Below are 72,089 nucleotides of genomic sequence, written 5' to 3' on the forward strand. Positions count from 1 at the left end.
CTCACAATATACAAAACTGTACTGTACGTAACCAAAGCAAACAGCCTGATAGGTCTTATCAGGAGAAATTTTGTGTATATGGACTATAAACACTTTCTGATGCTGTACAAAACACTCATTTGGCCTCATATTGTCTATGGATATATAACCCTTGTCTTAAGAAACATAAACAGATTATTGAAAACAATTATTGAAAACTGTCAAAGACAAGCAACAAAATTAGTTCTGGAAATTTCTCATCTACATGTAGTTCACTGGTTTTCAATATGTAAAATGTGGTGAGAATGAATTATCTAGATCCTGAAAGCATTCAGTGATAATACAACACACATTAATCACTCAATTAACCTTCAATTGCTATTCCTGAATCTATATTTAAGAACTAATTGTTTTGTTGACACTTGCTTTGGAAACTTGGTTGTGATGGCATATTTTTTTATAATTGGCATGTTAAAAAAACAACTTAATTTGCTATCAAAGATTTTCATGGCTTTTGCACAAGTCAGTGGGCAGCCCTTTTAGCAGGTAAAAATGTTGTTGGTTTTTTGTTTTGGGCACAAGTACTGGTATTTTTTCGAACATGTTGGGGACAAATGGAGTACAACATTTATAAATTAGTATATATATAGCTCATATATGAATACTGAGATCCTAATTATATAGAATAAGTGAAATAATTCTAACATTATAATACACTGGAGGGTAATTTATTTTCCAGGGCCGGGCCCCTATAATATCCAGTAAAAATTAACCTTGAATGTAAACAACTGATAAATGTATATCATGTACTGTCTGTTACCTAAAACAGCATTAATACAAATATGAACTAGCAATTTTGTAACCAAAAAAGGCATAACCAAAAGTCACTAAGCGCCCATTTTTTAATTGTTTCACAATATGACTAGTCTATTCAAGCTGAAAGCTGACTAAGTCAATTATAAGAAAAGCCATGCTTTGTTCAAGAGCAAATTCAGTACAATGGTTAATGTTATTTATTCCTTTGTTTTTAGGAATAACAAAACATCACTCCTCATAGGAAGAAAAGATGTATGCTTAAAAGCATGGTCTGTCCGTCTGGGCCGGTGCCCAAGAAGCACAAACTACCAAATAGAGAATACATTCCTGGGTAAATTGCTTCAATTTTTATGGTTTATAATAAATCAGACCAATGATAGATTTTTTTCTTATTTGAATTTGTATTGAAATAGAGTTACAAATGTGTGTTTGTTATTTTCAAAACAATCATGGCTGACCCATTCCCTTGATATGATTAACAATTGTTATAAAATGTATTCAGGAAGATAAATAAAAGATTGCATCCTTTAATATTGAACAAGAACTTAGTGCAGTCAGTTGGTTAATCAGCTTCCCAAAAAGACAAGGTGACAAGATGCCGAACAAGTAAGCATAATATAAATAAAAACTTATATGTAATATAAACTGACACCAGTCATTATATTCAGAATGTCTGAATTAATAGCATCATTATTTAGAAAGATGTTTACTTTAAATTGTATTTATTTTCTGCAATTGTGAAGAAAGTTATACTAACTTTTGAAATTATATTTGCAATTATACACATCATTGTCAATCAATTTAAACTTAGATCAATAAATACAACTCTAAAAGACTACATTTAAATAGTGATATAATTCAAAAATTTACGAACTACTTCAACAGATATACCCGCATACATCCGAGGTTGTTTTCGATAAAAATGGCAGAGGAAATGTACCAGCAATATTAAAAAATGTTCAAATGATGCAATTTCTTATACATCTTCATGTTAAACCTTTGTATTCCACCAATTTATGGTGGAAAACATGAATGGTGCTCTACATTATAGTATACTCTTAATATCCAGTTAATTTTCCATACTTGAATATTATTGAACTTACATCAAAATGTAGCATAATATGATTTGAACATGACACATTATCTCTTTATTTTTGTACATTTCAAAATATCCATCTTGTTATATTTTTTTAGTATGGAGCACTCAAACTACAACAAACAGATTAGGAAAGCCAAGTCTGAGCCTGAGGCCGAGTATCTGCATAATCCTGGTAAAATTGATCAAAATGCATTTTTTTACTAATAATGTAATCATCGGAATACCAAATCAATGATTATGAAAAAAAAAAAACTTTTCCTTTATAAATGAGTGTCAATGTCAAAAGTTAACCCAATTAAGTTATTATTTGAACTTGGATACAGTATATACATATATGCTGACAACGTATCAGCCTATAAAATTATCAAAGACAATGTTCTTTTTCTCATTAAATCTGGGATTCCAAATATTCTGTTTGTAAATTAGGCAAATATTGAAGGCCATGCATGTCAGTAGTTTCCAGTCCATCAGATTGTGATACACTGGTGTATTATTGGGACATATACCGTTTTTAAATCTTCATATTACTAGAAGTTTTAAAATGATTAAAGATTAAAAATAATGACTTTCTGTTAACAGGAAGGTATGGACATGGAGAAAAAATTAGACTCCCGCATCCAACAACACCAAAGTCCTGGTCAAGCACTTGGAAAGTGCAATTCAATATTGTGGGCGCCATTGTCCATGGGTTGGGCATGTATTGGTTCTTGGATCCTTTCCACTGGCCGCATGGTGGCAACTATACAATATCAACATTGTGTAGTATTTTCGTCATGCTCGACACTTTACCTATAAGGCTGTGCCTTCAGTAAGACAACTGCCCAGGTGCAAACAAGAATAGGTATGATTAATTTTGGAGAAAATACATGTAATGATCTGATAAATGACTGTTTGCATGTTTAAACTTTCAAAATAACACAATTTCTCTTTGGCAGAAATGAAAAACAATCATGTGTTGATTATTCTAAATGATTTAATACAAAAGCTTTATTTTCATTTTTTGATTTCTTTACATTGAAAATTTAATTATATTATCATGATTATGAAACTTTTTAGCAGATTTGGCATCAGATTCCTTGCCCTTCTGGTGCAGACAGGAATTTTCAAAAAAATTAAACTTTCATTGACCTGATGGTTGGACAATTATTCTCAAGATACATGTCTCATCGCCGATTATGTTAGAAAAACAATATTCAGTTGCCATCTATATGAAAAACAAAAATACTTATTTTCTTATCTGTGAAATATTGGGGTTGAAATATACATTAATATACATATTTTCTTATCCTTGAAATATTGGTCAACCCCAAAAGGGCATTTAAACTATGTGCGCACAAAAAACCTTTGATTTTCATTCCACTTGTTCTCTCTACTTAAAATAGTTCCAAATTAAAAGAAGAAGAAGATTTTACAGCTTCATTCTTTTATTCATAAATTGGGGGCAATGAAATGTTGCCTAAGTGAGAAGAATAATCATCCACAATTCAAAAATAATTACATTCTTAATTTACAGCCATAAGGACAACAATCATATGGAGCTGGTTGGAGGTGCTAGACATAAATGCCATCAGAAATCATTCACAACCTGATCTGTTTAAAGTCATCAGAGGACAGTGGCACCACCATATATTACAAGAAATGGAGCACTGATCAGGTTATTGTTTCATTAACAAAAGCATTCAAATTAAAATCTACCCTAAACAACATAATATAAGCTAATTCCGTGTATCTTATTAAAGGACACATTTGGTGCAGCCATGATTTGATTTCGATATTAACATAAATTAAATTATTTGCATTCAATATGATAGTTGGGTACCATTACGGTAATAATATGAGTAAGGGAAATACACTGAGATCATTCAGTGGCAATCAGATGTTTCATGGACAAGAATGTTACTGGAATGGACCAAATGTAAGGGATACCTCCTTAAGACACCAGAAGTTTTGGCACATCCCATAAATACTGCCTTCTTGTGATAAGGTGGAAGAAAAAGTGATAAATGATACCTCCTCCATTTGCAAGTAAATTGCTTTTCATCTCCTCTTTAAAAATAAAGCACTGTATCCGCCCCTGAGTATACAATTTAAATTTTAGGTTGTAAATTATATATAATAACTATAATTATACAGGACCTAGTACATAAAAAATAAACAATACGAAGGCCTGACAGTAATTTTGATATTCATGATTAAATAGAATTTGTTAACCATAGAATGCAATAAATATTAAACATACAATAAACTTCCATATCACGAAACATTATTACAGAAGATAAAGAGTATGGAGCAGATGATGTTATCACAATGCCAAAGGCTAAAGTACAGTTCAAACAACACTATCAACAAATGGAAGTTGAGCAAGAGGAAGCAGAGGAATTAATTCCACCGGTTAATACTAGCATGTAGTCATATGTTCAATGGCTACATCTTTTTTAAATTTCTTTGCTCCAAAGATCACATTTTAGCTTTTTGGTAAAAATGCAAAAAATTATACAATTCAATTTCACTTCAAATATCATTGACAAGGAGTAGAAGTGTTTAAATTGAAAAATGGAAATAGCATCACAGAATATTGATACATTGAAATCAGTACATAAGTGATTTTTTACTGCAAACTTTCAATCACAAAATACATCTCTCAATACATGAACTTAACTCAACTCAACTCAACTTTATTCAGTACATAAAGGCCTCCGGCCCAAAATACATACTATAATATATACATCATTAATTGTAATACAGTGATGTCATTGCTTAATACAAATTGTTTACAAATTTCAATCCGCCATTTTTAACAAGTAAAAAATAAATATTGCCACTTGTCGAATAACAAAACTATTATCTGACTTTAGGAGTCTGTAAAAGGCATGTAGGTCAGATCGACCCGTGAACCAGCTAAATAAAAACTGATTTCTTACAGTAGAGAACCTTGGGCAACATGAAATTCATCTTCTAATAAAAGCCTGTTCTCGTTGATTAAGCAGGACGCACATATTCTGTCATTTCTGTCTATGTTAAGATGACGGCCAACTTCGATATTTAACCGGTGATTTGAACACCTAAATCGCGTGAGCGCACGGACAAATTTATGTGACAAGTTTATGGAAAGATAGTTTTCCGGATTTAGTAAGAACTTAACATGTTTATAGAGATCGCATCTTGAAGATGAATTAACGGTATCGTGCCATCCCTGAGTCATACAGTCGATTAAGCTTAAATTGCGTGTTGAAAGTATTAAGTATTGAAAGTATTAATGTCGCCCAAATCCATACTGAAATAATGTTTCTCTAACTTTTGTTACCCAATTTATTCTTCCAATATCGTCTTGACGTTTTAAAATAACGTAACAATGTTTAGGGTAGCGATGGTTTTGCATATGCAGAATTTTACACCAGTATTTTATACATTTTGAATAATATATCACGCAAAGTGGAGCACTACCACATTCACCTAGTGCCATACAATTATTAGTACTTATATTTAGACCGAGAAATTTTTTACAGAACGAACTTTGAGCTCGTTCGATTTCAGGGGCGTAACTACAACCCCAGATCTCCGCTCCATATGTCAGAATGGGGACTACCATAGAGTCAAACAGTTTAAAAAGTTCCTTGTTATTAAAACGACCAAATGGTCTATCATAAGATTTGATAGCGAAAACTGCTTTCCTGGCCTGCAATGTTAACTGGTGTTAACAATACAACAACACTATTCAATTGAATATGTTCATTGTAAAATCAAGGCTATAATTAATATGTTAAATAATCAGTCAATTCAATATTTGTGCATGAGTTATTGAAACTTAGCCTTGGATAGCCCTGCAATCAGGTGACATAGTTCTTGTAGACACTGTTCGCTATGCAGATGAGTGGCCACATGTCGAGAGTAGTCAGGGTGGGGGAGAATGCTGCCATTTTGAAATGGTTTACCGGGGCAAAAATTTCATCATGGACCCCAGCAACAAAATGAGTTCAAGCCAGCGGGGAAAGACGGAACCTTACATTGAAGCAATTTCCAGAAGTGTTATTTGGTATGTTGGCTTTTCCCTCACTCCAACGGGACTCCTTCCAAAGCATCCTGGAGATGCCCTTGATAAATACTTTGAGGATTAACAATGTTACATGTCAAACACAATCATCGGCAAAAATCATCCTTTCATTATTTTGTTATAACGACATTTTAAATGATGTATGGTATATAAATATTATTATTTATTTTTATGTACATGATACACTGCTTACATTATAGCTTATTAGGGGTGATGGTTTACTGAAAGGAGTGATCTGTCTATATCAATGGTCGCATGACAGGTATCCTGACCTTATTGTACTGACGTCTTTGAAATATGAAAGATTACTGTTAACCTTCGGACATAATTATTACAAATGAAATAATCAATGAAAATGCCAAGAATAATTATTTTTTCTATGAAAATCAATTTCTTTCAGATTTCATTCTTTTAAAGGATTGTCATAAGTGCATCATTTTCTCAACAATTTATGATCATTGGTTTACTAACGTTTCCATAGCAACCATGGACTTCATCCCGACATATTTTGACTGCATTAATAGTCTGTGTTTAAAACAGACACATGTTATAAAAATACAAAACTGATTCATTATTTTTATCTGAAGTAATGTTCCTTAAAGATTCTGTCATAAGGAAATAATTAAATTATAAGCTAAATATGATATTGATACGTTAATAGTGCACGTCATTTGGATAATGGGCTTTCGTAACGACGTCATGTAAATGACGTCAAATTTAGTAATCAAATTGCGTAATACATGCTCTCACTTGTACACACGTAGCTTACGCAATTTAAGTGATTTCATCATGACATTTTCAGAATGTCTTTCTGAAATATCATCTCATTTAAATACCTTAAAACATTGTAATACCAAATATATGTCCGAAGGCCCCAAATCACGCGAAGCTGCTCATATAGTGTAAGACAGTTAAACTTCGTAATTAGATTTTCTTTTGATTTTCAATCAATATGAATCAAATCAAATTTCTAGTGAGTTGTTCAGTTGCAGTGTCTTCGATGTCAGAAAACCAGCTATGTTTCTTAACAGATTAACATGTTTCGGTATTGTTGACAGTACTCCTGTATTTAATGCCTAACACTTTAGTGTGGAGGTGTCATCTGATACGCTCAAAATTGCCTGTTTACTGAGACAAATATCCAGAATAGTTTTCATGAGCGCACTGTCTTTCTCTGTCATTTGCAGGTACTCTGTGTCATATGTGGGCAGAAATGCAGAGTGGTACCACCAGTCACCTAAGCCACCTTTCCCCTCACAGACGAGAGACTCGTGCCGACAGTGATTGCAGTTTCCAGAATAGCACTCAATTGTAGCCTCAGAACTTCAGGTTAGCGGTAAATCTGGCCTATAATGTTGCCACTACCAATCTCTTGCAGTCTTTCAATAATTCTAGAACAGCAAGCCATTATGTCCTTTATGTCACAGTTTGGTGAGCAATTTTAGAAACAATTTGGGCTCCAATTAGTACTTCTGGCTTTTTAATTTGCCGAGATCCAAGAAGCTATGGATCAGCTTTCCTACAGACATTCCAGGTACAGTTCCTCATTTAAATCCTGTACTTGAAGGTGAGTTTTGCATCGCTGTCAGTCGTCAGTATGCAAACCAGTATATGAGCATGAGCCATCGTTTAGTCTTAAGGTGGCTCCATGTATTGCAGATTTGCTATACAGCAAGCATAGCCACCTTGACATTCAACTTCATAGTTTGTCTTGCACAAGTATGCACCTGCCCAGCACAGCTTGTTTTGGACTGCAAGTGCCAGAACATACTTGTGACTAGTGTGATTTTCAATATCCACACTATAGAAATGAGAAGCAGCTTGTCCAGGTTTGATGTGGTTGGAATTAAAGCGGCCATCCACAAACAGACTGAAGTGATTTGGATTTTCGGTTATGCTCAATGACAAGTTGGCACTCAGCTGCCAAATCATCCTCATTGAGTTTAATAGTGTTTCTACTGGCTACCGGTATATGAACAAGTCTCTGCATATGACCTCTTGCAGGAGCTGGACTATCTATAGATGTGAGAAGCATATTTGCCTTGGTAATTCCATCAGGTCTCATCCTGAAGCCCTGAGAAGCAAGCAACCTGTTTATTGCAGCTTCTTTGCACTTGCATGATTTCTTATTGAACATTCAAAGTATTTCTATTAAAATAAAAGCTCTATAAAACAAATTTCATATGGTGTGATGGGACTAAATCAGGGATAACGAACAAGTATAACACAAAGATTGTATCATGTTTTTTTTATGTTATGTAAATCTACTTATTATCTCTGGAAAAACATCCTATTTGGTCTGATCTCCATTTCTAAAAAAAGAAGCTGTCCGAGGGCCGTTTCCATCAATGAGTATCACTGTCTTTAAATTGCTGTTTTATCCCTTAAAGTAGTTCTAAAAAACAATGTTTTTCCCCATTTATGTAGCATTTCATGATGTGTATATATTGCTTTCTTGTATGTGTTTTCAAGTTTACATACTTATTACATAATATTTGAAGACATTAATGTGGTTTTGAATGATATTTTTCAGGACCTCTTTCTTGGGTGGATGGATTCAGAGATGCGGCCATGACTGTGTCATATGGATGTTATAGACAATGACTGAAAAAAAATGATGATAGCAAAAAAACAGAATGGTCTGGATATGGTTTTCTGGTGTTAATTCAACAGTGTTCATAATTTGTGGGAAAATAGTGTTAAAGCTGGTACATTTTTGCCAATTTTCTGCAAGTCACAAGGGGAGGAGTCGGAACACAGATGCTGGGACCCAGTCACAAGAGGAGGAGGTCAGGACACAGATGCTGGGACCCAGTCACAAGAGGAGGAGGTGGGGACACAGATGCAGGGATCCAGTCTCTAGAGGAGGAGGTCAGGACACAGTTACTGTGACCCAGTCACAAGAGGAGGAGGTCAGGACACAGATACTTGGACCTAATCACAAGAGGAGGTCAGCACACTGTCATAGGCACATGGAGTATTTTGTTTATAAAAAAAATGGAAACTACAAGGACAAGCCCAGAAGCCTCAAATTTGACCAAGGTTCTTTTTTAAAAGATAAGAATTAAGGCCAAGCAAAAATTTCTTGAGGAAAGTCAATATCCTACATGACTTATGAATTTCAAGATGTTATTAGTTGCACTCCATTTATGCATGTATACGTAAAGATTGATTTCAAACTTCAGTCACAAGAAGCAGACAGGCAATCCCAGGAATACCAGCACATTCTGTTGCTCTCTAGCAGTACGGAGAAATGATGAAAGCTACATGGAAAAAGGAAAGAGGCTTTAGGGTAACATTTAACTATTAACTTGACAATGAACAAGAAATATGTTTAAAAAAGATAAACAACAATCAATTAGTAAACAGTGTCATGAAGAGTGTATGAGAAAGCAGTATGAACTTAACATGTGTATATTGTTTCATTTGAATATCAAACAATACATATGAAAAATATGTATTTATTAAGTGTTCTTTTCAAATTTAATACATCAGGATGTAATTTTTATGGGACGAGTTTCTGACATTTAAAATGTTTAATCTATTCTGATAAGGATTTCTTGACCATTTAAAACATAGAGGTAAGTCCATGTAACGTTTTATCTACAGAAACCAGACTTGAGGATGATAACCCTGCGGTGGATGAAAACAGCTCTGATGTAGATGAAGCTACACATGCTGATGAAGACGTTAACAGTGACACAGGTTAGCAACTAGAAGGCTCCTATTCTGGCTATGAGAAAGGTAAATAAAACTAAATATTTATAATAAAAACATAGCATTTTGGTACAAGTGGTACAAAGTTTGCATAGAATATAGGTCGTAATATGGATATATGTTGTTTTTAAAGCTTACTGTTGATTATTTATTGATTCATTATACTTGTTATGTCTCCCCCCAAATTGTTTTTTCGCGAGTTATCTGTCTCTGTTCGTCACAAATTGTGTCCACTCCATATCCCTTGAACTGCTTGAAGGATTTTGAAATAACTTGCCACAAATGTTTACCATATTGAGACGATGTGCATAGCCCATGTTTAATATAGCTGGGTTCTAGATCAAGGCCATGCTTAGAGGTCAAAGGTCATAATGACTATAATATGACTATATTTCATGTGAGATGTTCACCATATTAAGACGATGTGCAGAGAGCATTATACAGTCAGCTCGGGTCAAGGTCTCACTTTGAGATCAAAGGTCACATATGACTACAGTTTTTGTCTGCTCAATATCTTTTGAACCCCCTGAATGATTTTGAAATGACAGGCCACAGTTACTGCAAAAATGGTTCAGGCTGAAAAATCCAAGTACCGAAGAGGTATAATAATGATCCATTATGTTGTATTGCACATGGTTGGCAGCTATCACAGAAATTTTGTTACCATTTCATATATTGTGATGCATTATGACATAGCAATGACTGTTCTTTATTCTGTTTGGGATATGGCAGTCTGTAAATGGTCTTGTTAGCTTTAAAGTCATCCATCTTTTTATAGCCTAATTTTTCAACAAAAAATGATGGTTTATAGAATGGCGAAAACCGGGCAAGTGGGCGGTTGGGTGGTCATTAACAGCTCTGCATTAAAGTTTTCATTTTATGTAAAAAAATCAAGAGTTTTTATCCAATGGTTATCAAACTTGGTCAGACTATTTTTTGGAATATTATCTTGAATATTTATGAATACTGGTCATCTCGGGTAAAAAATTAGGTCAAATCTTTAGAAGATATATTCCATGGTAATAAATTCAATGATTTTTATCAAATCTTGATGAAACATTGTCGGAATGCTTGTCTGCATTATATCTTGCATATTTTTATCCCCCGCCTATGAAATAGGGAGGGGGATATTGAAATGGCGTTGTCCGTCCGTCCGTCTTTCCGTCCGTCCGTCCTTCCTTCCATCCGTCCGTCCGTCACCTGCGTTTTCTCAGTAACTAGCTGGTATAATTTCATGAAACTTAAAATAAATATGAACCACTATACTGGAATGATGCCCGTCCAAAATTGATTGGTCAATTGTCCTTGGAGTTATTGCCCTTGATTTTTTGAAAAATGCACATTCACAGCCATTTCTCAGTCACTAGCAGGTAGAATTTCATTTCATGAAACTTAAAATAAATATAAATTTCTATACTGGGATGATGCCTGTTCATTTTTTTTTTTGATTGGTCAAATGTACTTGGAGTTATTGCCCTTGATTTTTTGAAAAACTCATTTACAGCCATTTCTCAGTAACTAGTTGGTAGAAATTCTTGAAACTTGAAATAAATATGAACCAACATACTGCGATGATGCCTGTTTATTTATATTTTGGATTGTGTAATTTCTATATGAGTTATTTGCCCTTGATTTATTAAAAGATCCATGTTTGCAGCCTTTTCTATGCAACTAGCTGGTAGAATTTCATGACACTTGGAATAAATAAGAACCAACATACTGTGATGATGCCTGTCTATTTTTCTTTTGGATTGGTCAATTTTACTTAGAGTTATTGCCCTTGATTTATTAAAAAATCATTGTTTGCGATATTTTATAATTTGGCTCGGAAAGGGATAAACCAATGTGCTTATCTTATTCTTTCTGAGATTTTTTTTAACCTTCAAGAACAAACAAGCCATCAAGCACAAACAAGCCATCGTTGGCAGGGGATATCTTTTCACTGAAAATGCTTGTTTAATATGGGTCAACACAGGTCAAAATCTAGGTCACTAGGTCAAATCTTCGGAAAAATATTTCCACGTCATAAATTTAACATTTTTGTTCATATCTTAATGAAACTTGGTCAGAATATTTGTCTGCATAATATCTTGCTTATTTTCTACATCGGTCATCCCAGGTCAAAATCTAGGTCAAATCTTAGGAAAATCTTTCCACGTCATAAATTCAACAATTTTTGTCAAATCTGTATGGAACTTGGTCGGAATATTTGAGACGATGTGCATAGCCCATGTTTAATTTAGCTGGGTTCTAGATCAAGGCCATGCTTAGAGGTCAAAGGGCATAATGACTATAATATGACTATATTTCATGTGAGATGTTCACCATATTAAGACGATGTGCAGAGAGCATTATACAGTCAGCTCGGGTCAAGGTCTCACTTTGAGATCAAAGGTCACATATGACTACAGTTTTTGTCTGCTCAATATCTTTTGAACCCCCTGAATGATTTTGAAATGACAGGCCACAGATTTTACCCATGTTTAGACAATATGCAGAAGGTATGTTACAACCAGCTTGGTTCACAGTCAAGGTCACACTCATATGACTACATTTCATGTCTGCTCCATATATCTTGAACCTCTTGATGGATTGGAAATATCTGGCCACAAATGATCTCCACCATTTTGAGACGATGTGCAGAGGGAAAGACGTCAGGTTTTGATTTCTTAAACAATCGTATTGTTTTTTACTTGAACAAGTTTACTTTTCTCCACAACTCCTTATAAATTGAGGTATTGACTTTAAATTTCATACACATATTGACTGTGTTGAGGAAAAGTGCTGTGTATAAGAAACATAATTTTTTGTATGGTATTTTATTTCAACAGTCTATAGTCTATACAACATCTTTCAAGTCTAGGCCAGACATTTAATTTTCTCAATTCCTCACAAATTCACTTTTTCTCTTCAAAGATATTTTGTGGAAGTAGTTTTCTGCTTTGACAAAAATGTGTTCTTTTCCATAAATGTAGCCATTTATATGAACATGTATTGTATATGTGGTGTTGACAGGAATTAATTGTGAATGCTTCAGTGATGTGCTTTAGATAACATAATTCAAACTTTTTTCAGTAGAGGCTGGTAATATGATTGTGTTGATATCTTGGTTAATTTTAAATACCCGGTAATGGCCATCTCAGGTCGAAAAGTAGGTAACCATTTAAGCCAAGTAGGCAGTAACCTCACTTCAGAAATATATGGCCATCATGGCCCTCTTGTTGATAATACATGTAGGTGTCATGATAATTGTATAGATTCGCTAGATCTTGAGTTACCACAGACATGTCTGTTTACATTTTTTTACATATACATTTTTTCATTTTTTTTTCAGAGTTGAAAATCAAGGACCTGTGATATACAATAGAGGACCACTCAAACACGCAGGAAATGTACAACCCTGACCTGACCCAGTGGCCTAGGATCTTTATTTGTGATTGGCGAGAAAGTCTTATTCGGGCCAAATGGTGCACTGGCCAAGAGCATAGATTGTCTCCAGGAATGAATACAGGAAGTCAGTAGTGTGGATCATACCAGCAGACCGGGGGCAGTATTCTGTATGAGTTACAAGACAGACATTGATTACACTGTCAGTCAGTATCAGCTGAAGCTGATTTGTTGTAAACATTTCCAACACGCAGGCACCATGTGAACGAGACATTATTTGCTAATATAATTGTTCATTTGTTAATTAAATCATTAGTTCTGGTTGATTTGTATTTCCGTTCATTCATTCATTATATTGCTAATTAGCCAATTAATTATTCATTCATGCTTTTAATAATCGGCCCCAATTTATAATATCAGATCTCATTTATGAGAAGTTAAGTGCACAAGAACTATTACACTGGCATACATGCCATATCTACTGTTTGGTGAAAAATCCCTCGTAATTTATTTATTTTTTTGAGAGATTTAACATCAGGCAATGATGATGAAGTGAAACTACAGTATGTGAGTGAAACTGAATGTAAACAAACAACTTCACAAGGGTGAAATGACTGTTTAAAAAAGTTTTCATAAATGCCAAAAGGAAACTTTTTCAACAACTATTTATTTGTAGTTATGATCAAAGGCAAAGAAATATTTCTGTTTTGGAAAAGGAAGAAATTAATAGTATTAAGCAGAATTTTTTAAAAGACATCGGAGGAAGGTAATTTAATTCAATTGCCTCCAAAACATGTTTTTCCAATGAAATATTTTATTCTGCAAGTGCATTACAGAATGGCAAGACAGTGTATCATAAAAATATGATAAATCATGACATAAAATAATTCTGTATAAAGAAAGAGTTTTTCATAGCAAAATATATGTAAATACTGAATACATTTTTTCGTACTTGCAACTAGAAAAATTCGCCAATTAGACCTGCTAAAAAATCCCCCTGGATACTTCCAGAATCCCCCTGAATTTTCAGCCTTTTGAAAAAATCCCCCTGAATGGTCTCCAGAAAATATGGCATGTATGCACTGGATGCAGTATTTTTTTAGAAATTGTCCTTTTGTAAATCTTCTTACTTATTTTTTGTCCTGAGCATAACTTGAAAAGTCTTTCAGGTAATGATTTCAAACTTGACTTACAGATAGATCTCATTTAGGTTAAGTGCAGTGCACAGAACCATAACTCTGGCTGTCATATTGATTTAGTTATTGTTTTTTGTTACTTTTCATTGTTATTCTTTGTCATAAGGCAAAGTTGTTACTGTTACGATAAGACAAGATTTATTTTGAGTTGGCAAGATAGCAACAATGACAAAATTAGTTCGTGTGATCTTTTTACCCAACTATGTTTTAACATACAGTCCAAGGTTTTACGATTGTATAAGAACTACATTGAATGGCAAAACTAATGATGATTGCAATAAAAATAACATTTAACAATAATGATATACAATAAATTCATAAAAAGGGTTGATGAAAATAAGAACAGTTATAAAAAATCAATGTAGTAGCACAGCTATGTGATATAATTCTTAATTAAAATACATAATAGAAGCCTGCATTGATACTGGTGCCAACCTAAGATGTTGATTAAAAAAAATATAAAAAAGTGATATGACAGTTATTGCAAAAATGGTTCAGGCTGAAAAATCCAAGTACCGAAGAGGTATAATAATGATCCATTATGTTGTATTGCACATGGTTGGCAGCTATCACAGAAATTTTGTTACCATTTCATATATTGTGATGCATTATGACATAGCAATGACTGTTCTTTATTCTGTTTGGGATATGGCAGTCTGTGAATGGTCTTGTTAGCTTTAAAGTCATCCATCTTTTTATAGCCTAATTTTTCAACAAAAAATTACGGTTTATAGAATGGCGAAAACCGGGCAAGTGGGCGGTTGGGTGGTCATTAACAGCTCTGCATTAAAGTTTTCATTTTATGTAATAAAATCAAGAGTTTTTATCCAATGGTTATCAAACTTGGTCAGACTATTTTTTGGAATATTATCTTGAATATTTATGAATACTGGTCATCTCGGGTCAAAAACTAGGTCAAATCTTTAGAAGAAATATTTCATGGTAATAAATTCAATGATTTTTATCAAATCTTGATGAAACATTGTCGGAATGCTTGTCTGCATTATATCTTGCATATTTTTATCCCCCGCCTATGAAATAGGGAGGGGGATATTGAAATGGCGTTGTCCGTCCGTCCTTCCGTCCGTCCTTCCTTCCGTCCGTCCGTCCGTCACCTGCGTTTTCTCAGTAACTAGCCGGTATAATTTCATGAAACTTAAAATAAATATGAACCACTATACTGGAATGATGCCCGTCCAAAAAAAAAATTTGATTGGTCAATTGTCCTTGGAGTTATTGCCCTTGATTTTTTGAAAAATGCACATTCACAGCCATTTCTCAGTCACTAGCTGGCAGAATTTCATGAAACTTGAAATAAATATGAATTTCTATACTGGGATGATGCCTGTTCATTTTTTTTTTGGATTGGTCAATTGTACTTGGAGTTATTGCCCTTGATTTTTTGAAAAACTCATTTACAGCCATTTCTCAGTAACTAGTTCGTAGAAAATCTTGAAACTTGAAATAAATATGAACCAACATACTGCGATGATGCCTGTTTATTTATATTTTGGATTGTGTAATTTCTATATGAGTTATTTGCCCTTGATTTATTAAAAGATCCATGTTTGCAGCCTTTTCTATGCAACTAGCTGGTAGAATTTCATGACACTTGGAATAAATAAGAACCAACATACGGTGATGATGCCTGTCTATTTTTCTTTTGGATTGGTCAATTTTACTTAGAGTTATTGCCCTTGATTTATTAAAAAATCATTGTTTGCGATATTTTATAATTTGGCTCTTATTCTTTCTGAGATTTTTTTTAACCTTCAAGCACAAACAAGCCATCAAGCACAAACAAGCCATCGTTGGCGGGGGATATCTTTTCACTGAAAATGCTTGTTTAATATGGGTCAACACAGGTCAAAATCTAGGTCACTAGGTCAAATCTTCGGAAAAATATTTCCACGTCATAAATTTTTCATTTTTGTTCATATCTTAATGAAACTTGGTCAGAATATTTGTCTGCATAATATCTTGCTTATTTTCTACATCGGTCATCCCAGGTCAAAATCTAGGTCAAATCTTAGGAAAATCTTTCCACGTCATAAATTCAACAATTTTTGTCAAATCTGTATGGAACTTGGTCAGAATATTTGTCTGCATAATATCTTGAAAGTTCTTTAATATGGGTCATCCCCGGTCAAAATCTAGGTCACAAGGTCAAATCTTAGGAGAAAGAATTCCACTGACATAAAAATTCATTAATTTTTGTCAAATCTTTATGAAACTTGGTCAGAATATTTGTCTACATGTCTTAAACATTTGTGAATATGGGTCACCTCAGATAACAAACTAGGCCACTAGGTCAACTCTTAGGAATTTTTTTCCCCGATGTCATAAAACATATGAAATCTTAGATGATAAAGTGTGTCATCTAGGGTCAAAAACAAGGTCTCTGGGACAGATCTTATTTTGGAAAAGCTGATGTAATTATAAAATGTTGATTTTTCCTCACACAAATGGAATAGTTTCTGTTGATCAGGTTATTTGTATGAACAATATCTCAGATAAGTATAAATATGGGTCTTTTTGGTTAAAAATACTAGGTCACTACCTCAAATCCTATGTTTGAAAAATTGCAGCTAAAGAAAAAATCCAGCTTTAATGAGGCGTTGCCACATTGGCGTCTTGTTTTTCCTTTATCAATTGGTGATTTTTTGTTGGATTGTCAATTATCCATTCATTCAATAATTTCTGTTTTTATTTATTTATCCTTGTTGCTTTGTTAGTCCTACATTCATTCATTTGTGCATTATGTAATTCATTACACACCTAGAGAGATATATATTGTAATTCCAAATGTATTGCACCCAGTCTCATGAAACTTAATAGCAATGTTGGTCAGCATGAGAAATGGTGCACCTGCAATTTGTATGACATTCATTTATCATACAGTCTAACAAGAGTTATGGCCCTTTACTTAGTAAAAAAAATTTAAATTTTTTTTGTGTCACATGCAGCTCAAAAAGAGTCGGACCTACACACATGAAACTTCATAGGATTGTCGATCAGTATAAGAAATTGTGCACCTGATATTTGTTTGACATTTTGCTTCATCTTACAAAAGTTACAGAGTAAAAAAGGGTATTGCTGAAAGTGAAGTATGCTCCCGAAATCTTATTTTCTATGAACAGGCAGAAATTTCAGTTTGCTGGTAGAAGGTGAATGGTTTTAGCATTATTATAAACCAGTTAAACAAACAACATGGAATATATTGAAAGACTTGGCAATTCAATTCTGAAGTAAATTTTAAGCAATTTATTAGAAATACAGCAACTGAACTTCACAAATATCAGTAAAAGAGAAACATTGCATGTAAGCCTGAATATGGATCTTCAAACATTATGTAACGTTATTGCCATCTATCTATATACCAAGTTGCAATTGAATCCCTTTAGAACATTCTAAGATATTGCCCAAACAAGCACCCATTGTTAAAAAATAAGGTTTATGGGAGATAACTAAATACATATCCAGGATGGGGTTATTATTCTTGGGTACAGCACTTCCTGTCATTGCAATCTGTACACCAAGTTTCATTTTAATTGCTTTTTGAAGTAGATTCCAAGATATGGCGTGGAAAAGCAGGAGATTAATAAACAAACATGCAGGATGGGATTATGATTCTTTGGTTCTACACTTCTTCTTGTTGCCATATTTCCACATTACAAGTTTCATTTCAATGCCTTTAGTATTTTCCCAGATGTGGCTGGGACATGAACCCATTTCCGACCAGGTTCATGGGAGATAATTAAGGAAATACGTTGGGAAGGATTATGGTTCCTGGGTACTGCACTTCCTTCCCTTGCCATCTATCTACATACCTAGTTGTAAGTTGTATAAAAATGTTTCAATGTGATTTCGAATGTGTATTTCAGTTAACAAAATGATCTCTTTGTGCAGTTTTTTTGTTAATATCTCGTCTTGTTGTCATTGTGTAAAATTGTTTACGGACGAGCGTTATCGTTCCCTCCGTGGCGCACTTGTTTGTTTCCATAACTGTACACGGAATGGAATCACTTTTGAATTTGTTTTTCGGAATTATTTTGGCCATGTTTGGAGACGTAGTCATTGAAAAATGAAAGGAAAATACATTTCTAGGAGAAATACACCGGAAATATTTTGTAATTCCATATAAAACGAATTCGTTTAAAATCGGATTATAAATCATTTCCAAAAAACACAACTGAATATATAAAACTACATGTATTATTTAAACTAAATAGCTTAAGTTGTAGTATTACAGACACATAATTATGTATATTATGACTACAGCGGCGTAGCGAAAACCATATAGCCAGAGGTCAGTCTGTTAACCATGGAGGGACCCCGATGCATCCCTGCTACGTACAGATAAATAGTGATCAGTGTAACATTGGCGAAAATCAGCCATTGATCCGTGTAGGGCAGCCTTTTATGTGCGACAGAGTGCCACGAAGCGTTTTCTAGGGACGTCCTGCGGTTTGGAGAAAATTCGTGTCTCGGCGAGTGACTGACGACGAGACAGGCCTACGGCATAGAAGTGACGCTGTCTACATTGCGGCCCGTGACAAGGCTAGAACGGGCGATCGGCAGGGTGTGGACACTTACATCCGGTGCACAGGCCAAACATTTTGACTTTGATAATAGTTCTTCAACAAAACAGGCATCGTTACTGTAGGTGTGGGCTAGGCTTATTTCGAATAGCAGTTTTATAAGATGTAATAAAATGTTCCAGCATTTACTAATAATCATATCACGGAGTTACAGTGGAAAACAGATTTAATCTAAAATGAAATTATAACCATTTTCTATTCTGCTTTTCGGTGAAATAACAAGTAATTTCCACCTCATTAAAAAATATAGATGTGTTTATTTGACGGCTTTAGAGTGTGGTTTCCATATTGCAATAAACATGTGACGTAGCGTCCACAATGCGGGGTTGATTTTTTAAAATGACGTCATTAAATTAAGTCGACGTTACGTTTCTTACATGAACTTCCAATGGAAGCCAATTAAATTGACATATTTCGTAAATGAAGTTTCGGTTATAGTTTGATAAATATTTCACCGAGTGATCTTGTAAAGCATTAAGTGATGTAGTCGAATAAAGGCAACCAAACCTGAGTGAGCAGACATTTCATCCCTGAAGACAACAATGCGTTTTAATGAGAACGGTGGTTGACCGTGTTTTACAAACCAGGCAAACGCAAGCTTAAGACAGACTGCAATAACGGAGTACTAGAGTACATCTCATTTATTCAATACAAACAATTGCTCCTGTGTTAGCGCTTATGTCCACATTTCTGTTGACTGTCTTCTTTCCCAGTAAGCATGAACACAGGCACGAACACTTCCCAGAAGGTATAAAACGTATGTTTGGCGTCGGAATGACGTTTGGTTTTGGTTGTTATCTCGGCGGTTTGTAGCCGACGTTGGAATTTAAAAAAAAAAAACACTTGATATCTAACTGGATGTACATAAAGGGCTGAATACAACGTACATGTACACACGAAAAACTCCTTGATTTGTATTGGTATTCGATACTTCTCTTTTTTACATTTGTATCATGAAATCAGTGATGATTAAACTATGTTTAAAGAGGCGTGATCTGCAGTATCACCCAGGGGCACTACCAAAGACAGAATAAAATCAAATGTGTGCCACATAAGACAACAACTGGAAATGTATGGTCAAAGGGAAGCAACTCAATTATATATCACTCAGGAGAGCTCATATGCCGTAACTGCCCTTTTCTCAATAACACGAAACATTTTACATTGAGCATTTACCAAAATGGGTATTTTCAGTGATTAACTTGCAGTTCCAACACGAACTGCAGGACAAGCTACGTACAGATAAAATGGAGGTACATAATACTGTGTTCCGTTAGTGCTATTGTGTTAGACTAGAAAGGCGAATAAGCGAAGGGACGAAGGCGAAGACACGAATACGTAGACATACAAAAGTACGAAGGCAAAGGAACGATTGTAGTTTCGCTTCGCTCCTTTGTCCCTTCGCCCTTTCGCCTTTTTTACTTCATACTTTCGCGTCTTCGCCTTCATATCTTCGCTATTCGCCTTCGCCAATTCGCATTCCGTTTGCACAAGTGCTTTACAAGCATTCAGCATGGCTGATCATGATATTAATGTATTTTCATATAAACAATAAGATTCACACTCGCTTCTCACAAAGAGTTTGATTCCCGGCCTGTGAACAAATCAAACCGGACAAGTGGGTTTCCTTTAACAACTCAAGACTACACTCTCGCGAAAGAACATGCAAGCGACTGTGATTAATATAATGTTTCAAATATTTGTTTCTCAATCGTTGTAAAATAAATCAGTTCGGTTGAATAAAGTAGTATAAATGTATAACGCGTGTTGTGTTACATATTGGTATATTATAAGGTCACGTTGAATTAATTTACTAGTATAACAACAAACTAAAATAATGCTGTATAAATGTTTAGGGTCATCATTTCAACGTGCATAATTTTGCAAATTTCCCTGGAATTGTTTTATCTCAGAAAAAGAAAGATATGTGTTCAAGTTGTTCTGAAATGAATAAGGACTTTAAGAGCAACATAGTCAATTTTAAGTAAAAGATTAATTAGAAGGATATTTTCTTGTTTTGCGTATTGTTTTACTGTTCGGGGTTAACATTTAGTCATGCACCAATGTGCTACTGAACCATTTAGATAAAACAACGTAGCTATATAATGTTTGAGAGAAAACCATAACACACAACAAAGGAGTAGTCTTAGCCGTCTTCCCTTTACGTCTTAAATTTGCTCCTTCGCGGCAGGGCGAAGACACGATGGTCCTAACGGAACACCGTAACATAACACGATGGCAGTGGTGTTTACGTACTTAGTTATTTTTTATATCTAAAAAAGGGGGTTTGGATAAATAACCATCATTAATGTTTAGCTTCGCCAAGTTTATATCCGACTTGTCAGGGGCGGGTCAAGGTGTGGGTGTTAGTGGGGTGTACTTTGGGTGAACAACTTGAACCGTGCTGCCCCTACCACTTAGGGGGAACGGACAACGGATATAGCTCAAAAAGTGATAAATCGATAAGCGTTTAATTTTGACTCATGGTAGGTTTTGTATTAAACAGAGAGTTAGCAGTTTTAAACAATTGAATGCATTCACAGTTGTTATCTATAGGTTTGAAATGAGGTTAAATATCATCTTTAAAAAAAACTCCTATTCCTCCAGTTTTTTTGATAACTTTTTGCATTCTATTTTTTTGTACAATAGTTTTCTACTTTAACTTCACCATAGTCATCAAGTTTTGCTTCAGTACATGCAAAAATATCAAATTGTGATTAAAAAAACTACAAAAATCAGGTATAATTAATTTTGGCTTAAGCCAACAAACATTTAAACAAGAAAATAATAGATTTTGTCTGTGTGATGGGTCTCCACCCTGGCAGTCCTACAGTCGAGTGCTGAGTGGTTCCTGGCGGGAGGGCTCTGGAACGGGCAGCTGATCAGGTCGGACTGGTGCTCAATTGACGAAGAGTCTGTCTTTAACGAGCGTAGCCTTCTGGTTGTTCCTCTTGAGCTGGCGTAGGACTGGGTAGGTCTGTCTCCTTTTCTCCTCAACTGCACCCGGGAACTGTTTCCTAATACCAAAATTGGTGCCCTTCAACTTATACGATAACTTCCGTACTAGCTTACGTTCTTTGAAGGGACTGAACATGGCGATAATTGGTCCAGGCTGTTTTTGTCCTCTTTTGGGGGGTGCCAGCCTGTGTACACGTTCAAACTGTATGTTTGTAATTTGTGAGAAGAAGCAGTTGAGTTCATGTTCTGTGTGTTTCAAAAGACCTTCCACTAGTGTTTTGTACTTTTTCAGGAATATTTGTAAATATGAGGTTGTCAGGCATACTTCTGCATTTAAGGTCAATCAGGTCTTCTGTAGTAAATACTGTAGTAAAGTTTATGAGAATTCTGGAATTAATCTCTTTTGATCTATCAATAATTCTCCAGATTTAGTTGATGATTTTGAAAAAAGACGATATAAGGTCTCAGTGCTTAATACTTATGACTTTTCAACGCTCTAATTACATCTATTCCACAATCTTTAGTTACAAGAAATTGACTCCTCTTATCGAAAACACTTTTGTGAGGTAGAAAACTACTTATATGGCAGTTAATGTTAAACAAGTTTATCGCTCAGATAAATATTTCTCCCACCTCGGATAAGTAGATCCAATAATTTAATCATGCGAGAAATTCTTATCTTGCCCACGGGCGGAGATAAAATGCCCTTGGAAATCATGTCTTGTGGCAATATTTAGAATGCTTATTTCTTATTTCTCGCTTCAAATGTCACCATAAAACAGTTTCCACCATCTTTGGAAGGAAAGATTAGCAAATTTATACAAGTCGCTTTTATTTTTAATAATGTTTTCCTTATTTGTTCCCAGTTTTAGTACAATGATGCTTTTTATTATGAAACTCTATGATCACACAGTTTTAAACCTTTTATTTTATAAGACAGACTGTGTGGGATGTTTTTGGTTTCTAACAAATTTCTGTAACGTTTCTTACCTAGCTAGCTCGGACACACTACCTTTAATTAAACTATAAACCTATTCTCGGACTGCATTGTCCCAAAAATCAAGCATGAAATTAGTATTATATACACGTGATTGACAATGGTTGCTTACAAAACCAAATGATAAGAAATAATTGGTATGGTTCAAGAATCAGAGTTTAATTTATTATAATCCCAAAACCAAGAACATACAAACAGAAACACTATAACACCTATGCTATAACTTCAAACAGGACCAACAAACAAAACGCTTAAAAACCAATCACAATATATCAGCGAAACCTGCAGTCCTAAGATTATTCTTGTTCGTATTTGATTAGCTGAGATTCACCATTATGACGTATGCACTGCAGGGAAGCAAATGTACAGCTACATGATACATAACAATATATCGTTTTGTTTAAGTACACACTGTTAAATATTTAGATTTGTATTGTATAGTTTTGACGTCCTCTGAAACTGATTGTAGCCTAAACATACCATCGGTCTTATGTGGTTAAAATAAAAGTATTTTGTGATATTTGGGCAATGCAGTTTTATGAAGTTTGAAAAAACATGTTATCCCTATTTTTTCGCAAATAAAATTGTTAACATTATAGATTGGATATTTATTATAGTCAATGTACATGCAGTGCCGTAGCTACACCGAGGCACTACCAGCTGCCTCGGTGTTTTTCTGGGCATATAACAATTTCATTTAGCTCTAAAAATAACTCTTCGACTTTCTTAATTTGCCTCAATGTACACAAACCATCGAGGCGGAATGTCTATATTTGAAACAAAAAAGAACTGAATATTAGATATAGTAAATAAACTCTACAAACTACGGTACCATACAGTACCGTTTAATGTTCACTTATTGATTGTAAAGTGACGATATGTGAAACGTTTAGAAGTAGGTTTATGGTATTGGTAACAAAGCCTCTTATGATTGTGACGGTAAATTTCTTCTAAATGCACATTTGTTTTGTCTAAATTTATGTAAACCGTGTAGAATTAACTTCAACTGTATCAAAAGTTATAGCCCTAAAATGTTGAAATGTTGTATTTTTATGTAATATAGGGGGGGGGGGGGGGATGCCCCCGGACCCCCTAGACCGTTCAGCCTCGGTGTTATTTTAAGTGAATTAAGGGGATTTTAAAATAACGCATATGTCGCATGCAACACACTCATTTCTGTAGTTTACCATAAGTCATAGTCAAACTAAGGTATGCTTAAGATGTAGGTTAGCCCTGCACCTGGGGATTGGGTTCAGAAAAGTTTACTATATGAATGTCTTTTACAAAACCCATATCCATAGGTCAAGGTCACAATCCCATTTTAATGTCACTGTTCAGAGATCTTGTACATGTAGTTTGCCTCATCTGCATTGGATCTTACATGCAGGAGCGTAGCTAACGCTTCGTTCATGTGGATTCATAATTGTCCTTAAGGGGTTCGGGGGCATGATTTTTTGAAGTTTCAAGTTTCAAGCTTGTCCAGATTTTTACATCTCAATGCAAAGAGTGATTTGAAAGAACTTGGCATTAATGTTCACAATGAAACACTGCAACTTGAATGCAAATCCCCATTTATATAAGTCAAATGTCAAGGGAACACATTGAGGATGCAATTCATACATTACTAGGTGTACATGTAATTATCACTGCCAGTGATGTAGCAAGAAAACAAACTCTATTTTTCCTAGAAAGAAATTTATTGCACAAGTCTTTGCATTGATTATAAAAGAGAATTAAAAGAAAAATACACAATATAAAACAAAACAGACTCCATTTATGGAGCCTTACATTATCAAAGTACATGTATAGTAAAACATATTTTTAAAGCATTTGTTCCCATTTCTCAAAACTATGATGAAATATATATCACAACAACATGAATGACTCACAGGGTACCACAAACTGGTCTCAACTTTTATTCTACAATCACATGATGGCAATAATAATAAGGCCATTTTAATACATATATGTCACTTAAAAAGATGTATATAATAAGTGATTTAAACAGCATTTGATCCCTTATGGTTCAAAATAAAAGATGCAGAGATAAACTAGAGCTGTCACAGTAGTGACGAATACCCCCAAATGCCGCCTGGACACAGGAATGGCAAACCATTCCTTTGAAAAGAGGCCATAACTCCAAGGTTACTGCAAACTGCATCTTCTTTTATCATGCATGTACTGTTTTATTTAAATATGTTGAGTAATTTAGAAGTTACACTGCTGACAAGAAAAACTAGCCTTTCATGAGTTATCGTCCGGAAACTGTTTTTCTATTTTTAGTAACAGTGACCTTGACCTTGGCCCCAGCAGCCCCGATATCAAACTTGACCTGTATCTTCTGATGTTACACCTGTGTACCAAAAATTGTTCAAATCTGTCTAGCCTTTCATGAGTTATCGTCCGGAAACCGTTTTTCTATTTTTAGTAACCGTGACCTTGACCTTGGCCCCACCAGCCCCAATATCAAACTTGACCTGTATCTTCTAATGTTACACCTGTGTACCAAAAATTGTTCAAATCTGTAAGCCTTTCATGATTTATCATCCGGAAACCGTTTTTCTATTTTTAGTAACAGTGACCTTGACCTTGGCCCCACCAGCCCCAATATCGAACTTGAGCTGTATCTTCTGATGTTACACCTGTGTACCAAAAATTGTTCAAATCTGTCAGGCCTTTCATGAGTTATCGTCCGGAAAACGTTTTTCTATTTTTAGTAACAGTGACCTTGACCTTGGCCCCACCAGCCCCAATATCGAACTTGACCTATATCTTCTGATGTTACACCTGTGTACCAAACTGTATCTTCTGATGTTACACCTGTGTACCAAAAATTGTTCAAATCTGTCTAGCCTTTCATGACTTATTGTCCGAAAACTGTTTTTCTATTTTTAGTAACAATGACCTTGACCTTGGCCCCACCAGCCCCAATATCGAACTTGACCTATATCTTCTGATGTTACACCTGTGTACCAAACTGTATCTTCTGATGTTACACCTGTGTACCAAAAATTGTTCAAATCTGTCTAGCCTTTCATGACTTATTGTCCGAAAACTGTTTTTCTATTTTTAGTAACAATGACCTTGACCTTGGCCCCACCAGCCCCAATATCGAACTTGACCTGTATCTTCTGATGTTACACCTGTGTACCAAAAATTGTTCAAATCTGTCTAGCCTTTCATGAGTTATCGTCCGGAAACCGTTTTTCTATTTTTAGTAACAACTAGACAAAGCTGTATAATTTTTGCCTATTTTAACTTATTCAGGGGCCATAATTGGAGACATGATCATGTGATTCCAACCACAATCACAGGGGCAAATGTTCTCACCATGGCTAAAAGTTTGAAAAAGATTCATTCAAAAATGACAAAGGAGTAGGACGAACAAAACTAATTTTACCCAATTTAACTCATTAAGGGGCCACAACTCCACTCAGGATCATGTGACTCCCACCAAATTCATGGAGGCAAAGGTTTACATCATGGCCATTAATATTTGAAAGTTTGAAAAAGATTTGCTCAATAGCTTCAAAGAAGAATCCTGGACAAAGCTAATTTTGCCCAATTTAACTCATTAAGGGGCCACAACTCCACTCAGGATCATGCGACTCTGACCAAATCCACGGAGGCACAGGTTTACATCATGGTCATTAATATTTGAAAGTTTGAAAAAGATTTGTTCAATAACGACAAAGATGAATCCCGGACAAAAAAAAAATGGACGGACAGACGGACGGACAACCCGATTCCAGTATACCCCCCCAAACTTTGTTTTGGGGGGTATAAAAACTTTGTTTTGGGGGGTATAATAAATAGTGTACAATTTGTTTACAAATATATAGAAAATCTAGATGCTTATGATTAAAGTGACACTCTTATTCCAAATCAATACATACACATGTACAACAAACATCAGTTTTGACTGATAAGCCTGTAACTACTTAAACTAAATAATGCATTTATGAAAATTATTAATTACTGATAACAAGATTGTAACCATGTATTTAATAGCGAAGCGCAAAACATATTAAATGATTGGTGAATGCTAAAAGATTTACTGTGGTCTACTATAGTCGCATAAGGTAGAAATACCGTGTTTTATGCTCATTTCTTTAAAATTAAACTGGGTATCCTTCATAAGAACCATTGTTTTTGACATTTATTCATCCTTTTTGGAATATTTAAATAATATTATGAATTGTGGTAAATCTCATTTGGGAGTTGGAGTGCATCTTTAACAAAAGCCCATAACACCATTGGCTGCATAAAAAGTTTAAACATCACTATTCAGAAAAAAAATAAACATGAATTTTGTACATAAGAAATATACAGTCATGTTACAGTCAATTGAATCCACTATCCGAATTATTAAAAGTATTTACGAGTTTGAACAGACATCATGTGAACCTCTGGCAATGTCAGAGATGGATTTTGGTCTCCAAGCCAGTATATTGGGTTTAAAAGAGGTAGAATTTCTTATTTCTTAAATTTTCACTCAAAAACAATCATGTATTTGAAGAGTTGTAATTTTTTTACATTTTCGGAAAATATGCCTTAAATATGTCATGGAACTTGTCAAATGGTTGTTATCAGTTTGAAAATAAGAAAAATATATTACATCAAGCTTGTGAAAACAAAAGCTTGCTTTAAGTAGAGCCACTGATAAATCAAATCAAACTGCCCCAACAGGTCTAGTGCAGATGACTGCAGAATTGTGTATGAAGACGGCCCACAACAAGATTCTCTTCTTTGTTATATACAATATTATTCCAGTTCACCACTTGAGTAGGAATTCGTAGAAAAGTTTCTAGCTTTAACACTATTTATCCACAAATTATACACACTTTGTCTGTTGATTTATCACCAAAAAACTAAATCATGATGGTTTCATCAATAACGTCCATGTGACACAGTCATGGCCGCATCTTTGGGTCATCTCTGAATCCGTCCACCCACAGAGAGGTCCTACAAAATATGATTCAAAACCACATATTAATTGTCTTCAAATATGATATCAATCATGTGTAAATTTGAAAATATATACAAGAATGCAATGTTCAAGTCATCAAATGCTACCGAAGTGGGGGAAAATTGTTTTAAAGAACTACTTGGGCTACAATGAGACACGGACGCATTAAAGATGCACTCTTACTCCAAAATAAGATTTACCAAAATTAATGTAATTGTATATTGATGATAATAAAAAGGATGAACAAAAGTATAAAACAATGGTTCTTATGGAGGCTAATGAGTTGAGTTTGAAAGAAATGTGCAGAAAAAACAGTATTTCTAACTATGAGACAATAGTACATCACAGTAAATCTTTTTAGCACTCACCAATCATTTAATATCTTTAAGTGTTCAACTTTTAAATTCACAGTTACAAGCTTGTTATAAGTAATTAATTTTTACCATAAATGCATTATTTAGTAAGTAGTTAAAGATTTATCAGCCAAAATGTATCTTTGATACACATGTGTATGTATTGATTTTGAATAAGAGTGTCACTTTAATGCAAACCTTTGTTATACAATTAAAACTATTACTATTACTTAAACCTCTAAGTAAGAAATACACTTTTTTCCTTAGTATTTTTCTATGAAAATTCTATCGCAACAGCAATTTCAAGACAGTGATACTCATTGATGAATAGGTCCTCAGACAGCTACATTTTCTGAGAAATTGAGATCTAACAAAATTTGATGTTTCTCCAGATAAGATTTTTAGATTTAGATGAAATAAGAAAAATGATACAATGTTTGTGACCTTGTTGTTCCTTATCCCTGATTAAGCCCCTTCACTGCATTTAAAATGTGTTAAAAAAAATTGAATAATGAAAATAATGAGTTCCACAGTGCCTCTTAAAATGAATGAAAATCCTGTTGACTACTTGATTTTAAAGCATAAAACAGGTTTTCTATGTATACTGTCAACTTCTTTTTTTAGTTGAAAAATGAGAAAAGGAAAGCTTAGACTTCTAGCAGTGTTTAGGAAATAAATACACAGAAGCTCACCGTCTGATATTAATCCTGGCTCTAGTTTGGCGTACTGGAAACTCAGGCCCAATGTACTGGATCTTACGCGCCATCGGCAGTATCTGCAAGAGGACCGGGTGTAAATCTTGGATACCTCATTTATTAAATCATTATCAATTTGAGAAAGTTCTTATCCAAATATTAGTAGTGTACGTACATGTTAGTCAGAACATCTGAAAAAAATATTTAGTCTGGGATCTTAAATTTTGATGTGGAATGTGAATTGCGCTCAGAACAAGTACAGACTTTAAACGAGTGCATAAATCGTAAGCTTGTAGCCAAAATTTATCCCTTACCTAAAATTTGTAGGGCTATACTGAGGGCTTAGCTGTAAACTGCAGGGACTGTCCACATTATCCTCTAAAATGAGGGGAAAGGTGGCATAGACAACTGGTGGTACCACTTTGCATTTCTGCCAGCGCACAACAAGGAGTGTCTGAAAATGACAAAGAATGACGATGCACTTGTACTGTCAAACATGTATATCTGTCATGTAGCAATGCTGGTTCAGTGGCGTCAAAACCACTGCAACTGAACAATTCACTACAAATGTCTGGTCAAAAAAAAGATACAAATATTACTGGGAAGCCTTTCTCACCCAGAAGGCCACACCCAGTTGCTGAAACCTGTGTGTATCATGGAGCTGTGCTGGCTCTCTGGGAGAATCAAAAGTAACAAAAGATGTCACATTAACAGTTGTATGCGCAGCCTGTGCCCGCTACACTCAATGCTGAAAAACGGGTAACCTTTCTCTTTACACAGGTCACCCCAGTTATCATTATTAATTGAATGCATTATGTTTGATTCAAGTATAAATGCTTTAATGTCTTAATTTGAAAAGTAATTTATTTTTGTAACATTACATTGGAATTTTGTAACAATAGAAAGGCAATCTCTATAACATATTCATAAAACTCAAATTTAAGGAAACAAAACAACAATAAACAACGTTTGCTAATAGATCATATGGACTTCGCTCTTTTTCTTCCATTCTTCATATAAGAATCACCTTTTTTATGCAAGTTTAATAAATTATTATTATTGATAACCATTTTATATAAACATTTTTATGACCATTGCATGATAATAGATCTATGAGATTTATTTATGCATATATATATATATATGTCATTTTGTAACAAATCAAATATTTCATAAAGTTATATCACAGACTGATTACCAAAGTATATTAGGGATGATATCTTTACTAAAACACAACATCATTAGAATGCGTTTGATACATGTACGTGCGTTAATTAAGATTTAATTCAATGTGACAAATATATAACACAGGATAACCCATTAAAGTTATTCAACTTATTTCCAATGGGGTTCTTATGACAAATATTATTATTTGCCAAGATCTCAGTTGTAAGCTGTTTAAATAGGTTTTATTATACAAAAAATAACTCACATGTACTCTGACTTAGCTTAAGAATGATTAATGTACTACAACCGATTGTAAAAACTATTGACACTTTAGCATAAAATGACAACAATCTTAGAACTGATATGCAAGCTTAAATGAATAACAATTAATAAAATAGAAAATCTTCTAATTCTGCCCAATTCATATAAGCAATGAGATGTGATTTCATTTCTTTTCACTAACAGACTATGTCCAAACAAAGTTAAAAGCAATTGTATATGCCTTGGATTTAAATATATTGTCAATACCATAGACTTTGAATACTGATCGATAATTTCTTGTTTTCAGACTAACGGAAAATATATGTATATAATAATATGGACATATATGTATATAATAATATGGACGGTAACAAGAAGACATTTGGTGGGTTGAAATAGTCGACTTAAAGGTCACTTTGTTAACAAACAATGCAAAAAAGCATATTTTGAGCAATAAAATGTCAGAATTTTGGATTTCTACAATTGTCTTTACATAACCTCTTAGTTATAAGAAACATATTTTGAGTTAAATGTATAGAAAACAGTGTAATTACACTACTGTTGTTAAGTGCAGATTATCGGAGACAGACATGGCAGAAAGCAACAGGCAACTGATATAAGCCCCAACTAATCTGGACACTGTTTGGTCAGACCGGCTAGTTTAATTGACAGGCTGCGTAATGTAATTTATATAAAATATAAAACTTGTACAACTTATTTTATGCAATAAACAATAATCATAAACTTCTTTTATTATCGCAGATTTTACGACTGCAAATCATGAATTCTCTCATAAATCAGTATCAACAAAGGAATTTAAAGGCAAGTATATTTCATTAATTTTAACAACACTGTCCATTTGTGCCAGGGCAAACTAGAGGGCTCTTTTTGGAAACCTAACCAGATGTCTCCCAAATGCTTGTTTCATTTTATTCCATGACATTTGACAATGGGAGATATGGAACTGATTATGTGTATGGGTTGATGATATGAACATTGGACACACTTGTTATGAAAATCAGGTTCAGGAGATAGCGAACATGAATTATATGGCTAGAACCTTTGGCCTTAACCCTGTGCTTAGAATGTGAGTTCTCCACTTCATCTGAACAGGGTGAACATTTGACCCGAGTTTCATAGAAATTCTTTGAGGGGTGCAAAAGAAAAACAATGTAGGCATGAACATATATACATGACCATTAACTGTGACCTTGACTTTCAGCCAGCTAGCTTGGAATGTGGGTTCTGCATGTTAAGTCATGATAAGGTGAACATTTTACAAAAGTTTCATGAACATCCTTTAGGGGGTTTAGGAAATATGGAGTTTGAGCTAGCTAGCTGGAGTGTGTGTCTGCATATCATTTATGTTAGTAACATTTGATTTGGGTTCTGAACATTAAGTCTCAATGTACTTGATTATTGCTTGGCAACAAATGAAACAACAGGGCCCTGAAGGCTCTGCATCACTCACTTGATCCTATTCAAGTGTAAAACAAGTGTTTTCAGGGTGGGGGCAATTGTGACAGGGGGTTCGATCCTTCCTAGTGACCCAAGTTTTTTTTAATTTCACTGATGATTTTTTTAATATCACAGATGACCCAGTTGCAAACCTTTCCTTGCTCTTATAAGAACATTCCGACCAGGTTTATATAAAATATGGCCTCAACAGTGTTTTTAACAAGGTTTTTTTACAATTTGACTTTGTGACCTAGTTTTTGAACTCAGGTTACCCAGTTTCAAACTTGACATAGACTTCATTAAACACCAACTTTCTGACATAGTTTCATGGCGATCAAGAGAATGTAACCTCTACAGTTTTTACAAAGTTTTTCTATGATTTGACCTAGTGGCCTGGTTTTTGACCTCTGATTACCACGTTTCAAACTCTACCTAAAGATCATCAAGAATAACATTCTGATCAAGTTCCATGAACATAAGGTCATAAATGTGGCCTCTAGAGTGTGAACATGTTTTTCCTATTATTTGACCTAGTTTTTGACTGCACATGATCCAGATTCGAACCTAACCTAGAGATTATTAATGTTAACATTCTGACCAAGTTTCCTGAAGATACATTCAAAATTGTGACCTCTATAGTGTTAACAAGCTTTTGCCTTTAATTTGACCTGGTGACCTAGTTTTTTAACCCCAGATGACCCAATACCGAACTCAGCAAAGATTTTATTGAAGGAAACATTCAAAACCTTAACCAGAATTTCTAAGTCGAATAATAAAGGCCTATTTTTTGCATTAAATGCAAACTATTTTTTTAAAACTTGGTTAATTAAGTAGGTTGGATGGTTAAGTACCATTGTATAAAGTCTCAATGCAATACCTCAAGGAGTTGCTGAGATATTAACCTATGTGTGCTTGCATGCAAAGGTGTGATGCTGACGCCGATGCTGATGCTTGGGTGAGTAGTACAGCTCTCCATATTCTTTGAATAGTCGAGCTAAAACAGTATCTCCCTTATATAAATAAGGAGATATCCCACCACTGGCGCCATCAATTTTATGCGCAATACTCATTAGGTTCATTCTGAACTAGATTTGAGACCTATACAAATGCATGTACACAAACGTTCACTTCATTACAAATAAATGAATAAGAAGGTTCAGGTGCTTGTGGTCCAATGTTGTAGTTGTTCTGGCAATACTTCAGACAGGTTGCTGGATATATTCCTATTAACACACGTCAAGATGAAATAGTTCAATCCGTATATAAGAAAAAAGATACAAATCATATTTGATATGCAGTATTCAAAAAACATAAATGGGTATAATTTACAAACTTTAAATGCAGCAATGTAAAGAAACCATGTTGTTAAATGTTTAGCTTTCGAAAAATTGCATGTACAAAAGATTTTTGTATTAAAAGCATAAGTTGCTATAGTCCCTCCAAAAAATCAGTTTACTATTAATATATCCTGCTTTTCAGAAAGACATCTTTGCCCAAAAATAAGATTTGTATGAGCAAATGTATGCAGACAAGGAATATATCTTTCGAAATTTGCTGTACAATTTTCAAGAAAAGTCAATCTTCTATTTGAATATATATATTTATATATATGCCGTTTCTGTACATGTTTGTACCATTCTTACCAGCTATGATTGTTTAAAGTCGGCAGGGCCTCTGCTGCAGGTAGGTAAATGTTGGCATAACTGGTACCAAGATAGTTAACAGCAACAATTAAATACAGTCCTTCCCCATTGGTAGTCCTACAAATAAAAAGTACACATTTACCAAAAGGATATCGACATGGATATACATGGAGGCACCCTTCTGGTAGTACCAATATTCTGTGAATGGAACCATCAACTAATATGTTAAACTTCCTTTGGTTTTATTCATTACAAAATAATAAGCTGGTCCTATCAATTAATATGTTTTATACCCAGGGGAAAGCTGCTACAATCATAAGAGGGTTGTGCTGTGAGCTACTCAAGAAATTACTCTTGGCACTATTGTACAGCATCAATTATGAATAATTAATGAAGATAAAACTCAGAATTAGTAGCCCCTTAACTAAATATGGAGATATCCCATTAGTGGCACCATCAATTAGTGATATAGAAAGATAATTATGTTACAAGCATCAGAGGAAGATTCCTAAAGAGATAACTCGGCTGTGCAGATAACTGCATCCACAAGCTCTCAAAGGAGTCCTCCAAGATGAGGATTAACCAAAAGATCAGCAGCTCCTTTAATAAATAAAATGATATTCCATCAGTGGCTCTAGCAATTAATATGTGCAATACCCTTTGGATTCATTCAAATGAGCTGGTCCTATCAATTATTGCAAACAAAATAATTGCACTGAGATTCGTTACAGAAAAAATATTCTTTAGTGCCAATCTGGTGTACAGCCCCTTTAATGAAACCGACTCACTTTTTATTTCTATTGCCTTGAGTATAAATGTTAAAATGTCAAAACTAAATAAGAAAATAATGTATTATTAATTTATATTATGTATTATTAGATTTTCAATTTCATACTCAAACATCAATATTCTTCAGATATTTAGCACTGTCAACTGGCCAAATTTCAACCAGATAGCTGTATAATTCCAAAATCCAAATGTCACTGGTATACGTTACATTCCCGAAATAAGAAAAAAAAACGCTATCTATAGAAAGATAATTTTGTTTCAAATATCAGAGGAAGGCTCCTAAAGAGATAACTCGGCTGTGCAGATTACTGCATCCACAAGCTCTCAAAGCAGTCCTCCAAGATGAGGATTAACCAAAAGATCAGCAGCCCCTTAAATAAATAAAGTAATATTCCATCAGTGGCTCTAGCAATTAATATGTGCAATACCCTTTGGGTTCATTCAAATGAGCTGGTCCTATCAATTATTGCAAACAAAATAATTGCCCTGATATTCGTTATAGAAAAAAAATTCTTTAGTGCCAATCTGGTGTACAGCCCCTTTAATGAAACCGACTCACTTTTTATTTCTATTGCCTTGAGTATAAATGTTAAAATGTCAAAACTAAATAAGAAAATAATGTATTATTAATTTATATTATGTATTATTAGATTTACAATTTCGTACTCAAACATCAATATTCTTCGCGAGTTAAGCACTGTCAACTGGCCAAATTTCAACCAGATAGCTGTATATTTCCAAAATCCAAATGTCACTGGTATACGTTACATTCCCGAAATAAGAAAAAAACATGCTATCTATAGAAAGATAATTTTGTTTCAAACATCAGAGGAAGGCTCCTTAAGAGATAACTCAGCTGTGCAGATTACTGCATCCACAAGCTCTCAAAGGAGTCTTCCAAGATGAGGATTAACCAAAAGATCAGCAGCCTCTTAAATAAATAAACATTTTGAACCCAAAATATCTATAGAAAGATAATTTTGTTTCAAATATCAGAGGAAGGCTCCTAATGAGATAACTCGGCTGTGCAGATTACTGCATCCACAAGCTCTCAAAGGAGTCTTCCAAGATGAGGATTAACCAAAAGATCAGCAGCCCCTTAAATAAATAAAGTGATATTCCATCAGTGGCTCTAGCAATTAATATGTGCAATACCCTTTGGGTTCATTCAAATGAGCTGGTCCTATCAATTATTGCAAACAAAACTAGAACTGTAAGCCATAGGCTAACGAATACCCCCCACCCCTCCATGTCTAGGTTGTTTGCCCTGGAGTTAGGCCGGACAAAGCTAATTTTGCCTACAAGGGGAGATAACTCCAGTCAGGGTCATGTGACCTGTACCAAATTCACAGAGGCGAAAGTTTACAACATGGCCATTAATTTCTGAAAGTTTGATAAAGATTTGTTGAATAATAACAAAGATGAATCCCGGACAGGGCTTATTTTGCCTACTTTAACACATCAAGGGGAGATAACTCCAGTCAGGGTCATGTGACCTGTACCAAATTCACAGAGGCGAAAGTTTACAACATGGCCATTAATTTCTGAAAGTTTGATAAAGATTTGTTGAATAATAACAAAGATGAATCCCGGACAGGGCTTATTTTGCCTACTTTAACACATCAAGGGGAGATAACTCCAGTCAGGGTCATGTGACCTGTACCAATTTCACAGAGGCGCAAGTTTACATCATGGCCATTAATTTCTGAAAGTTTGAAAAAGATTTGTTGAATAATAACAAAGATGAATCCCGGACAGGGCTTATTTTGCCTACTTTAACACATCAAGGGGAGATAACTCTGGTCAGGGTCATGTGACCCGTACCAATTTCACAGAGGCGCAAGTTTACATCATGGCCATTAATATCTGAAAGTTTGAAAAAGATTTGTTCAATAACGACAAAGATGAATCCCGGACAAAAAAAAAAACGGACGGACAGACGGACAGACAGACAGACGGACGGACAACCCGATTCCAGTATACCCCCCCCAAACTTTGTTTTGGAGGGTATAATAATTGCCCTGATATTCGTTATAGAAAAAATATTCTTTAGTGCCAATCTGGTGTACAGCCCCTTTAATGAAACCGACTCACTTTTTATTTCTATTGCCTTGAGTATAAATGTTAAAATGTCAAAACTAAATAAGAAAATAATGTATTATTAATTTATATTATGTATTATTAGATTTACAATTTCATACTCAAACATCAATATTCTTCAGTTAAGCACTGTCAACTGGCCAAATTTCAAGCAGATAGCTGTATATTTCCAAAATCCAAATGTCACTGGTATACGTTACATTCCCGAAATAAGAAAAAAACATGCTATCTATAGAAAGATAATTTTGTTTCAAACATCAGAGGAAGGCTCCGAGATAACTCAGCTGTGCAGATTACTGCATCCACAAGCTCTCAAAGGAGTCTTCCAAGATGGAGGATAAACCAAAAGATCAGCAGCCTCTTAAATAAATAAACATTTTGAACCCAAGCTATCTATAGAAAGATAATTTTGTTTCAAATATCAGAGGAAGGCTACTAATGAGATAACTCGGCTGTGCAGATAACTGCATCCACAAGCTCTCAAAGGAGTCTTCCAAGATGAGGATTAACCAAAAGATCAGCAGCCCCTTAAATAAATAAAGTGATATTCCATCAGTGGCTCTAGCAATTAATATGTGCAATACCCTTTGGGTTCATTCAAATGAGCTGGTCCTATCAATTATTGCAAACAAAATAATTGCCCTGATATTCGTTATAGAAAAAATATTCTTTAGTGCCAATCTGGTGTACAGCCCCTTTAATGAAACCGACTCACTTTTTATTTCTATTGCCTTGAGTATAAATGTTAAAATGTCAAAACTATATAAGAAAATAATGTATTATTAATTTATATTATGTTTTATTAGATTTACAATTTCATACTCAAACATCAATATTCTTCGGTTAAGCACTGTCAACTGGCCAAATTTCAAGCAGATAGTTGTATATTTCCAAAATCCAAATGTCACTGGTATATGTTACATTCCCGAAATAAGAAAAAAAAAACACGCTATCTATAGAAAGATAATTTTGTTTCAAACATCAGAGGAAGGCTCCTTAAGAGATAACTCGGCTGTGCAGATTACTGCATCCACAAGCTCTCAAAGGAGTCTTCCAAGATGAGGATTAACCAAAAGATCAGCAGCCTCTTAAATAAATAAACATTTTGAACCCAAAATATCTATAGAAAGATAATTTTGTTTCAAATATCAGAGGAAGGCTCCTAATGAGATAACTCGGCTGTGCAGATTACTGCATCCACAAGCTCTCAAAGGAGTCTTCCAAGATGAGGATTAACCAAAAGATCAGCAGCCCCTTAAATAAATAAAGTGATATTCCATCAGTGGCTCTAGCAATTAATATGTGCAATACCCTTTGGGTTCATTCAAATGAGCTGGTCCTATCAATTATTGCAAACAAAATAATTGCCCTGAGATTCGTTATAGAAAAAATATTCTTTAGTGCCAATCTGGTGTACAGCCCCTTTAATGAAACCGACTCACTTTTTATTTCTATTGCCTTGAGTATAAATGTTAAAATGTCAAAACTAAATAACAAAATAATGTTTTATTAATTTATATTATGTATTATTAGATTTACAATTTCATACTCAAACATCAATATTCTTCAGTTAAGCACTGTCAACTGGCCAAATTTCAACCAGATAGCTGTATAATTCCAAAATCCAAATGTCACTTTCAGGTATACGTTACATTTCCAAAATAAGAAAAAAACGCTATCTATAGACAGATAATTTTGTTTCAAATATATCAGAGGAAGGCTCCTAAAGAGATAACTCGGCTGTGCAGATTACTGCATCCACAAGCTCTCAAAGGAGTCTTCCAAGATGAGGATTAACCAAAAGATCAGCAGCCCCTTAAATAAATAAAGTGATATTCCATCAGTGGCTCTAGCAATTAATATGTGCAATACCCTTTGGGTTCATTCAAATGAGCTGGTCCTATCAATTATTGCAAACAAAATAATTGCCCTGATATTCGTTATAGAAAAAATATTCTTTAGTGCCAATCTGGTGTACAGCCCCTTTAATGAAACCGACTCACTTTTTATTTCTATTGCCTTGAGTATAAATGTTAAAATGTCAAAACTATATAAGAAAATAATGTATTATTAATTTATATTATGTATTATTAGATTTACAATTTCGTACTCAAACATCAATATTCTTCAGTTAAGCACTGTCAACTGGCCAAATTTCAACCAGATAGCTGTATATTTCCAAAATCCAAATGTCACTGGTATATGTTACATTCCCGAAATAAGAAAAAAACATGCTATCTATAGAAAGATAATTTTGTTTCAAACATCAGAGGAAGGCTCCTTAAGAGATAACTCGGCTTTGCAGATTACTGCATCCACAAGCTCTCAAAGGAGTCTTCCAAGATGAGGATTAACCAAAAGATCAGCAGCCTCTTAAATAAATAAACATTTTGAACCCAAGCTATCTATAGAAAGATAATTTTGTTTCAAATATCAGAGGAAGGCTACTAATGAGATAACTCGGCTGTGCAGATTACTGCATCCACAAGCTCTCAAAGGAGTCTTCCAAGATGAGGATTAACCAAAAGATCAGCAGCCCCTTAAATAAATAAAGTGATATTCCATCAGTGGCTCTAGCAATTAATATGTGCAATACCCTTTGGGTTCATTCAAATGAGCTGGTCCTATCAATTATTGCAAACAAAATAATTGCCCTGATATTCGTTATAGAAAAAAAATTCTTTAGTGCCAATCTGGTGTACAGCCCCTTTAATGAAACCGACTCACTTTTTATTTCTATTGCCTTGAGTATAAATGTTAAAATGTCAAAACTATATAAGAAAATAATGTATTATTAATTTATATTATGTATTATTAGATTTACAATTTCATACTCAAACATCAATATTCTTCGGTTAAGCACTGTCAACTGGCCAAATTTCAAGTGGATAGCTGTTTATTTCCAAAATCCAAATGTCACTGGTATACGTTACATTCCCGAAATAAGAAAAAAAACACGCTATCTATAGAAAGATAATTTTGTTTCAAACATCAGAGGAAGGCTCCTAAACAGATAACTCAGCTGTGCAGATTACTGCATCCACAAGCTCTCAAAGGAGTCTTCCAAGATGAGGATTAACCAAAAGATCAGCAGCCTCTTAAATAAATAAACATTTTGAACCCAAGCTATCTATAGAAAGATAATTTTGTTTCAAATATCAGAGGAAGGCTACTAATGAGATAACTCGGCTGTGCAGATTACTGCATCCACAAGCTCTCAAAGGAGTCTTCCAAGATGAGGATTAACCAAAAGATCAGCAGCCCCTTAAATAAATAAAGTGATATTCCATCAGTGGCTCTAGCAATTAATATGTGCAATACCCTTTGGGTTCATTCAAATGGGCTGGTCCTATCAATTATTGCAAACAAAATAATTGCCCTGATATTCGTTATAGAAAAAATATTCTTTAGTGCCAAACTGGTGTACAGCCCCTTTAATGAAACCGACTCACTTTTTATTTCTATTGCCTTGAATATAAATGTTAAAATGTCAAAACTATATAAGAAAATAATGTATTATTAATTTATATTATGTATTATTAGATTTACAATTTCATACTCAAACATCAATATTCTTCAGTTAAGCACTGTCAACTGGCCAAATTTCAACCAGATAGCTGTATAATTCCAAAATCCAAATGTCACTTTCAGGTATACGTTACATTTCCAAAATAAGAAAAAAACGCTATCTATAGACAGATAATTTTGTTTCAAATATATCAGAGGAAGGCTCCTAAAGAGATAACTCGGCTGTGCAGATTACTGCATCCACAAGCTCTCAAAGGAGTCTTCCAAGATGAGGATTAACCAAAAGATCAGCAGCCCCTTAAATAAATAAAGTGATATTCCATCAGTGGCTCTAGCAATTAATATGTGCAATACCCTTTGGGTTCATTCAAATGAGCTGGTCCTATCAATTATTGCAAACAAAATAATTGCCCTGATATTCGTTATAGAAAAAATATTCTTTAGTGCCAATCTGGTGTACAGCCCCTTTAATGAAACCGACTCACTTTTTATTTCTATTGCCTTGAGTATAAATGTTAAAATGTCAAAACTAAATAAGAAAATAATGTATTATTAATTTATATTATGTATTATTAGATTTACAATTTCATACTCAAACATCAATATTCTTCAGTTAAGCACTGTCAACTGGCCAAATTTCAACCAGATAGCTGTATAATTCCAAAATCCAAATGTCACTGGTATACGTTACATTTCCAAAATAAGAAAAAAAACGCTATCTATAGAAAGATAATTTTGTTTCAAACATCAGAGGAAGGCTCCTTAAGAGATAACTCGGCTGTGCAGATTACTGCATCCACAAGCTCTCAAAGGAGTCTTCCAAGATGAGGATTAACCAAAAGATCAGCAGCCTCTTAAATAAATAAACATTTTGAACCCAAAATATCTATAGAAAGATAATTTTGTTTCAAATATCAGAGGAAGACTCCTAATGAGATAACTCGGCTGTGCAGATTACTGCATCCACAAGCTCTCAAAGGAGTCTTCCAAGATGAGGATTAACCAAATGATCAGCAGCCCCTTAAATAAATAAAGTGATATTCCATCAGTGGCTCTAGCAATTAATATGTGCAATACCCTTTGGGTTCATTCAAATGAGCTGGTCCTATCAATTATTGCAAACAAAATAATTGCCCTGATATTCGTTATAGAAAAAAATATTCTTTAGTGCCAATCTGGTGTACAGCCCCTTTAATGAAACCGACTCACTTTTTATTTCTATTGCCTTGAGTATAAATGTTAAAATGTCAAAACTATATAAGAAAATAATATATTATTAATTTATATTATGTATTATTAGATTTACAATTTTATACTCAAACATCAATATTCTTCGGTTAAGCACTGTCAACTGGCCAAATTTCAACCAGATAGCTGTATAATTCCAAAATCCAAATGTCACTGGTATACGTTACATTCCCGAAATAAGAAAAAAAACGCTATCTATAGACAGATAAGTTTGTTTCAAATATATCAGAGGAAGGCTCCTAAAGAGATAACTCGGCTGTGCAGATTACTGCATCCACAAGCTCTCAAAGGAGTCTTCCAAGATGAGGATTAACCAAAAGATCAGCAGCCCCTTAAATAAATAAAGTGATATTCCATCAGTGGCTCTAGCAATTAATATGTGCAATACCCTTTGTTTTCATTCAAATGAGCTGGTCCTATCAATTATTGCAAACAAAATAATTGCCCTGATATTCGTTATAGAAAAAAAATTCTTTAGTGCCAATCTGGTGTACAGTCCCTTTAATGAAACCGACTCACTTTTTATTTCTATTGCCTCGAGTATAAATGTTAAAATGTCAAAACTATATATGAAAATAATGTATTATTAATTTATATTATGTATTATTAGATTTACAATTTCATACTCAAACATCAATATTCTTCGGTTAAGCACCGTCAACTGGCCAAATTTCAACCAGATAGCTGTATATTTCCAAAATCCAAATGTCACTGGTATACGTTACATTCCCGAAATAAGGAAAAAAAACACGCTATCTATAGAAAGATAATTTTGTTTCAAACATCAGAGGAAGGCTCCTTAAGAGATAACTCGGCTGTGCAGATTACTGCATCCACAAGCTCTCAAAGGAGTCTTCCAAGATGAGGATTAACCAAAAGATCAGCAGCCTCTTAAATAAATAAACATTTTGAACCCAAGCTATCTATAGAAAGATAATTTTGTTTCAAATATCAGAGGAAGGTTCCTAATTAGATAACTCGGCTGTGCAGATTACTGCATCCACAAGCTCTCAAAGGAGTCTTCCAAGATGAGGATTAACCAAAAGATCAGAAGCCTCTTAAATAAATAAACATTTTGAACCCAAAATATCTATAGAAAGATAATTTTGTTTCAAATATCAGAGGAAGGCTACTAATGAGATAACTCGGCTGTGCAGATTACTGCATCCACAAGCTCTCAAAGGAGTCTTCCAAGATGAGGATTAACCAAAAGATCAGCAGCCCCTTAAATAAATAAAGTGATATTCCATCAGTGGCTCTAGCAATTAATATGTGCAATACCCTTTGGGTTCATTCAAATGAGCTGGTCCTATCAATTATTGCAAACAAAATAATTGCCCTGATATTCGTTATAGAAAAAATATTCTTTAGTGCCAATCTGGTGTACAGCCCCTTTAATAAAACCGACTCACTTTTTATTTCTATTGCCTTGAGTATAAATGTTAAAATGTCAAAACTATATAAGAAAATAATGTATTATTAATTTATATTATGTATTATTAGATTTACAATTTCATACTCAAACATCAATATTCTTTAGTTAAGCACTGTCAACTGGCCAAATTTCAACCAGATAGCTGTATAATTCCAAAATCCAAATGTCACTGGTATGTACGTTACATTCCCGAAATAAGAAAAAAAACGCTATCTATAGACAGATAATTTTGTTTCAAATATATCAGAGGAAGGCTCCTAAAGAGATAACTCGGCTGTGCAGATTACTGCATCCACAAGCTCTCAAAGGAGTCTTCCAAGATGAGGATTAACCAAAAGATCAGCAGCCCCTTAAATAAATAAAGTGATATTCCATCAGTGGCTCTAGCAATTAATATGTGCAATACCCTTTGGGTTCATTCAAATGAGCTGGTCCTATCAATTATTGCAAACAAAATAATTGCCCTGATATTCGTTATAGAAAAAATATTCTTTAGTGCCAATCTGGTGTACAGCCCCTTTAATGAAACCGACTCACTTTTTATTTCTATTGCCTTGAGTATAAATGTTAAAATGTCAAAACTAAATAAGAAAATAATGTATTATTAATTTATATTATGTATTATTAGATTTACAATTTCATACTCAAACATCAATATTCTTCGGTTAAGCACTGTCAACTGGCCAAATTTCAACCAGATAGCTGTATATTTCCAAAATCCAAATGTCACTGGTATACGTTACATTCCCGAAATAAGAAAAAAAACACGCTATCTATAGAAAGATAATTTTGTTTCAAACATCAGAGGAAGGCTCCTTAAGAGATAACTCGGCTGTGCAGATTACTGCATCCACAAGCTCTCAAAGGAGTCTTCCAAGATGAGGATTAACCAAAAGATCAGCAGCCTCTTAAATAAATAAACATTTTGAACCCAAGCTATCTATAGAAAGATAATTTTGTTTCAAATATCAGAGGAAGGCTACTAATGAGATAACTCGGCTGTGCAGATTACTGCATCCACAAGCTCTCAAAGGAGTCTTCCAAGATGAGGATTAACCAAAAGATCAGCAGCCCCTTAAATAAATAAAGTGATATTCCATCAGTGGCTCTAGCAATTAATATGTGCAATACCCTTTGGGTTCATTCAAATGAGCTGGTCCTATCAATTATTGCAAACAAAATAATTGCCCTGATATTCGTTATAGAAAAAAAATTCTTTAGTGCAAATCTGGTGTACAGCCCCTTTAATGAAACCGACTCACTTTTTATTTCTATTGCCTTGAGTATAAATGTTAAAATGACAAAACTATAAAATAAAATAATGTATTATTAATTTATATTATGTATTATTAGATTTACAATTTCATACACAAACATCAATATTCTTTGGTTAAAACAAATGCATGTACACAAACATTCACTTCATTACTAATAAGGTACCTTAAATAATAAGGTTCCAATGCATGTGGTCCAATGTTGTAGTTGTTCTGGCAAAACTTCAGACAGGTTGCTGGATATATTCCTATTAACACACTTCAAGATGAAATAGTTCAATCCGTCTATAAGAAAAAGATACAAATCATATTTGATATGCAGTATTCAAAAAACATAAATGGTTATACCAAGAATACATTTATGTGCCACCATGTTGAATTTTTTAACAATACAATTACTACAATTTTGATACAAATAGCAGTCCAACTGCAATCATAACCAACTAAAATAATACCATGACCAACCTCTTAAATGATCCTGAAAGTATTATATCATCATATAAAATTATCAGCTGTGTCTACCAAGGAAGTCAGGTGAACAATGACTTTCAAAACTCCCTCCTAAATTGAGCAAACAACTGGTCACACCTGATGACAACAAAAGGCCACACAGGTCAATATGTTCCTTCAATCACCACTTATGGTCAAAGGGAGATAATCACAACATTATCTCAAATAAGATCTGGTTAGGCCTTAAAAAAAATGTTTGGTTATGGTCACATCCTTTTTTATTTTTTTATTAGGCGTTGGAGAATGGTGTTAAAGTTATCTTCTGTATAAGCATTTAAGGTTTTAAAGTTTATATTAGTATGTGCTTAAAAGAACCCTTAATATTCTCATAGAAATTTAAATTTCAAATTGACATAAATTCAAAATTGTGATTTCTCCACCCAAGGAATGCTTGCTTTTTTGCTTGAATGGTGACAAAGACATCAGAACAATGATGCAGGTCAGTCAAATAACTTGTTTTTCCTTGCCAAAACATGGTTAAGAATTTAAAAATGTGCCTGTCAACAGAAATAAAAAGAAAATTTAAAACAAAAAAGTCAATCAAGGGCCATAATTTGTATTAAGGGCTAAAATGGAGTTATGTAACCTTATTGTAAGATGGTCAACATTAATTGTGTGAAGTATTTAGTCAATTGAATGAAGGGTATAGGAGATTTTTATTAAAATCCAAACTTGACCTTAACTGCTGCACTCTCACAGATTTACCATTTTTACAACTTTTTATTTTGTTTGTCTTGGAAAGAGCAATTTTTGCGTAAGGCCACAACAAATTGATCATTTGTTCTACGGATTTTGCCCAAAAAAAAGTAGGAGCGAGCAAGCGAAAAAAAAAAAAACTTTTTTTTAAATTTATGGCAAATCAGAGGCGAGCGAAGAGCGAAAATTAAAAAAAAAATGTATATTTCTTACCAAATTTATCATACAACTATGTCAAGAAATGCTTTTTAATTGCAAAAAAAGGTTCTCAGTTATAAATGAAAAGGTTTTGAAAGCATCACATGAAAATATGTCTCAATATTTAACAAATGGCAATTATAAAGATCCAGTGCTTAACTATTAACTTTCATTGCATTAGCAATTTAATTGTGGATATTATTGTAAAGACAGCATTCCTCACAGTAACCTGCAATTATTCGAAGAATATAAAAATGTATATAACACAGAGAACATTTCTGAAAAAATACAATGAACATTGAAGCAGTGTTAAACAAATCTGCAAATGTGGCCTGGTCATTATATTAGAGCAGGTGGTGGAATAAAGATGTTTCCGTTTCAAGACCTCACTTTTACCATGAACCTATGGTTTAAAGGTCTGTGCCTTGAAAAAGAATAACATGACAACCTCCATAGCTTCAATGCCTGTAAGAAACAGGACACTTTATCACTAATTGATCAAAGAAAATAAGTGCGATAAGAACAAAAAATTTAGAAAATTCAAACAGTCATTTACTTATAAAAGGTTTTATTTTCTGATTTTACTGATGTTATTATGCACCAGTCAATTGTAACCACGCCCCCAAGGTCTGGGCAATAACGGGGACTTTGACTTCTGGTCCAGCCAAACCCAGGTAAAATCTCCGCCCTGTGGGAACGAACTGATGGTAAAATCACCGCCAAATGCCCACGCAGCCCAGAGAAGGCACATTCCCTGCTATATTTTGCGCGATAAAACCCACCGCATTCACCCGGCACTGCGGGGCCACCTGAAAGGTAAAAACACGGCCCATTTCCCCGGCTATTCCCGGTATACCCCCGCACCGGGGGGAGCCGTGGTTACAATAGACTGGTGCATTTTAATACTGTATGTGTAAATACAGACTGTTTCTAAAACATTTACAAGTCCTACTTTTTTCTGTTTATAACACTTATGAGTACAGTATATGAATACTGAGAAATGCATTTCAGAATTTTAAAAAAATAACTCACGAAAACATGTTCAATGGTTGTAAGTCGTGTGTCCGGCGTGTATTTGAATAGAAGTTTTGCACTCAAAATCTGATTTAGTCATTATTTAGCACTAAATTTTGAGTGCAAAACAATGAATTACTTAAAACACACATAGATAATTAATGCCTTCGACGCTGTGAAACTGCTGTTGTTTACTGAAGGCTATAAATCCATTGACTATGACTCTGATTTTTACTTAAAACGTGTATTTTACATTACGAAAACTGATTTAGTAAACTGAAAATGAATACCGGAAATAAATAACAACAGTGCGTCCTGCAAAATATTCCCGACAAAAAAGACTGTCAACAAATATCGGCTGTTTTGCGGTTACCCGGACCTGACTTTGTCCTGACACGAGGAAAGTTTGCTCGCGAAGAATGTAAAGCATGGAAATACCTTCAAAAATAGACGAAGTCGACGTTACAGGTTTAAATTTTAAATAAATCAAATTAAGAAAATAGTGGAAATTCAGAAGTATACAAAAAAAAATCCGCGCGGCCAAATAATATGTGCGGGCGCAATTTTTTTTATTTTGTTATTTTTTTGCGTTTTTCGAATTTTAGGTGCGGCAAATCCGACGAACATATGATCAATTTGTTGTGGCCTAAATATCTTCAAACCAATGATATAAGATTGCTGACAAAAAATCAGATCATAGATTTTCATATTTCCATTCGAAAATTAATGTTTTATGGCCTAAACCGCTACTTACGGTTTAAGAAAAATGCATAAAACATGGGTTTTTTTAATACTGGTTTCAATGGATTTTCGCTAAAATCTGCTCGTTCCAAAACAAAAAATAAAAAGGTTGTCAAAACGTTCAATCTGTGAGAGTGCAGCTTTAAATGTTAACATGCCCTTAAAATTTATCAGAAGTTCGTAAGTCAATCAGGGGCCATAACTTGTATCAAAGATATAATGAAGTTGGATATTATGGAGTTATGTTACCTCATTGTGTGAATGGTCCTGAACAATTGTGTGAAGTATTAAGTCAACTGAATGAAGAGTATAGAAGTTATAAATAAATATCAACCTGCCATAAATCATTAACCTTTAAATCAACTTGAACTTTATTATGAACATTGATATCATTTATAACATCATTTATCTTTCAAAATAAGGATACTTTATTTCATTCAACCATTAAAAATAAAACTACTCGCCTACTGGAAGTCCTTGTCCAAATATCTGTACGTTTATGGATTTTTTAAATTTTTGATATAGCAAATCCTTCACGTACAAATTGTTAAGTATCAAAAGTGGGTAGTTATTCCGATCGGGATTCAGGGTTAAAGCATATAACATCTATAAAATATCATAAAAACAAGAAATATTACCAGTTACGTTATTTTATATTTAAGTTCCGTACACCGAAAATAAATATCCGACTTCTAACTTCTAATTATGAGTTTGACGGGTTTTCTTCATTTCATTCGGTCAAAACATAATGATATATATATGAAGGGCACAATTTTAAAATAATCAGAATATTTCGGCCATGGCTGAGTTGTTACAATTGTATTAATGCACCAGTCAATTGTAGCCCCACCCCGGCCGGTCCAGCCAACCCCGGGTAAAATCCCCTCCCTGCAGGGACCAACTGTTGGTTAAACCCCGGCCATATGCCCCCGCACCCCAGAGACTCTATATAGGGCCCAATCTTTGCTAAATTTGGCGCACTCACCCGGCCCTGCGGGGCCACCTGGAAACACAGCTCTTTTCCCCGGCTATCCCCGGTATACCCCTGGACTTGGCGGGGGGGCGTGGTTACAATTGACTGGTGCATAACAAGGTCTATCTCAAAGCTTGTCAGAGGTGCCAGAGTTATTACGATTGGATCGAGTTGTTCCCCTTGGCATTAATTGTTGTCTGTGTCAGTCAACCTTCGTTTTATTGGAAAGGTAAACAATGTGTTTTAATGCATTAAATGCTTGTTATGTGCAAAATAACTTTTAACTTACATGGTAAAATATGAATATAGCCTGTGTGTATCATCTATCAGTGTACTAAGACTTCCTTTGTTTACTGTGAAATCGAAGTTGATATATAAATGTATAATCTTTAATACATATATGTTGAGGATTTAATTACCTTTCAAATTATGTGGCCTTAAAAAGTATTTCTATAGTATGTGTCCGACACCTGACCTATTTGTTGACATAGGGTTCGGTCATTTTGTTTTGTGACGTATGTATAATCAATCGGTGTACATATGACATTTTCACTAGATAACAATACCAAACATGGAGGTTACGTGACCGCGAATATGCAAGTTGTTAAGAAGCACCAGTGTCAGTGAAGTCATCTGCATATATAAATAGATGAAAATCTGATCTGGGCTTTGCGAGATTCTAGCAATAGCAATGGCTTACACAGGGTTCGAATTTAGACTTGCATACTCGCAAAACGCTTTTATTCAAGCTCGCACAATTCTGCGAGTGGCTTTTTCTAGACCACAAAATGTTAAAAGGAAAGCAGAATAAACATGAACTTAACTCCGCTATGTAGTTGAGTGTAAACAGCCTATAAGTGGCATGTTTACACAACCAGTATAAAGAAGACAGTACGGAGTCACGCTCTAGTAAGTTTCCAAAATAGAACAAATACGGAAAAAGCCGAGTTTTATTACGAATCTTTCTGGGATTCTCCGAGGCATGCATAAAACAAAGTGAATTAAAATGATGTAATCACCTAACTCAGTCATTAGCTAAATTTAGCCCAACTGTCAAAGTTTTTGTTATCAAAATGCGGCCAGCATCTGATGAGTCTTTCCATACTTCCCAAAAAGAATAAGCCATCAACAAGTTCTAGTAGTCGAGTCACTCAAGATTGATACTTTTTAATATTCATAATATGTCTTAGGTGTAAATTTCTACTTTAATTAGACAATATAATTATAAGGGAATAAAGCAAATGATAAAATTGCAAGTTGATTTTTCATTTTGCGAGTTGCCTCAAAAAGCACTCGCAAAATTTTGCGAGTGCTCCTCAAAGTTAAATTCGAACCCTGTTACATTTAGAAAGTTTTAAAAAGTAGAATATAGAAAAACAAGAGCTATCATATCGACCATGCCGCTTCGACTTAGAATCAGTGACGATGTAATATTAATACCAAGTTTGGTCTCTTTATGTCAAACCTAACTAAAATTATTTTATACATAAGGTGACTTTGATGCTGCCCTCCCACCAGCCTGCCCAAACAATGACGCCAGTCATTCAAATAACTTGATTTCCCATTATGAAAATGTGGTTAAGAATATACAAATATGCCTTTCAAAGGAAATTAAAAAAAAATATTAAAAAATATATAAAAAATTCAAGGGCCATAACTTGTACTTAGGCTTAAAACGGAGTTATGTTTCTTGTTGTAGGATGGTCGTAAATAATTTTGAATTTTATTAAGTGCATTTAATGAACGGTATAGAAGTTATTTTTTATTAAAATCCCAACTTGCCCTTAACTTTTACTTGCCTAAAACTTTAACCTAAGTCAATCAGGGGCCATAACTTGTATTGAGGGTATGGAGTTATGTAACCTCATTGGGTGATGGTCCTGAACAATTGTGTGAAATATCAAGTCAATTGAATGAAGGGTATATAAGTTACTAAACAATATCCCAACCTGCCCTAAAACTTTAACCTAAGTTCCATAGTCAATCAGGGGCCATAATTTGTATAAAAGATAATATGGAGTTATCTAACCTCATTATGTGATGGCTCTGAACATCTGTGTGAAGTATTAAGTCAATTGAATGAATGGTATTGGAGTTTTAAGTAAAAATCCCAACTTGCCCTAAAACTTTAACCTAAGTCAATCAGGGGCCATAACTTGTATTTAGGATAATATGGAGTTAAGTAACCTCATTGTGGGATGGTCCTGAACAACTGTGTGAAGTATTAAGTTATTTGAACAAAGGATATAGAAGTTATTAATAAATATTCCAACTTGCCCTAAAACTTTAACCCAAGTTTCATAGTCAATCAGGGGCCATAATCTGTGTAAAGAATAATATGGAGTTATCTAACCTCATTATGTGATGGCCCTGAACAACTGTGTAGCCAATTGAATGTAGGGTATTGGATTTATAAGTGAAAATCCCAACTCGCCCTAAAACTTTAACCAGACGCCGACACCGACGCCGACGCTGGGGCGAGTAGTATAGCCCACCTATTCTTCAAATAGTCAAGCTAAAAATGTAATTACGTATATATTTTAATTACTTGGGAAACGACATGATCTTCAAATGTTTGTAGCTGACAGTTCTCTCGAATGAATATAAACAATCCGAAGTGCAGGTACCCGTTCATGTGATCATTATTCGGCATGTTTCAGATTACATTGATAGATGGTATACACCGATAGATGACACATTTAGTATAAACCTTATGATCAATTTCAACCATAAAATACTTTACTTAATACAATTTCAATATTTTTAAAACACCCCCGCTTTTTGCACCAACCCGTTTAGACGTAAGGGATTGGAAGAATTCCGTATAACACGTCTATTATTTTAGACTACTGGAAGCCCCAGCCAAAATACGTCATTTTATAATTGATTAAATTGTTCATTGTTTACTGAAAACACAAACAGTACCTCTACATTAAAAAAGATATTGTACAGGGCCATACTTTATTCCTGTTTAATGAGCATTGGTCCGCAGACACGGCAAGTCAGTTTGAGGATGAAATCGAATAAAAGTCAAGATGTTTACCATTTTTCTTTCGCACGCAATTTCGAAAGGCAAAACGTATTATCACAAACGGATAAAACCGGTATGTGACTTAACTGGAAATACAGAAATTCATGTAATTACAACAGGAACAAACATCAACTTATTACTATTTTTTTCATTGTATGCAAATTGGAATCACTTTATAATTGGTTAATATTTTAATACGAAAACAAAGACTACGACGAAACAGCCTAATAGCTCATGTCAACTGGCTATGTACAAAGTCAACATATTATTTTCACTTGCTTCAAGAAGACCACCGATTTCACATACGCCTAATGGTATTCATGCTGCGAAGGCAAAGTTACCGTTTCTGAATTTGTTTGTACAAAGTGACAGTCATACGTAACTTTAAATAAATCATTACTTATGGTCACTTAGGGTTAGTTTACAGTTACTGGGTAAAAAAATCTGCGGATCTTCATCGTTAAATAATAAGTAAAAAAAGTTCCATAACACCCTGTCAACTCATCAGAATTAAGCTGTAGTACCATTGGATGTTTACATTACGCATTAACCGTGTACAATTGTATCAGAAACATTGCCTGCTAAACGTTTAAACATTTGATTTTGAATGTATTTAACAATAAACATACATGTATTTTACTTAATCTGTTAAGTCACATTTGGATATAAACGAAATCCTAGCCGAATCGTTTGAAGACAACCACAACGTTTTTAAATAAACACAATATTAATAAATTAGATAACTACATTTACATTAAGTCCCATAAGCCACTATATTACATTATGCATAATCATAAATGAACATGTAAATATAACCAATAACTAAAGTAAATAGAAGTAAAAAGCAAACATTTTTCAGAATACAAATATGATACATGTATATCGATGATATGAAAACTGTTTGTGTGTGCTTTAATTGTGATTCTATAAAACACACAAAAAGGGCTCATCGTAGTATAGCCTGGAAGTTTATGGACGTTGTGTATATATCTGAAATTAGGCATTGTACATTATAACACACATACAATTAATAAACAAATGTGCATACACAAAACGAAGTGTTTTGCAATATAACTAAAATACGAAGATAATTTTAAAAATATATGTGAATTATCAGTGGATCCATGTAATCCGAAGTCGGATTTCCATTCAATTTTCATTTCATTTATTTTTTGTTCAAGTATCTATAACTTCGGCGATTTTGTATTTATTTCATCAGAATTAAAAATTTAAACCCTTTTATCATGTGCATTCAAATATGCATACAATAAAACCGGTCATTCGGAGCTCCTCGGCCATTTTTTCAAAAACAACCTCGGATGTATATGGACGGTTTACATACTTAAAAAGTGGTACGTTTAAGTCCGCTGCAAATAATCGCGTAGTAATATTATTTAGTAGTTAAAATTTATGACTTAACTCTTGGGAATCGTAATTATGTTTGCAATAATAAACTTCACTGGCAATCAATTTAAACTGAGAGCGATGAATACAATTCTTAAACACTACATTTAATTAATGCTTTTATTTAAAAAATACGGACTACTTCAACAGATGTACCGGCATTCATCCGAGGTTGTTTTTGAAAAAATGGCCGAGGAGTTCCGAATGTAAAACCGGTGTGTTATCATTGGATCTTGAATGGAATTGGATTCCGGGTTCATCACGTACCAGTATAACAACTTTTAAATAGATAAAACGTCTTATTCTACAAACGATACAGAGTTTCCGATTTGTACTGTATAATTCAATATTTACATGTACATGTACATGTATTAACTTGTGATATATGTTTTAATTGTTTTGCTATACTTCACCATATTTCAGGTCCAAGTTGGCCCTTGCTCTGGAGCGCAGACGATGCCGCCGAAACGGGCAGTGCACGCGTCCCACGACACTGCCAGGCGCACGAGGGGTCGGGATCCTGATTCGGCAAGTAGGGATCAGTCATGGGCATGTCTGGCAGTTTTTCGAAATAAACCACAGTATCTAACTACAGTAGAAGGTAAGCAAACATCGAGTTATAAATTGAGTTTCTCTCGATCTGAGTTAAAAACTAACCCTGATGTTTTTATGTCAAGGTCAACATCCTCATGAACACTCATGATTGCAGTAGAAAGATGAAATGTTTGACCTTAAACATAGATTATCCCATATTGTTTCAAACGCCTAGTTGAAGCCTTCAATAAGTGACAACCGACCCCACCCCAATCAATGTAAAGTACACAACTTTTGTGTATTGATTTTTGTTTTTATTGCTGACTTCTGTATATCAGGTCTAAGATCTGAGTGTCCTGCTGTTCAGTTCTTGAAGTTTATAATAGAAATGAACAAATGTTTTTTTGTTGTTGTTTTTTAAATTTCAAATAGTGATACTTAAATTATTTTTACAATGCTTTAGAATAATGATATATATGATAGCCCATTTATATAACTGCACATGATGCTTCAAAATGTGGATATTACCAATAAAGTGCATTGAAATATGTCAGTCATATATATATATTGCCCAGTGCCACTAAATCGGGTTTATGTTTAAACTTTTTGCTACTGAGCTTGTTTCTGTAGCCTTTTGCATAAATAATCATAATTGTTTGTCTTAATGCGCTGCAGTTCTTTTTCACAAGTAGATATTTGGTAGTGTCAGTGTTGCTGTTTTTGATGCCTTGGTCATATTTATATTTCGAATATTCCAAAGTTCCTATCAATCCGCACTTTGTTAATATTGAATTTATGTTGAAGAACCATTGATATCGGGCTCTTATTATATCATGAGGTAAAGTTTGAACTGTTTTGTATATGCGTTTTTATATCATCGATGATAGTTTACTACTACTACTATTATTATCATTATTATTATTATTATTATTATTATTATTATTATTATTATTATTATTATTATTATTATTATTATTATTATTATTATAAACCATATAATTTGGAATTGAACATTTTAATTTGAGAATATACTTTAAAAAATTCAGCTGAATCCTTTCTATAACACCAAAATTCCCTTTACCCCAGATTTCTGATCTGTAATGTAGAATTGGTTGAACTGTTTTATGGAATAAGTCTATTTGAAGATGGATAGGTAGATTGAGTCTATTAGAGTTTCTGAGAAGACTATAAGTTGCTCTAGTTGCCTACGATGCAATATGTATTTTGTTTTTATAGAAAGAACCTGTTCTACTAAACAGCACACCTAGGTATTTATATTCTTTCACTATATCAAACGGTTGATTGTTAAGAGGAGAATTTAAATTTGGTTGTCGGCCTTTTGAAAATATTAGTTTTTTTATTTTGTTGTATTGATCGTAAGTTTCAAGTCAGTGCAGTAATTATAATAGGCATCGAGAGCATTTTGCAGGTCATTTGTCGTTTCTGCCATTATATCTATGTCATCTGTAATAACAGAATAAAAAGCTTTAGAAACTGGGGAAGTTCGTTGTCTTCATTAGGTCGAATTGAAATTCCGTTTACGGTTGGCTTTGACTGTAAGTATTCATGTAGATCATGAAGACATAATGAAAATAAAAGAGGCGAAATATTTTCTCCTTGTCTGACTCCTATATTGGAAGGAAAATAATTTGAGTATTTTGCAGTAGATGAAGAGAACACACACGATTTGATATTATTGTACATATTAGTTATAACCCTTAAGCATTTTTTCTGAAAATTGCATTTTTTCCCCCCACAATCCAGATATCCATACTTTGTCAAAGGCTTGGTTAAGGTCAATAAATGCACAAAATAACTTCTTTCTATGGTGATTCAAATTAGCTATTAGATGCTGTAGAACAAACATATGATCTGATGTCGAGTATCCTTTTCAAAAACCAGCTTGACAGTTATTACTGACATCATTATCTTCAACATAATTTGCTATCCTATTATTTAAAACACTAGTAAATAATTTGCCAAGACAGCTTAGAAGTGTTATTTGACGATAGTCCTCAGGTTTTGTTTTATCCCCTTTTTTGTCAATTGGATTTACAATTCCAAATTGTCCAAACTTCTTTATTAGTATTATTATTATTATTATTATTATTATTATTATTATTATTATTATTATTATTATTATTATTATTATTATTATAATTATTGTTAATATTACTATAGTAGTTTACATTCTTCAACAGATTTTACTCTCATTACCTTTGTTAATTATTTTCCAGAATTCTTTAGAATTATTTCCTTTTAGGGTTCTTAGTTTTGTTATTTTATTATAATGGTGAATTGACCTGTAAAGATTCCCTCAGTTCTGTTACTTGATAGCGTCACAAATTTAAATGTTCCATGTCTCAATCTTGAAAGTTCAATTCTAAATCCTGGGTATTGATATTCTTGTTTTTGGAGAACCCTGGCAAATCTTTTTTCATTTTTAAAACATTTGTGGAAACTATAAATAAATTTAAAAATACTATTAACATTTCAACACTTGTAGCAACAAAACTGAACCAGGCAAACAACGATGCACAGTTTTCAACAGCCACGTCGGTCATTACTTACCCACAAGAACCGGGGCTGATTTCAACTAACGAACATAATTCATACGCAGATGCTGTAAAGCGACAACCTCCGCAAGGGCCCAAAAGTAAAATCGCAGTTCGTGTTACGAAACGAAACAATCAGGTGAAACAACAAAAAGCCGGAGAGACAGTTTTCTCGGGAGAAATACAAAACAATGAGCATGAAGCTCAGAAAGGCGACGGCGGCACAGAGCCGGTCTTCCAGAGTGTAAGCTCAGGGCGTACTCGTAGATACTACGTTGGTGGTATAGGGAAAGAGTCCAACCGGGCCGGGCTGATAAAATTTCTTACAGATAGAAACATAAACTGCGAAGATAACTATTTACAAAAATGATTGGGAGAAAGTCGAAGAAAAGACGTTCTGGCCGCGAAAGGTATATTGTAGGCGCTGGTACTCAGAGCTGGAGTGGGAAAACATGTTCTATACCACTGCTGACCGTGAACAGAATCAAAGCTATAACATTGATTAAGTTACGTGATGAATACATACAAAAGTAAAATCAATTTGACTAACTATGCTATTTTCTTACTGTTATTAATTATGAACACACAATCAACTTGTAGTATACTCACATGGAATGTACGAGGAGCAATGTCATCTGCGAGAAGCTTGAGCTATATGTTAGACCAATATTCAGTAGACGTTGCAGTTATAACTGAACACAAAATACTCGAAAAATCAAATCTTCCTGAGATCTATTCACGGAAACTTCGACGCTATCACCATCTGTAACCCGGAGCCTGATCCAAACGCGAAATATGGCAAAGGAGGGATTAGCATACTCTTTAAAAAGTCTCTATCTTTTTCGACAAAACCTATAGTAATTCAAAACTGCTCAAACATAAGTGGCCTAAAACTATATTCAAAACATAATTTGACAGTTTTTATATTCGCTGTATACATGCCATCAGTAAACTATGAAATCGACAATTACATCGAATGTCAGGACCATATGCAAGGCTTATTTGATGCGTACTCTTTAGAAGACGTAATTCTTGTTCTGTGGAGACCTAAATGCCGACGTCACTTCCGACAACAGTCAACGGGCAAATCTTTTGACACGATTTATGAAAAATAATAGCTTAATGATCGTACCAACAAAAAGCACCGACTCTTTTACATTTCGACCAACACGAAAAACGCTTGACTACGTCGTCATCGGAACATGGCAGTCAGATGTTATTCTTAACAACAGGGTGCTAAATGACGATTGCTGTGCGGTTTCAGACCACCTTCCGCTCCTTACACAGCTGCACATCCCCTGCTCACACTTCGTCCAAGATGCCGAGAACTATATCGCATGTAACAAATGTTCTGTAGCTAACTTCGAGAATTATGTTAGCATCTTAGAAGCATATCAAAAAACTTTAAATACATATCGTCTATGTGCAGACGAAGATACCATTGAATTGTTGTATTCTCATATATTAAAATCAATCTGTGCAGCTTCTCAAGCGTTACCGCAGGCACGGATCAACGCACACACAAAACCGTATTGGAATAAAGACGTAAAATCAGCGCACTCAGCACAGCGCACGGCCAGAAAACGCTGGGTAGAAAATGGGTCTATAAGGCAAAGTGGACATCATTTATATGACAATTATAAAGCGGCAAAACGTGTTTTTATTCAAAAACAGGCAAAGTCTCAATGTGACAATTACTTTTATGACGAACTTAACCGTGTTGTAACTTGTGATATACGTTTGTTTTGGAGACTTTTCCGCTCAAAGCAGAATCATAATAAGACAAAAGAAACTATTAACGAAATTCAGTGGAATAATAAAACTTTTAGAGACCCCCCAGGACATTTTCAAATGCCTTTAGCGATTATTATAAAGATGTTTTTTTCGCCTAAACAGTTTCCTGATTATGATACTATTTCCCATGCTAAACTAGCTGAGAAAATACAAACGTTTCTTAAATCCAATGACTACTCGTCGGATGACGTACTAACTTGTGACGTCACATGTAATAACATTAATGGCATATTGAAAGAACTGAAACGAAGAAAAGCGCCAGGTCATGACAAAATTATGAATGAGCACTTAATATATGGCGGATCAACTCTACAATATTATCTCAAAGTGTTATTTAATATGATGATAAAAGCCTCGTATATACCAAAAGATTGCAAATTGGGAATTATCATACCCATTCACAAACAGAACAAGATAAAAATTGCATGTAAAAGTTACCGTCCTATCACATTACTGCCTGTGATATACAAAGCTTTCGAAAAACTGGTGCATAAACGCCTTCAAACATGGTCAGTTAAACATACAAAACAATTTCCAAATGCACAACAAAATAAATATCAAAAAGGACTAACAGCATCCTTTGCTCTTCAGGAAACTATATTCACAAATCTAGAGTACGGCTCACGGTCATACGTAGCAACACTAGACACTTCCGGTGCCTTTGACAATGTATTGCACCCAGCCCTATTTGTTAAACTTCATGACTATGGAATTCAAGTGAGAATGCTGAGAGTACTCATCAACTGTTATACAGACTTAAAGGGCACGGTATTAGTAAACGGTATACAGTCGACGCCATTTCCGGTCCGCCAAGGCGCCAGTCAGTGAGGGATACTTTCAACATGGCTGTATCTCCTCTTCATTGATGAACTTTTAAACAAGCTACAGGTTTCTCCCCATGGATCTTACATTGGAACCATAAACACTGGTAACCCGACCCTTGCTGACGACCTCACATTGATATCATCGAACAAAGCTGCGCTACAAGCCCAAATAAAGGTTGTTGTTGCTTACGCAAATTTATGGGGCTATCAGTTAAACGAAAGCAAATGTTCGTACTTAATCTTCGGAAATAGTCAAACAGTAAACGACTCGTTGGTCGAAGCCATACAACGCTTGTCCAATCAGAGTCAACAACACACGTCGGCATAGAAATCCATAGATCTTGTAAATGTGCCACGGCCGTTGACGCCAGAATAAGAAAAGGACGATCATCGCTCTTTTCCTTGCTAACAATCAGAGAGTCAGCCTACAATGTCAATCCGCTAATGCTTGCTGGCTTAGTGCAAAAATTCTCTACACCAACCGTTCTATATGGCTCTGAATTATGGTCGTCACTCACTGAATCCGGCATTACGAAGCTCGAACGTTACGTTCGTCTCGCGGCTAAGATGTGTCAAATCTTAACACGAGGACACGAACTGATATGGCTCCCAGTCTGTTGGGATGGCATTCTATTGTATCACAGATCGACCTACGAAAGCTCAGGTTTTTCCACAAACTGTGCACTTCAAATGCATCACTACTTGTGAAGAAGGTGTTCGACTATAGGCTACAGTTATTCTGTACTCGCGGTAATAGCAACCAACTTGGCTTTATCCCAGACATCTTCAAAATCCTTAGCAAATATGATTTAGATCAGCACATACACACCTACAGATGTACAGCAAAGCTTCCTACAAAACTGGCTTGGAAACGGTCAATCAGAACAGCTATCACGGGCTTCTATAACGATATATGGTGATCCAGAGTCACCGGCGACCCGGAGTTTCAACTGTTTAGCAGTTTCCATATTCGCGTCTAACCGTCCTTAATATGGTCAATTGCGAAATCACGAGAAGATATACGTCATGCGATATCAACCATCCGCTTCCTCACAAACACAAGACATCCCCAGGCCGGGATATGTACTCGATGTTGACGTCCATCGTGTTTCTTCGTGTCCAAGGCTTTCCGCCGAGAGACAAGTGTTAATGAACAGACTCGAGACCCCATGTAATAGTGCAGAGTTTATCTACTACTGTACCCGCGCGATTCGTCATGAACATGTTGCACCGAGTGATCATACAGACACACGTATCCGTGCAGTCTGTAGATATTTTCACAATGCATTGTGCAAACAGACTTAATAGACTTACACTCACAAAGCACATCCCACTGCTGATTATTCGCATAAAAAAATAGTACTATGTTCGTCTTTCTATGTTTCTTGCTTGTTCATGAGTACAATCTTTAAAACTTATACGACAGCTCTAATATAATTGTAACATTTATTTTTGGTTATCCTTTTATTTTGCATGTCTCAGTGCGTTTTAAGGCTTTTGAACATTAAAACGGATGCAGTAAAATCAAAGGTATTATTATAAAAGCAGATTTTCCTGAGCACCTTCTATTACTTGTATTTCAATTTCGGCAAGTTTTTGAACTAGGTGCCACGAAATGTTTTTGGATATTGATTCTTTTTTCTATTTCATTTTTTTTATTCTTTTCTTGGAATAAAATAAAATAGTAGAAATAAGTATTCAGTGTAATGTACATCGCATTAATGATAATAGCTACAAACTCGGAAATATAAGCTCAGTTCTAAAGTATATGCGTTATTTTACAAAATTATTACATTAACATCGTCATCCTTGTGTAACAACTTTGTGCCTTATAACATGTAATATATATTGCTGTGCATACTGTATATATGACCGTTTGTTTGTTAAATATGTTTAAATCACTTTCGGGTGGAAATAAAGAGAATAAGTAAACCAAGCTAATGGTTTATTCTTATTATAGGAAATAATAAGTTCTTTTTACTTGTTTCATTCTAATTGAACCTGCATCCTTAAAGTCCACAATTGTCAACGCGATTAAATTAAAAAAAAATCATTCTTCTTCCAGCAGCAATTATCTTGAATATTGGACATACAGGGCTTCGATTAAAGGAAGTTTGGAAGTATATTACTCCCTAGAAATGGGTTTTAACTTCCAAAATTGATTCCTTGGAGGAACAAAAACTTCCATAATTTTGAAAAAATCGTCCAAAGTATAAGCTTTGAAGTTCAAAATATCAAAACCTTGTGTCAATATTACTTTTATGGTCACATTATTTATGCAACAAGCTACAGAAACAAGCTCAGTAGCAGAAAGTTTTAATCAAGTTACAAGTTCAATCAGTCTTTTAGTAAAGTGAATTATTATAATATATGTCTTTAAATTTGACTTGTTAAAATTGTAAAATACTTCAATACCCTGTGTGCTGCATTGATGATGATTGAATGGATAGTAGTTTAGGTTATTTACATCTCTACTTCAGTTTAAGGGGTTTCATGCGATGCAGGGCCTCAACCTGTTCCAGCTGCTAATGCCCTCCTCTTCATTTCATTTTGGCGGCAGACTCAACACATTTAATATACTTAGCACATCAAAGCTTCTTGGCAGAAAAGTGAAATTTATTAAAGTTTATATTATTATTCAATGCTTTTCTTTACTTTTTTGTGAATAGTGCTCTTAAGATTATAATTACAATCACAATTATACTTGAAACATTCCATTTAGGTCATAACATATTTGTGTACCTTTTCTTCCCTGTTACAGCACAGGACGATCATGTTGTTACTTCGACTGGCTCCAAGGATGGCTAAATGCACCTGCAGAGAAATAATACTCTTGCAACGTGTAATTTTACTGCACATTCCACTCTTTTTTTAATCACAAGTCGTGACAATTTTAATACCATTTATGTCTTTTAGGATTTGTATGAATATCATGTTTATGTTTAATAAGTTATCCCAACATATATTAAGGAGCGAATTGCGGGATTTGTGTTATTATTAGGGTATGAGGGTTGAGTTAAGCTGATAAAAGAGTGTGGAGTCCAAAGAATTTTTATTTACTTTAAGTGTATTGTGCCCTTGTGCATTTTTGTTTAATGTTTTGTAGACAAAGATTACTAACAAACTAAAATGAAAACAAACATGTACTTGACATACACGTTAGCTTGCCAAGGAGAATAATTGCGTAAGAGTGACTTCAGCAAGTGAGCAGCTTTTTTGATTTAGTCAAATCAAATAGAGAAATCTCATTGTCAGGCAGCTTTTAACAACTGTAAAAATTACACAAGAAATCCAATAGATTTGTTTTACTCACCCCAAAGAATTTAGCCGCAAGAACATTCCTCCTCCTACAGAATGTTGGCAATGGAAGATAACATGTACTCATCCTTCTGATGCACTGTTTGTATGATACATGTTTATAACTTATTGTGTCTTACTTCATTAAACATGAGTGTATGATACTCTTTTATAATGGTTTACTCAATTCATGAACAATATGAAAATCAGACGTAGTGAGAGACATAACATCAATATAATTAAGCACCATAAGACGCCTTAACCTTATGTTTATTATACTTCAATCAATTTAGTGAATACGTTTCATACTAACTGTAAAACACTGTATGTGGAGTGGTTAAAATGCTTCTGAACCAAAAATCAGTTGTGGCATTCCATATGTTATTGACATAGGCAAGTGAGCTACTTGTTCCAACTTTATACATTTTTCCGTATGACGCGGCCAGGAATCGAACCTACTTACATAACATGTACCCACCTTAACCACTAGGCCACAGAGACTGTCATTGCAAACATGCATTATAATGTAGCATTTATTTTCAATTCATTCTATGACATATCTTTGCTTAGTATATTTGAAAACTAAAGTAAATTCTTCAGATGCTTAAAATAAACACGCTTATATTAAACATGGTCATTTAGGAATTATTATCCTGGAATACTTCTCTTATATCCTATGTTTGTACAAGGTCTCCTACTTTACAAGCTAAATTTCAAAGGTTGGTCAGAATTTATCAATGACTCTCGAATATCCTGCAATATTAAGGAAAAGCTTCAGTAAGTTTTAACTGTGGGGCGTATTCAAACTTTCGTAATGACCATTTAGACCAAAACCTTAATGCGCCTGTCAATTTGCTCCAGTCAACTTTGACTTTCGGTCCAGTCAATCCCGGGTAAAATCCCTACCCCATGGAAACAAACTGCTGGTAAAAAACTCGCCAAATGTCCCCACAACCGGAGATACCTAGTTAAGTTGCATTCCCCACTATTTTCTGAGCAAAAAACACACAACAGCACCGTATTCACTTGGCACTCTGGGGCCACCTGAAAGATGAAAACAAGGCCTAAATCGTCCAGCTATCATCTGTATACCGTCAGACCTGCGGGGTGAGGGGGGTGGGTGGGGTACAATTGACTGGTGTATAGGAACGCAATATACATGAATTTAAGTATGCATTATTTTAGTTGATATCATAAATTTGTTTATACAAATTCAGTTTGTCGGCACTTTAAGGACAAGACAAAATATAAACACTGTGGAGATTTGCTGCGACTTCGTTTAATTTCATTTTATTTTGTCGTGTTTCTCAATGTGCAATTTTGTCTGGAGACAAAGCAGTTGAGAATGGTAATATATAATGAAAATTTTCAACATAACATCAAATTGAGACTGTTTGGCAATAAAGCATACTTGTCAATTAGTGAAAAAATAATATTAAGTTTAAAACAGCGACTTTGCTACCATATAAATTTAAAGAATGTTTTTTCTGTTAATTGAAATGGGGCCGATTTAAGCAAAAATTAAGAGCAAAAAAAAACACTATTTATCATTCGGAACTCCTCAGCCATTTGTATCGAAAAAACCTTGGATGTATATGGACGGTTTACATACACGATTTGTCCGGGCCAAGAAGATAGCGTAGAAATTAAATTAGCAATTAAACTTATAATCACTTAACTCTTGGGAATCTAAATTATATATTAAAATACTTCATTGGCAATCAATTTATACTTAGATAAAAATACAAGGTTAAACACTACATTTTATTAATGATATAATTCAAAAGCTTAAGAACTACTTCTTCATATGTACCGGCATACATCCGAGGTTGTTTTCAATAAAAATGACCGTGGAGCTCCGAATGATAATTCATATAACCATTAAGTAAATATTTTCAATGAATTACAAGCTGTTTGTGTCTTGAAAGTCTTGCTTTCCATTTTATATACTTGTATCCTTCATAAAATTGCAGTGTAAATTCAATTTGACATACTATGCTTGGTGGAATTAAAAGGCTTGTAATTATACCTTTTCCTTTTAATATTTTGGCTTTCCATGTCAAATACATTTGACCAGAGGCAAACTAGCTTTTGCTTAAACATGAAAACTAGTACATAATCATAAGTAAAATTTGATAAAATAAACTTATTGATAATTGGCTCCAAATGTAATATCCTGTAAAATTAACCTTGCTCGGGGGGGGGGGGGGGGGGGCATGCCCCTGGATCTTCTTAAGATGTCCATCCTTAATATACTTGGCTGCACCACTCTGGAATTGCTGACAAAGCGTTTGTAATTTTATAGCTAAACAATTAAAATCAATGTTTTTCAAATATAAGATAAAAAAACCTTCGATAGTTCATGCAAAATGGAGAGGGGCTGCATTTTATGATACTTTCAAAGACACGAATACATCAGCGTCTGATTATTTCAAAAATAGAAACCTTTAATCAATTGTCAGTGGAGTGTTATTTTATTGGTTAACTCTCAAAATATGTAGTGCCATTTTACATTTCATGTTCAATGACAAAGATCAAAATCAAACAAAGCACTATCATTAAGTAAAATTGTCGTATTTCATTTTTGGTACGGCGCAGTGCTATAAAAAAAATGGTAAAGCGCAGTGCATTTTGGTATTTTTCACTTTTTTTCAGAAAGTAACTTTCGTTGGTAAACTTTCCAAATATGTAGTGCAATTTTTTATTTCAAGATCAACGATCAAGTTCGAAATCAAACAAAGCACTTTCATTCTTAAAATTGAGGAATTTCATGTTTGGTACGGCGCAGTGCTATAAAATAAATGATAAAGTGCAGTGAACCTTTCCCCTGTATTACCAAATGACATTGTCAGCGTCTCTTTCAGCGCTTTCAGACTGACAATACGCGCCTTCCAGCACCAATCGCCAGTAAGTTGCTGTACATATATAAATACATATACTATTTAAACATAATGAGGGAAGATACATCTTTAAATAAATAAACAAGATCCATAACTAATTAAAGCAAACTGAGGGAATGTGCAGTGTACAAGATCCATAACTTCTTAAAGCACAATGAGGGAATGTGCAGTGTACAAGATCCATAACTTCTTAAAGCAAACTGAGGGAATGTGCAGTGTACAAGATCCATAACTTCTTAAAGCACAATGAGGAAATGTTCAGTGTACAAGATCCATAACTATTTAAAGCACAATGAGGGAATGTGCAGTGTACAAGATCCATAACTACTTAAAGAAAACTGAGGGAATGTGCAGTGTACAAGATCCATAACTATTTAAAGCACAATGAGGGAATGTGCAGTGTACAAGATCCATAACTACTTAAAGAAAACTGAGGGAATGTGCAGTGTACAAGATCCATAACTACTTAAAACACAATGAGGGAATGTGCAGTGTACAAGATCCATAACTACTTAAAGCAAACTGAGGGAATGTGCAGTGTACAAGATCCATAACTTCTTAAAGCACAATGAGAGCATGTGCAGTGTACAAGATCCATAACTACTTAAAGCACAATGAGATAAAGTGCAGTGTACAAGATCCATAACTTCTTAAAGCAAACTGAGGGACTGTGCAGTGTACAAGATCCATAACTTCTTAGCACAATAAGAGAATGTGCAGTGTTCAAGATCCATAACTTCTTAAAGCACAATGAGGGAATGTGCAGTGTACAAGATTCAAAACTTTTTAAAGCAAATTAAGAGAATGTGCAGTGTACAAGATCCATAACTTCTTAGCACAATGAGAGAATGTGTAGTGTACAAGATCCATAACTTCTTAGCACAATGAGGGAATGTGCAGTGTTCAAGATCCATAACTTCTTAAAGCACAATGAGGGAATGTGCAGTATACAAGATTCAAAACTTTTTAAAGCAAACTGAGGGAATGTGCAGTGTACAAGATCCATAACTACTTAAAGCTCAATGAGGGAATGTGTAGTGTACAAGATCCTTAACTACTTAAAGCACAATGAGGGAATGTGCAGTGTACAAGATCCATAACTTCTTAAAGCAAACTGAGGGAATGTGCAGTGTACAATATCCATAACTACTTAAAACAAACTGAGGGAATGTGCAGTGTACAAGATCCATAACTACTTAAAGCACAATGAAAGAATGTGCAGTGTACAAGATCCATAACCACTTAAAGTAAACTGAGGGAATGTGCAGTGTACAGGATCCATAACTTCTTAAAGCAAACTGAAGGAATGTGCAGTGTACAAGATCCTTAACCACTTAAAGCAGACTGAGGGAATGTGCAGTGTACAAGATCTATAACTACTTAAAGCACAATGAGGGAATGTGTAGTGTACAAGATCCATAACTACTTAAAACACAATGAGGGAATGTGCAGTGCACAAGATCCGTAACCACTTAAAGCAGACTGAGGGAATGTGCAGTGTACAAGATCCATAACTACTTAAAACACAATGAGGGAATGTGCAGTGCACAAGATCCTTAACCACTTAAAGCACACTGAGGGAATGTGCAGTGTACAAGATCCATTACAACTTAAAGCACAATGAGGGAATGTGCAGTGCACAAGATCCTTAACAACTTAAAGCAGACTGAGGGAATGTGTAGTGTACAAGATCCATAACTACTTAAAACAAAATGAGGGAATGTGCAGTGCACAAGATCATTAATCACTTAAAGCAGACTGAGGGAATGTGTAATGTACAAGATCCATCACTACTTAAAGCACAATGAGGGAATGTGCAGTGCACAAGATCCTTAACCACTTAAAGCAGACTGAGAGAATGTGTAGTGTACAAGATCCACAACTACTTAAAGCACAATGAGGGAATGTGCAGTGTACAAGATCCATAACTACTTAAAACACAATGAGGGAATGTGCAGTGTACAAGATCCATAACTACTTAAAGCACAATGAGGGAATGTGTAGAGTACAAGATCCATAACTACTTATACCACAATGAGGGAATGTGCAGTGTACAAGATCCATAACTACTTAAAGCACAATGAGGGAATGTTTAGTGTACAAGATCCATAACTACTTAAAGCACAATGAGGGAATTTGCAGTGTACAAGATCCATAACTACTTAAAACACAATGAGGGAATGTGCAGTGCACAAGATCCTTAATCACTTAAAGCAGACTGAGGGAATGTGCAGTGTACAAGATCCATAACTACTTAAAGCACAATGAAGGAATGTGTAGTGTACAAGATCCATAACTAATTAAAGAACAATGAGGGAATGTGCAGTGTACAAGATCCTTAACCACTTAAAGCACAATGAGGGAATGTGCAGTGTACAAGATCCATAACTACTTAAAGCACAATGAAAGAATGTGCAGTGTACAAGATCCATAACTACTTAAAGCAAACTGAGGGAATGTGTAGTGTACAAGATCCATAACTACTTAAAACACAATAAGGGAATGTGCAGTGTACAAGATCCATAACTACTTAAAGAAAACTGAGGGAATGTGCAGTGTACAAGATCCATAACTACTTAAAGCACAATAAGGGAATGTGCAGTGTACAAGATCCATAACTACTTAAAGCACAATGAGGGAATGTACAGTGTACAAGATCCTTAACTACTTAAAGCACAATGAGGGAATGTTCAGTGTACAAGATCCATAACTGCTTAAAGCACAATAAGGGAATGTGCAGTGTACAAGATCCATAACTTCTTAAAGCAAACTGAGGGAATGTGCAGTGTACAAGATCCATAACTACTTAAAGCAAACTGAGGGAATGTGCAGTGTACAAGATCCATAACTACTTAAAACACAATGAGGGAATGTGCAGTGCACAAGATCCTTAATCACTTAAAGCAGACTGAGGGAATGTGCAGTGTACAAGATCCATAACTACTTAAAGCACAATGAAGGAATGTGTAGTGTACAAGATCCATAACTAATTAAAGAACAATGAGGGAATGTGCAGTGTACAAGATCCTTAACCACTTAAAGCACAATGAGGGAATGTGCAGTGTACAAGATCCATAACTACTTAAAGCACAATGAAAGAATGTGCAGTGTACAAGATCCATAACTACTTAAAGCAAACTGAGGGAATGTGTAGTGTACAAGATCCATAACTACTTAAAACACAATAAGGGAATGTGCAGTGTACAAGATCCATAACTACTTAAAGAAAACTGAGGGAATGTGCAGTGTACAAGATCCATAACTACTTAAAGCACAATAAGGGAATGTGCAGTGTACAAGATCCATAACTACTTAAAGCACAATGAGGGAATGTGCAGTGTACAAGATCCTTAACTACCTAAAGCACAATGAGGGAATGTGCAGTGTACAAGATCCATAACTACTTAAAGCCCAATGAGGGAATGTGTAGTGTACAAGATCCATAACTACTTAAAGCACAATGAGGGAATTTGCAGTGTACAAGATCCATAACTACTTAAAGCACAATGAGGGAATGTGCAGTGTTCAAGATCCATAACTACTTAAAGCACAATGAGGGAATGTGCAGTGTACAAGATCCATAACCACTTGAAGCATACAAATCCTTGTCTGAAACATAATTTGCAATTTAATGACCCTATATGCAATGGTTAAGAACAGTAAAAAAGAAATGCTGTGTAGAAGAACCATAACTCTTCGGCTATTTACATACGTATTGCCCTTTGTTACTTTTCCTTATCTGGAGCACAATTGAATACTACTGCATGTAATTAAATTATACTTTAGAATGGTAAAATAGAATGAAAGGAAACTCCATTACTTTTTCTCAGCGTATTATTATTATTTAATACTGAGTTATTGCCCTTCGTTACTTGAGTTACTTTGATGAAACAATATACAAGCAATGGTTAAGCATGATAAGTGAAAATGCAGTTTTTGGTACGGGCCTCTTTTTGTATTGATACTTTGCTATTCCTCTATCAAGACGGCATTCGGCTTATTTGTCACTTATTTAACAGGTTTTGGGGTAACAGTATTTTTCAAGTACATAAAGACCTATTAAACATTCATTTCGTTATGGACAACGTAAAACAAATGCACACCTGCAAGATAGCAAGTGAGGGCACCGTCTCTTTTGGGTTTGGTATCGTCGGGGTGATTTTGGAAAAAAACACCAACGTCACCAGACCGGCGTGTTCCCACTTTCCCCAACCGCGATTTTTTCCTAGTCTATAAGAAATTGAGGTCGGTGTTCGGGGGATGTATTGTGTGTTGTGCGCCCAGTGATAAGCAGTTAAACACAAGACCAGCGTTCCCTCCACGGCGCTCTTGTATGTATCCTTAACAGTCTAAAGTTCCGTATACACGGAATGGAATCACTTGGAATATGTTTTCGGACTTAAATTGGCCATTTTTGTGGTACGAAATCTTGGCAAATGTCACCCTTGTACAGTAGAGGGCGTGACCAACAAAGCGCGTTCTGGGGACGCCCAGCTTTGCGACAAACGGCGGGACCACCGATTTGTGTGGCGCGGCCCTTCTAAAATATAGAACTGTAATGGCTGTGTGACAACCCGGTGATGAGCCTGGTAGGACATTGGCTGCCAGAAAATATGCGTTATTGCTACGCGACAGGCTTACAGCGTATAAGTGACACTTCCTACTTTCGCCCGACATACATCGGGACGGACGATATGCATGGTGTGGACGCTAACACCGCCCGCACATTTTGTCTTATATAATATCTTGCTCGCGAAACAAGGAAGTGGGGTTGTTCGTCAACAAATAGGCATCGTAAACGAAAGTGTGTGCTAGGCTTGACTTGAATAGCTGTTATATAAAACATTAGAAAATAAGGACCAACAGCGATATAATCATATCACTTAACTTTAATGAAAAACATCAACTCATTTAAAAATATTAATGGTGTTTCACTGCTTTTGAGTTTTGATTTCGTAACGCTGCAATACATGTAATGTAGCGTCCACAATGCGGGGTTATTTTTTTTAAGTGACGTAACCAAGTTGAAGTTACGACGTTTTCTTTCATGCTTTACGATGAAATAAGGGGTTTTAACAGTGAAATAACAACAGTGAAAATATCAATTTGATATTTTCACTGCAAAATAAGGAGTGAAAATATCAATTTTCAGAACTACTTTTAAAATCTTTTGTTGTTACATGTACTTGCCTTGGTCAAAACAGAACACTGGACTTCAGTAAATTATGTCAAAAAAGATTAAAAAAATATTTTATAAATTTAAATAAATATATAATTGGAAATTAACAACTTACCGTTTATTACCGGTTATCCCGTTTATCAAACATTTTACTGATCTTTGAAGCTGAATGTTCGAACATTTGCTTTCATTCCAAACAAATTACAGACAAAAACAACTGTTCGAACATAAATAAAATTTTATAGCATCGATCAAATGTATTTTGAACTGTTAACCGTTGTAGTACGTAAAATGGGCTTCCTGGAGAATTCACACAACAATTTATCGGATAGATCCGATATTTTTTACCCCACCCACATCTCAAAATGTGTCAACAAACTAGCGTGGCATTTACTCTTCTGGAAAACAAACATTTAAAAGCGATACAGACTGGTCTCTGACAGTAAGATGACTGTATATTAACTTACTATAAAAACACGCGTATATGCAGTCTTAAAACTAAGAAGAATGGTTAAAATCCAATGAGTATCCACATTTGTTTTGCTAACACATTTGACCTTCCAAATTTTCATCCTATAAATAGCGGCGTAGTTATTTGGTTAAAATAAAAAGTGTTTTCATTATTTTTTGGAACATTTGTGCACTAATAATACTTCATTTTTTACTGTTCATAAAGCGTTGCAATAAAAAACGAGCGAATATTAAGCTATAAGAATGAATAGCAGAGAACTATTTCTCAGCAAACCGAAAGTAAAAAAGTTGACAGCTATAATTATGCATGAGGGGCGCCCTACGGGTAGCGGCGTAAAGCCCACCCTTTTCAAAAAAGGGGATAATTCAGAAATAAATAAAAAAACAAATAACACTCCGAAAATAAGCATAAAAGAAACAGAAAATTTGTTTATTTCAGTGTAAGATCGTATTTTATTTCACTCGTGATCATAAAAAAACTACATTTTCACTCGTGGCTTCGCCACTCGTGAAAATATGTTTTTCTATGACACTCGTGAAATAAAATACGATCTTACACTGAAATAAACAAATATCCTCTATATATTTACACATCAACTTCCATTCCTAAAATTAAATGAACTGCCTTTCGGCAATTGCGTTCATCAATCGATATGTTCGGATCGCAATTCATCGCATATAACAATATACATGCAAACTATTGATCTTGTTATTGTTTGTTAAAATTTTAGAAAGAGTTAAGTTTTTATATTTTAAACGTTTTGTTGCCAAAAGTGTTTCAATTTTACGTTTGAAAGTGATTTCAAGTGGTTGATCTTTTCCCGCGTTATTGTAACGTCATTTGAACAAAATGTTTCCGGTATAAGTCGGGTCGTCCTATTTACAGAATGGGTAAGAAAGGATTACTGAAAGGTAATCCGAAATGAAATGAAGTATTTTTTAACGTTTTTTTTAATAAATTAATGAACTATTGGTGAAAATATAAGTAATGAATTGCGGGGTTGATGTCATTATCGGGGATATGAACGCAATTAGGCTGGTCAAAGTACGCGTGAAGTCCTTCGGACTCCACACACTTAGACCAGCCCAAATGCGTTCATACCCCGTAATGACATCAACCCCGCAATTCATTCTTTAAATGTTTCACGCAAATCAATTGGCGCCATTTCACCATAAATATCTGTAGAATTTAAAATAGGGCTATTGACGGAGTAGTGAAAACATCTTTAGAATCATCAAAGTATCATTAAATAGTACCAACTAGGACAAACAAAATAAAATCACGATCTGTGCCATTTATGTCAAATGTTGGAGTTGCCTTTATATTGAAGCCGCAGACTGGAAATGTATGACCAAAGGGACGCAACTCAATTATATATAATTCAGAAAAAAACGTACACGGTAACTGCCCTTTTCACCTTCTACCAATTTTTCAATTACAAGAATAATTTGGGATATGCTGTTTAAGGGATCGACCAGAAGTCCCAACGCGAACTACAGGGCAAGCATAATCAAAGAGGTCGTATTTGCGCATTGATATATCACTCTGTTTATGCGTTTCAAGCTGCATAAGAGTCAACATAGTTCTAAGTTTGATACCTTTTGTACTTTTGTTTACATATCATTTGAAATTCTGCACCAACAATAAAATCCATCTTCGTATTGAAAACATCAAATTACTAACTATTTCCATCGCCGTTTGTTGTAAGCTGAATGAGTATTTTGGTCTGTAGTTTCGACTGACCTCTGAGGGGCACCGTCCAAAATGGAGGTACAAGTTCATACCAAGATCTTAACGTACATTGAAAATAATTTCATACCGAAACACATATATTTAGAATAATTACCAAAGTGGATGGATTTTCCCCTGAATTGATTACCTTTAGTGACATCGTAACAAGAGGACACATCTTCAAAATTAAAAAAAGAGAAGTGTAAAAAGGCTATAAGACACAGATGCATTCCCAGTACAAATATACGTGCAATAGATAATTGGAACTGCTTGGAATTGACATTGTTGGCAGTGATTCAGTAATTAGTTTCAAGACAAAGCTAAACATATCATGGAGGTGTAAAAGATTTGATCTAACAGACATCAACTAGTGAAGCTACATAATTTTATAAACATTTATAAATATCAATAACATAACCTGTTTGAATGACCGAAATATCGATTTTGAGGTTTTTACATTTTTATATAGGTGTGTTTATAACAATAAAAGATATATAATATTATTTTTGATATCA

The 72,089-nt window shown here is 34.5% G+C and overlaps 2 long non-coding RNA genes across 2 annotated transcripts; one reads left to right on the forward strand and one right to left on the reverse strand.

Annotated features, from left to right (window-relative positions):
- The first annotated feature begins 8,782 nt into the window (after positions 1-8,782).
- LOC128246965 (uncharacterized) lies at positions 8,783-13,282 on the forward strand. Its single transcript, XR_008263412.1, has 4 exons — positions 8,783-8,895; positions 9,131-9,237; positions 9,555-9,689; positions 12,997-13,282. It is a non-coding gene; the product is annotated as an uncharacterized LOC128246965 (long non-coding RNA).
- An 11,203-nt stretch (positions 13,283-24,485) lies between these two features.
- On the reverse strand, positions 24,486-50,909 carry LOC128246959 (uncharacterized). The gene is made up of 6 exons (XR_008263402.1): positions 50,814-50,909; positions 43,888-44,006; positions 33,348-33,464; positions 29,133-29,272; positions 28,816-28,898; positions 24,486-27,766 (listed from the first exon to the last, which is right to left on the reverse strand). It is a non-coding gene; the product is annotated as an uncharacterized LOC128246959 (long non-coding RNA).
- Positions 50,910-72,089: the final 21,180 nt, after the last annotated feature.

The sequence above is a fragment of the Mya arenaria genome, chromosome 9 (genome assembly GCF_026914265.1).
Source record: "Mya arenaria isolate MELC-2E11 chromosome 9, ASM2691426v1".
NCBI lineage: Eukaryota > Metazoa > Mollusca > Bivalvia > Myida > Myidae > Mya > Mya arenaria.